The sequence below is a fragment of the Sorex araneus genome, chromosome 2, assembly GCF_027595985.1.
Source record: "Sorex araneus isolate mSorAra2 chromosome 2, mSorAra2.pri, whole genome shotgun sequence".
Taxonomy (NCBI): Eukaryota; Metazoa; Chordata; class Mammalia; order Eulipotyphla; family Soricidae; genus Sorex; species Sorex araneus.
In genome coordinates, this window is record NC_073303.1 from 10,018,827 (window position 1) to 10,090,915 (window position 72,089).

Below are 72,089 nucleotides of genomic sequence, written 5' to 3' on the forward strand. Positions count from 1 at the left end.
TTCAGAAGCTCTGAAGTAGACCCTACTAATTTCTCAGATCAAGTTTTCTTCCCTCAACTCAGGAAGGATGAAAGAATGGACATATCAGTTGCTTGTTAGTTTACATTGTCACTCTAGAGTAATCTCCCAGACTTTATTGAACTGATATTATCATTCTTTGCAGGGAGGGTAGATACAATACAAAGAGGGCTTCTCATTAGTCGAATATAACTCCACTGAAACTTCTTCGTTGATAGCCCTACTCCCTAAGTGTTACTACTAGTACAAACAATCAATCAGAAACAACGTATTCATTATGTTTACTATCATTGTATCACCTTCATTGCATAGATTAATTCCAGCAGGCATTAATCTGCTGGAATAATGCCAGCATTATTCCAGCAGTATCATCTGCTGGAATAACATCTATGTGTTAGATGTTATAACATCAAACATCTCTATTACAGTCAGTCCTGAGACTTAAGCAGCCTCTCCTTACTCATCTTTCCGAACGACTGGAGGCTCATTTAGGGTCAGGGGAATGAGACCTACTGTTACTGTTTTTGGCATATCGAATACGCCATGGGTAGCATACCAGGCTCTGCTATGCATGCGGGATACCCTCAGTAGCTTGCCCGGCTCTCTGAGAGGTATGTATATATCTGTTACTGTATTTGGGATATGAATATGCCAAGGGAACTTTGCCAGGCTGTCCCTTAACAATGACTTCACAGTAACAGTCACTTAACAGTTACTGGTATTAGTTTCTTTTTCCCTACAGGGTGAGAAAGAGGGGTCCTAGAGTATCACAACTATCACTAGCGTTTTACTATTGACATGGAAACTTTACAAAGACATATTTGGAAAAGAAGTCTCTCATGTAAACATGACCATACTACCACCTTAAAGTATATAAAGCTGCTTACAAAAATAATTTTTACTCCCTTTTGCCATTATAAAGAGATTACGACTTTAAGACATATACTTCAGAACTACCTTCTGTCTTCAAAGAATACTAAATAAAAATGCATTAAGCAAGAGTATCCAAGCTAAAACCAAGCTAAAACTATGAAACATGTTAGCTTTTTACCATACTGGAGATGTAATTAGGGCCCCGACGACCTCTGCCTCTTCCACTATATAAGACCTAGAACCTTGTACAGAAGAGATGGTACTTTCTTCAGTGGCATATCCTTTCTCTTTTTCAGGCCCTCTGGTGGAAGAAGGTCTGAAACACATACCTATCTGTTGTAGCTGTTCATTAACCTGTAGGCGTTCCATTCATAGTTGCTCTACTTCCTTTAAATAGGAAATTGCCTATTATGTTTAGTACAGTGGTAAAGTATTTTGAATGCTTCTTAATATTGTCTCTGTTCTGCTATAATTTGTGTGAGCAGTAACATCTAACTTCTGTCTCTCAGATTTCATCGTGAAAAAAATTCTATGGTAATGGTACATCAGCAATTATGAGATGCATAAAATTGATTTCAATGAGGCACGAGATTTAAATATTTAAAATTTAGGGGCTGGAGCAATAGCACAGCGGGTAGGGCGTGTGCCTTGCACGCGGCCAACACGGGTTCAATTCCCAGCATCCCATATGGTCCCCTGAGCACCTCCAGGGGTAATTCCTGAGTGCAGAGCCAGGAGTAAACCCTGTGCATTGCTGGGTGTGACCCAAAAAGCAAAAAAAAATATTTAAAATTTAATCTATTCTAAAAATCTTGTGATAGTAACACTGTATTCAACACTCAAAAATCATGCCCTGAAATTGTCACTCCCATCAGATTCAGATAACATGTATTTCCATCACTTAGAGAAAAATCCCATCTGCTTGATCTCTTCCTCTATTTTCAGTATTAAAGATTTCCAGGAAAAACCATGGCCTCAGGCACAGCTAACACCATGAGGGAGGAAGTCACCTGCCCGATCTGCCTGGAGCTGATGGCTAAGCCAGTGTTCATAGACTGTGGGCACTTCTACTGCCAGTCTTGCATATTAGAAAATCTTGAGAACCAGCAACAGAAGTCACCTTCGCAGGAAAACTACCATTGTCCTGTATGTAGGGCACAGTTTCAAAGGGAGAGCATCCGGCCCATTAAGCAGCTAGAAAGCATCATTGACACCATTAAGAAGATGGAGCAGGAACTTCTGTGTGAAAAACATCAAGAGAAACTCTGCCTTTTCTGTGAAGATGATGTTCAGCTCATCTGCTGGTACTGTGAGCGGACACCACAGCACAAAGGGCACACCACGGTCCTTGTTGCAGATGCCTGTCAGAGCTACAAGGCGAGTACTGTCCAGAGTGCTTCATCAAATACCCGTTCCTCTTTGGCATCGATGGACCTAAAATTGTTTAGTCTAAAACACAAATGATGTTATAGCATTCACCACTTTAGTCTTCAGATAACCTTAGTAATGGCTGTCCATATAATATATGCATATGTAGGCATATTAATGCATATGCACAGAGTGTTTTCATAATCATGGACACTGATATCTGTAAAGTATTTGCCCACTGCAAAATATCAGTGTCTTACGAAAAAAAATCTCATAAATCCCTTGATAGCTCTGAACAACTGATAGGTATAACTATATACTCACACAGAGTCAGAATATACACTAATTTATAGAGCTAGAACATTGATTACTACTTTTAAGATAGACAATTTTAGCCTTACAGTGTGACCATAAGATGGGAGCAGGTATTTTTAAGAAATAAAGTTTGATGTTTGCAAAGCTTTATGTGAATAAGTTAAAATTGCCTGCATAATGACTTTTTCCTTAGATATAACAGCTTTTCCTCTCCTTTTCTATTTTTGTCTAGAGTGTTTTCCTAGCTGTGTTCTGTGGTCCAGTGGTCACTTTATGTGATACAAGACCCAGTGGCCTGACTATTCAGTGACAGGGCCCTGCAGTGCTGTGTGACACCAGGTCCATACCTGGCCATGTTCAGGAATCTCAGTATCATAACTGTTGGCTCTCAAAGAAAATAGAGTTCTGGAGATCAAATTCAGATTCCTGATCACAGCATGTTCTCTTTCTCATTGACCTTCATTTGTCCCTTTGACTTTTCCATTTGGGTTTGGATTTAGGGACCACACCAGCAGGTGCTCGGGGTTTACTTCTGACTCTCTGCTCAGAGTCCATTTCTGGATCTTCTTGGGAAATGATATGCAGGATCGTACCAGATCTGCTCTTACAAGGCAAGCACCTTAACCCTTGAACTATCTCTCCATCTGTCCCTGGTCTCTTTCAAAAAACTTTAGTGATAGTTGGCCAACCCTGACTTATACATAATGATACTAACAGTACGAATAAATATATCAAGGTGTTAATAATCTTTAGTTTTATGGAATGAAGACATAGTTGTATAAAATATTATTGTAAATTACCATATTCTTGTTCTTTGTATAATGTTCACTGGGAATAATTTAGTATTGCATGCCTTAGGCCATGGTTCAATACAAGAACATGTTTATAAATTAGAAAATTGATAATAACCTTGACAGTTCCTCAGGTTGTTCAGGAGATTAAAACTTGGTAAAATTTTGTTTATAGAATCACCATGAGATAGTTACAAACTATTCTTGACTGGGTCTCAGCCATGCAGTGTTCCAACACCCATCCCTTTCACTGGTGTACATTTCCCATCACCAATGTTGCCAGCTTCCCTCCCACTGCCTTCCCACCTCTCCCATACAAGCCTACCTCTATGGCAGACACTCCCCTCTTGGGAGATCAAATTTTTCATTTCATAGTCAGTATCCTTGAAAGCAAAAGGACTATGCAAGTTTTCAATATTATTTCTGTGATTGAAAGTCTGTCATCTCTCTGAGATATATAATGAAAAATTAGCCAAATTAATAAGCCATCATCAAACAATTATTTCCTTCAGGAAACCTACCAGAATACTTTGGCATACCTTAGGGAACAAGAAGAACAATATAAGAAATGGCAAATGGACATAAGAGAGGAAATAGAAGATTTTCATGTAAGAATTTGAGTTCACTAATCTCAAATATATTCCCCCTAGGGCTGAGACATACAGAGGAATTAGGCAAACCAATTGGATGCTGTCATCTCATTCATCTAGACTAGGTAGATAAATCTCAAATTATTTGTTTTAATGCTCCTCATTGGGTACAAATCTGAGAATTGAGCTCCTGTTCCTTTTACATTTCAGAAGTAATGGTTGAGGAGTCCTAATATCAGTTAGGAAAAGCAGAAGTGGTGTCCTTACTGAGATTCATCTTGACTGGTTTATAAGTTTGAAACATCTCAAAGTACCTTCCTGTTTGAAGTTTAGACATGCCACTGTGAGAAATTTACCACAATGCTAGGCCTGCAATAATTGGCATTCCCTGAAAGTAATCTTTGTGAGGAAAAGAATCTCTCCCAGTGGGACTCATTCAAAAAATTCATGAAGCATAGCAGAAAATGGTGCAAGAACATCTTCAATGGCAGACTAAGGTCTAATTCTATGATTGACCAGACTGCACAGGAGAGTCAACTTTTCTGGCCACATTGATGTAATCCAAAAATCTATACTCAAATTTCACAGGTCATTAGTTTTTGAGGCTTCTTCATTCTTTTTTGTATTGAATCATTGTGAGATGCAGTTACAGACTTACAAACATTCATAATTACATTTCATCATACAATGATCGAGCACCCATCCCGCCACCAGTGCCCATTCTCCACCCCTAATGTTCCTATTATCCCTCCTGCCACCCCCACCCATTTTTAAGTTATATATGTTCCCAGAAGATATATTTCTGGGTCATATGGGAGCTCTATGTCCAGTTTGTGGATGGATGTCCATATTGTTTTCTATAAAGGATGTACCAGTGGCATTTCCATCAATAATGAAGTAGACTTCCTTCCTCCCTGCGTCTCCTCCAGCACTGGTTGTTCTTGTTCTTTTTGTTGTGTGCCAGTTTCTGTGGTGTAAAATGATATTTCACTGTTGTTATGATTTGCATCTTCCTCATGATTAGCGATGTAGAGCATTTTTCGTGTGCCTTCAAGCCATTTGAATTTCTTTTATGAAGAAGTTTCTATTCATTTCTTCCCTCCATTTTTGGATGGGGTTGGAGGACTTTTTTCTTGTAAAGTTCTACCGTGTCTTGAATATCCTGGATATTAAACTCCTTTCTGATGGTTATTGGATAAATCATTTCTGCCATTCCGTGGGCTCTTCTGTATTTTTGGTTACTTTTTGTTTTCAAGTCCAGAAGCTTCCCAGTTTAATATAATCCCATTTTTTTATATTTGTTTCCACTTTCTTGATCACTGGTGTTTCATCCTTGAAGATGCCATTAACTTCAATATTATGGAGGTTACTGCTACTGTTCCCTCCATGTACCTTATGAATTCAGGTCTGATATTTAATACATTTGGATCTGAATTTTTGTTTGGCATTACACAGAGGCCTGAGTTCATTTATTTGCATGTAGTTGTCCAGTTTTCCCAGCACCACTTGTTAAAGAGGCTTTCCTTGCTTCACTTCACATTTCTTGCTCCTTTGTCAAAAATTAAGTGATCATATACTCAAGAGGTTGTGTCAGAATATTCAACTCTGTTCCATTGGTCTGCAGATCTGTTTGAAATCCAATACCATGCTGTTTTAATTAGTACTTCTTTGTAGTATAGTTTGAAATTAGGAAAGGTAGGGCCACCCATCCTCTTTTTCCCAAGATTTTCTTTAGCTACTCGTCAGAGTTTCTTGCTGCATATGAACTTCAGGAGTGTTTTGTCTATTTTTTGAAAAATGTCATGGGTATCCTTTTAAGAATTGCATTTAATCTGTATGATGCTTTGGGTAGTATTTCCATTTTGACAATGTTAATTCACAAATCCATGAGTAGGGTATATGTCTTTAGTTCCTAATGTCCTCTTCTGTTCCTAGAAGTAGTGTTTTGTAGTTTTCTTTGTACAGGCCTTGCATCTGTTTCATTAAGCTAATGCCAAGGCACTTGATTTTCTGAGATACTGTTTTTAATGTGATTTTTTTAAATATCCCTTTCATTGTTTGTAGATAGGAAAGGCATGGGCTTTTGGTTATTAGTTTTGCAAACTGCCACTTTACTATACAAACCTATTGTTTCTAGGAGTTAACTTGGTATAGACTTTAGGTTTCTCCAAGTAGAGTATCATATCATCTGTAAATAGTGATAGCTTGAACTCTTCCTTTCCTATCTGGATGCCCTTGATATATGTGTCTTTCCTAACTGCTATGGCAAGTACTTCCAGTACTATATTGAATAGAAGTGGTGAGAGTGGGCAACCTTGTTTTGTTCACGATGTTAGAAGGAATACTTTAATTTTTCCCCATTGAGGATAATGTTGGACTGGAGCTATAGCACAGTGACTAGGGCATTTGCCATGCACGTGGCCGGTCAAGGTTCAATTCCTCAGTCCCTCTTGGAGAGTCCAGCAATTTACCAAGAGTATCCCTCCCACATGGCAGAGCCTGGCAAGCTACCCATGGCATATTCGATATGCAAAAACAGTAACAACAATTCTCACAATGGAGACATTACTGGTGCCCACTCGAGCAAATTGATGAACAACGGGACTATAGTGCTATCATGAATAATGTTTGCCATTGACTTGTGGTAGATAGATGACTTCGTCTCTATTGAGGAAAGTTCTGTTGACTCCCATTTTCCTGAGAGTTTTTAATCAGAAATGGGTGCTGGATCTTGTCAAATGCCTTCACTGAATCTATTTACATGATCATATGGGTTTATCTTTCCTTTTATTGAGATGATGGATTATGTTCATTGAATTAAGAATGTTAAACCATGCTTGCATGCATGGAATGAATTCCACTTGGTCATGTATACGATCTTTTTCATAAGACGTTGGATTCTACTTGCTATTATTTTGTTGAGGATCTTTGCATCTGTATTCATCCGGGATATAGGCCTGTAATTCTCTTTACTTGCGGTGTCTCTGTCTGCTTTTCATATGCAGGTGATATTTGGTATTTGCCTCATTGAAACTGTTTGGAAGTGTTTCTGTTTCTTCAATTTACTGGAAGAGTTCAAACAGGATTGGGAGTAGTTCCTCTTTGAAGGTTTGGAAGAATTCACTAGTGAATTCATCTAGACAAGGGCTTTTGTTTTTTGGGAGAATTTTGATTCCTATTCCTATTTCCTTGATAGAAATAGTTCTGTTTAGATATTCCAGGACTTCTTGGGTCATATTTAGGAGATTATAAGAGTCCAGGCATTTATCCATTTCTTCTAGGTTGTCTTGTTTTGTGGCATGAAGCTTCTCAAAGGAATCTCTGATTATCCTTTGTTTTTCTTTGGTTTCTATTGTGATGTACTTTTCGTTTCTGATTCTTTTTATTAAGGTTCTTGCTCTCTTTTTCCTTGTGAATCTTGTTAGTGCTTTATTGATCTTGTTTATTTTTTGAAAGAACCATCTCTTACTTTTGTTGATCTTTTTTATTTTTGGGGGTGATTCCAGGTTATTAATTTCTGTCTTAAGTTTGATTATTTCTTTCTTGCTGACTGGTTGTGTTCCTTTTGTTGGTAATTCTACAGTAACTTTTTTTTTTTTAATAATGTAAGAGCTTTCCACTGCGCGCTTCTGGGAGCTGGCCTTTAAGTCTCTGGATGCTGGCCATTGACAGGATTACACGGTGCCAGGGGACAGTGTCTGGGTGTGACTGCGTAGCTACTGGGAGGTGGGAAATCTGGACAGAGCAGGCCCAGTCCGGATCCGAGCAGCCTTAGAAGTCTCAGCCCTGGGTCCCACACACCTGGGCTCCTCTGCCAGTACCTTCATGCGTGACGTTCGTCTGAATGTGTGGAGAGGGGCCTTCAGCATGTCTGTGGCTAGGCTCTGGTGGTCTTTGGTCACCAGGAGCTCTGCTCAGGTTGGGGAGGGAAGCTGGAGCCATCCCCACTGAGGAGGCCCTGGCGAAGACAGCCAGGCATGCGAGCAAGAGGCTCTGCTAAAAAGAATATAGTGGTATATAGATTAGGCCACGGTCAGTAGATGAATCTCAGTTTCTAAAGAAAAGAAATGAAGTTCATAATCTTACCAACTATTCAGGATTTTTTAGGAGATCAAGCTTTTTTTTTTTATTTCAGCTTGAATACTATCAAGGTAGAGGAAATCCATTCGTGTTAAATAATTGCCCATTTTTTTTACTGGACCTCGATTCTCAATAATAATAATAATTATTTTCAAATTGATAGACTCTAATCAAAACGTGCGCGGGTAAGAGACTCTTTGGTCACTCTCTCCTGGGAGCTGGCTTTTAAGACTCTAGATGTTGGCCATTGACAAGATTACATGTCACTAGCGCCAGTTTCTGGGTATGACCGCCTAGGGTATCTTATAGCCTACTTCTCCCTCAGGGAGAATCTGGCAAACAACTGGGAGTTTCCTGCCCACATGGGAGAGCCTGAAAAGGTCCCCATGGTGTATTAATACGCCAAAACAAGTAACAAGTTGGGTCTCAATACTCTGACTATGAAAGAACCTCTAGTACAGCATCATTGAAAGGATGAGTAAAGAGAGGCTTCTAAAATTTCAGTGCTTGGACGAACGGAGATGTTATTAAGACTGCTCAAGAAATTCGATGAAAAATGGGAGGATGATGGTGATGATGATGATGATGATGATGATGATGATGATGATGATGATAACGATGAATGTAGTAGTACTGCTATTTGTTCAGCCATTGATTAAGCTGATTGAATTGGGCATGAACTCCATATTACTTTTTTTTAAAATGATATCACCATGAGATAGAGTTATAAAGCTTTCACGTTTGAGGTTTAGTCATAAAATAATGAAACCCCATCCCTCCAACAGTGCACATTTTTCAACACACACTTCCCAGTCCTCACCCTGCCTCTATGGGAGACAATTTCCCAAATACTCTCTCTCTCTCATTTTGGACATTATGTTTTGCTCAAAATTTCCCACCACCATTCAAGCTTACCTGTGGGGGAAGACACTAGATAATTTATTTTCCATTGCTCATTTTGAATATCATGAGAGCTTGCACAGCTGCAATTGTAAATGAAAATTTCTAGATTGTAAATGGTTGAGTTCCAGAGACATCTCAGTATGACACGAATCCATTTGGGGATTCAATTGAGAGTCTTTGGACCATGACTTTTGGTGTGCTAAGATGGCAACCAGAGGGAAACTATGGATGTGACAGTCAGTTTGCTGGGCGGGCAGAGACCCAGAGAGGTACAGCCCAGTTCCTCTGCCACCATGTGACCTGAGGATTTAGTACTGGAACCCGCATACCAGGGGTGGGGTTGGAGCTTGCTTGTGGAAGCTCTTGGTCACAGGGATTCCATCTGGAGTAGGTGGGGAGAGCACACCTGCTCAAACTGGTTTGCCCTGGTGAAATTGACTCAGTTTGCGGCACGGAGAGATCTCTGGCACTGTGATGTCTTCTGGGAATCACTGCTGTGTCTCTGGACCAGGGCTGTTGGTGCACTATGATTGTGCCCAAAGGCAAATTGTGGGTGTGACAGTCAGCCAGCTGGGCAGGCAGTTAGATGAGGAAGGACAGCCTTGGTCCTCTGCCACCATCGGACCTAGAGACTTAGTCCTGGAACCCGCATACATGGGCCTTGCTTATGGAAGGTTTCGGTCACCAGAATTCCATCTAGAGTAGGCGGGGAGACTGCACCTGTTCCATCAAGGTTGCCCTGGTGACATTGGCATAGTATGGGGCCAGAGAGATCTCTGGCACTCTTGTGTCTTCTGGGACTCACTGCTCTGTCCCTGGATCAGGGTTGTTAGTGTTTTAAGATGACACCCAGAGGCAAATTGTGGGCTTGACAGCAACTCTGCTTGGTGGACAGCACCCAGGGAGGAACAGCCCGGGTTGTCTGCCACCTTGTGGCCTGGAGATTTAGTCCAGGAACCCGCACACTTGGGCCTTGCTCGTGTAAGCTCTTGATCATTGGGATTCCATCTGGAGTAGGTGGGGAGAGCACACCTGCTCCACCTAAGGTGACCCAGTGAAATTTGCTCAGTATGGTGCCTGGAGAGATCTCTGGTGCTGTGGTGTCTTCCGGGACTCATTGCTGTGTCTCTGGGCCAGGGCTCCTGTTGCACTAAGATCCACATTACAAAATTTTCAGCAGACTATATCTTGGTGAGGTCTTTGCTGAGATGGTGGAGTCAGGCTGGGGGTGTGGCGGCAATTTTGGATTGTGGAAGCAAGTGGCTGCCGGGGACTCGGCTTGGATGGGCAGAGGGCAACCTGTCCCCCTACCTGTACCCCTCCTACTTACCCCAGTCGATTCCGCCTTGAACAGCACTGAGTTTTTCTGTGGTTTTTGATCTCTTTCGAGATTTATTTAGGGGTCTCTAAGGCAAGGCTGACAGCAGAGCTTACAGGGTGGTGTTGGAGTTGTTTCAAGGGGGTGACTGGTAGTGCTTCCATGTGTATTGGGAATTGTGGGGGTAGCCGATGCTAACTCTGAGTAAACCTGGAGATTTCAGTCACAAAAACCTATGGCAGTATTTTCAGCAGATTGTATCTTGGTGAAGTATGCCCTGATATGGTAGAGTCAGGCTGGGGATATGGCAGCAATTTTGGATTGTGGAAGCAAGCAGCTGCTGGGGGCTCTGCTTGGAGGAGCCTCTAGGCCAATACCCCCTTCTGACTTACCCCCATATGTTCAGCCATGTGTCGGGCCAAGATTAACTGTGGCTTTTTGATCTCTTTCGAGATTTATCTATGGATCTCTGAAATAAGGCAAATAAATGAGCCTGTATAGCTAAGCTGGAGATGATTTTGTGTGTAACTCTGATATACCTAACTTTTGGCTGTTCAGATTCTTGGTAAACTTGGTCCCAAATTGTTCGGGTCTGACCAATGGCACAGCAGCAATTTTAGGGAAGCCTGAAGGCACCATCAGGCTGCTAATGCAGTCACACCGCAGGTACAGGTTGACCTGCTAGTGGCATCATACCCCCAATTCTACAAGATTTTAAGCTATGAGGTTTATTTATGTGGGCTTGCTCTTTCTTTCTAAGGAATGATTGTAGAGATATAAACTTTCTTCTTGACACTGCTTTTGCTATGTCCCGTATGTTCTGGTAACTCGTGTATTCATTCTCATTTCTTTACAGGAATCTTTTGATTTTCTCTTTGGTTTCCTTTCTAAGCCACTCATTTTTTATTATTGAGTTGTTTAAGTTCTAAGTGTTAGATTTAAATTTCTGTTTCTGTGTGTAATTCACTTCTGTTTCCCGTGTATCATTGTCTGAAAAGACTGTTGATACAATTTCTATTATTTTAATTTTATGGAGGTATGTTTTGTGGCCCAGCGTGTGATCTCTCCTAGAGATGATCCATGTGCACTAAAGAAGAATGTTTTTGAGGTATGAAATGTCATACATATACATATTTATACATATATATGTACTAAGCCCATGTCTTCCATTTCTTTCCTCAAATAAAATATGTCCTAGCTCAGCTTGAGTCTGGTTAATCTATCAAGAAGTGATAAAGCGGTGGTGAAATCTCCACTAGTATTGTTTTGCTATCAATATCTTTATTCAACTCTGTGAGCATTTGTTTTAAGTATTTTGCCGGTTTCTCATTAGGTGCATATACATTTAGGAGTGTGTGTCATTCTGATGTACATTCTGATGTCATTCTTCATGTATGATCATTAAGAAATGGCCTTGTGTGTCATCCTCATGTTATGTTATTCTGTACTCCACAAATGAGTGCAGTCCTTCTATGTCTGTCACTCTCTTTCTGAGTCCTTTCACTTAGCATGATACTTTCCATGTCTTTTCATTTATAAGCAAATTTTATGATTTCATCTCTCCTAACAGCTGAATAGTATTCTATTGTTTAGATGTATCAAGCATTAGGCTGACAGCAAAGGATAGTAGATTTCCCCAGAGCTTGAAGACTGCTTCATGAGTGGAGGGGAGATGGCAAATGGAATAAAGAAGGGATCACTAAGAAAATGATGCCTGGAGGAATGAGTCGGGATGGGAGATGCGTGCTGAAATAATATAATGGACCAAACGTGATGACTTCTCAGTGTCTGTGTTACAAGTCATAATGCCCAAAAGTAGAGAGAGAGTATGGGGAATATTGTCTGCCTTGGAGGCAGGGGAAGGGTGTGTGGGGAAAGGGGATATATGGGAGATATTGGTTGTGGGGAATGTGCACTGGTGGAGTGATGGGTGTTTGATCATTGTGTAATTGTAATCCAAACATGAAAGCTTGTAACTATATCAGGGTGATTATCACTGTCACTGCCACTGTCATCACCTTGCTCATCCTCGAGCAGGCACCAGTAATGTTTCCAGTTTGAGACTTGTTGTTACTGTTTTTGGCATATCGAATACACATGGGTAGCTTGCCAAGCTCTCCCCTGAGGGCAAGATACTCTCAGTAGCTTGTCGGGCTCTCTGAGAGTGGAGAAGGAAATAAACCTGGGTCGGCCACATGCAAGGCAAATGCCCTACCCACTGTGCTATCACTCTAGCTGCACGGTGATTGAATAAAATTTTTTAAAAAAAGATAGACTTTAAAAAGTAATAAGAAAAATAGGAAGTGGCCTTAACTATCTATTGTAACCTTAGTAATCACTAAATGGGCAGTGGCGCTCTATATACTAACAGTAATCTTCTTCATTCTGAAGTCTATGTGATCTGGTATTAGTATGACCACTCTAGCTTCTTTGAGGGAGTTGTTTGCTTGTACAATAGTTTTCCATCCTTTCACTGGTGTCTGTGTTTACCCTGACTGTTCAAATGTGTTTCTTGCAGGCCACAGTATGTTTGGTTCCATTTTCCAATCCATCCTATCATTATGTCTTTTAATTGGTGCATTTAGCCCATTGAAATTGAGACATATTATTGTTATGGGGTGTTATCCCATCTCTCTGCCAAAGTTTGGTGCATTTGTGGGGCTTGTTTTGTCTTAAAGTAGTCCATTTAGTTGCTCTTGTAACCATAGTTTTGAGGCTGTGAAGTTCCTGAGTTGTTGTTTGTCTGTGAACCGGTGTGATGTTCCTTCTGATATGAAAGAGAGTAAAGCTCAGTAATGTATTCTAGGTGAGGGATTTAGTTCATTGACTTTTGTCTCTTTATCACACCACTATCATCGGGCCCTTAGTGTTTCATCACATGGGTCTGCTGTGAAACTTGAAAATGCTCCTTTATAAGAAATTTCTTTATTTGATCTTGCTGGTTTCAGAATTTTATCTCTCTGTTTGGTTTTCATCATTTTGATAAGGGTGTGTTTTGGAGTGTTCTTATTTGGATTTCTTTTGGCTGGTATGCTTCAAGCCTCCTGACTCTGTTTGCATGTGGTCTTCAGCTCTGGAAATATCTCAGAAATTACGTGTTTGACAGTTTCTTCATCAGGGTTTTCTTCCCATCCTTCTGGGACTCCAATGATTCTTATGTTATTCCTCTTGGTTTCATCCCGATTTTCTCTTGACATCTGTCAGTTAATTTTCAGACTCCCTCCCATTCTCTGCTGTTGCTGGAGAACCTTTGCACATCATCTTGGAGCTCACTGATTCTGTCCTCAGCAGCTCTAAATCTGTTGCTGAGGCCTTCCACTGAGTATTTTATTTCATCTACCAATTTATTTTAGGTCTGCCATTTCTTCTTGTGATTTCATTTGTATTTTCCCCACTTCTACTCTCATATCCTTTTGATATTAACAGCAGTGCATTCCAGTGCTTCTTTGAGATCCCCATACATTCTTAAAAGCTGTATTTTTAATTACTTATCTAAAAGTTTATATGGTTAATTATTACTGTTTGATTCATCTGGTATAGCCACTTTAATCATTGAGCCGAGTGTGTTTTTGCATTGTTTTACCATTGTTACCTTTTCGTTTTAGAATTTCGTCCCATGTTGTTGTACATTTTTGAGCCTGTAAGTAGCCTATCTTTGTGTGTTATCATGGCATATTGATAGGTTAAGTATGTCAGGCCTGGGTTAATAAGTGCCTTATATGCGGGGTGTAGACACAGCAACATTTCTGTCTACAAAGTTCTGTGGTTAGAGATTTTTAAGTCATGCCATGAAAGGTATATGTAGGGAGGCAATGCTACAGGTCAACACATGTGTTGGAGTATTGGGTTCCATGCACTGGGGGGGTGGCAGGTGGCCTGTTAGTGCAGTTCTATGTGAGAGACTGGGGACTGGGCTCAGGCCTTTTGAGACTTTTTTCCCAAACCTCTGCCCTGAAATATTTGTCTCAATTCTGAATTTGGACTCACAGAGGGTATTCTTTGTTCCTTCAGTATTACAGTCATGAGTAGTGGACGGAAAAATTTCCAAGTCACATGTAGAGAAACCGAAATCCCTGAGAATTAACCTTCTTATTTCCTTTAAAATTTCTATTTAATTCTAATTCAATGGAACTACTATATTTTGATTGTTTATTTTTCTAAAGATAAAATTCCCCCATTTTTGGAATATGTTTTCTTCATTCTAGGATGATATTCGGGAGGAAGAAGAGTGCATCAAGTATAGTTTTAAGGTTTTTCACATGATTCTACACATGGAGGAGAAATCTTATCTCTGGAGACTAGAGAATGAAAAAGAGCAAGTTCTGAAGAGACTGCAGGACAGTGAAGCCCAGTTGGAGAAGCAAAGCCAGGAACTCAACAAACTCATTCTTGAACTGGAGAGGAAATGTCAGGGCTCAGCCCAGGAGTTACTGCAGGTAAGACTGTGCACGTGGAGGAGTGGATGAAGGCGTCAGTTCCTGGGGTTTTAGAGAGACTGTTGAGAAATTTAGAGAAATGGCTTGAATTCTTATTTCTCAAAACTTTACACAAGTAAGGAGAATGCAAATCAGTACTTCTTTTAGCTATATGTGCCTATATACAGATGTCCTGGGCTAGTCTGTAGCGTTGTTAGGGTCGAGCAGAACTCTATCCGGGGGAGACGCTGAAGAAGGAGACCGAGACAACTCTTTCTGCAAATACATGGGGTTTATTCAAGCCAACATGCTGGGATCCTGCAGTATGCCTGAGAGCCACAGGGCTGAGGGCTCCGAACTCAAAAAGCAAGCAGTTTTTGTATCATTTTGGAAAAAAGGGGATCACACATACTGGAACAAAGGGGATCACACATATTGAATCAAAGGGGGCCACACATATTGGAACAAAGGGGATCACACATATTGGATCAAAGGGGGCCATACATATTGGAACAAAGGGGATCACACATAGGTCACTTAACTTGCTAATCTCAACATTTGTTAACTGTTTACTGTTTCCAAGCAAATGTTTGCTTACAGTTCCTAGGGCAGTTTGTTGGTCCATTTGGTGACCATTTCCTGTCCAGCAGTAGGTCGCAAAAACATCTTTCAAAGCAGCCAAGCAGTTACAAAGGCAAATTCAGTGGTTAGCAGAAGCAAGTTTTTAACCCTTAACCTGCCCTCCTCTTGAGAGTGTCTCTGTGTAAATATAGGAAATCAAATGAGGCTCCTTAGATATATATGGAAATTCTGGGAACCATGAGAGAACTTTGGTAGGCACCTGTTAGCCTCAGTCTCAATTGCAGAGATTCTTGGTGTCAAATGACCTCCTCAAAGATATTCTTGTTGACAGTCGGGGCTAAAACGGGTCATCAAAAAGACTGATAGACTTACTTCAAGATTTGCTCCTATATCTTGCTCAAACAGAGCAAGATAGGTTTTATTGTAGCTTTAGGAAGGATATTGCATACCGTGATAAATGCCTGAAATCCTTATTCTATTTTCATTAGGATTGAGGTGGCACAGCAAGACCTTCCACCTCAGTGCAAACTTGCTGCCACCCCCTTACTGAGTGAGTTTCCAGGGTTCTGTGGGAATTATCTTGTACGGACCTTAATGAGAAACAATGTCCACTGTGACCTCTTCAGAAAAAATGAGATCACTGAATGCAAAAAGTGCTTAGTGAGCAAGTTTGAGACAATTCTGATCTTCCCTCAAACACATCGCATCTGGTTATTTGAAATGATAAATCTGCGTGTTCCAAAAATAATGAAACATACTCTGAGGTTGATCAAGTACTGTTGTGGTAATATAATGGGTCAGTGTTTCTCTCAAAAGCTGTGTATGTACGAGATAAGGTAAGCAAGGGTTGAGTTGAATATCAATGGTCTATCACAGTGCTTATAACTGATAGTCTGTGGAAAGATATGCAGATGAGTATGAGACCACAGGTGTAATATGTAGAAGAATTCGTTGCTAGGGAATAGAATGGAACCATTCCCTAGAAATTCACTAATAATGGAGTAAAACCATTCCATTTACTCATTGGCATAACTATAAACATCCCCCCTTCAAAGTTTTATGAAATGCTACTTCTCTATACAAACATCTTATCTTTCTTACTTTATAGGATGTGAGAGACACTTTGGACAGGTGAGTGCTCTTGAATTCAGGAGGGAGGGATAGCAGCTATATGGAGCATAATGGAATGTTGCACTGAAGAAATTTCTGGACTCTTATCAGGATTTCGGCTATGAAGTTAAATGCACCAGAGGACGTGTCTTTGGAAATTCACGCTATACCTGATGTTGATAGCATTTTCTGTGAATTGATAAAATTGTTTGAGACCAATTATGGTATGTGACATGAATATTTACCTAAATAATACATATGTGAGGAACATACTGAAAAACACATTTTACTTATCTTTCCTATACAGGTTCTAGGTAGAGTATTGGTTTTCTTGATGACTCTTCAAACTCTTTCTCTCCAGCTCACTCGTGATGTCCCCCAGGGAAATAAACTCTATATCTCTCCCATATGAAAAACATAAGCATAAACACTTTCCAGTACACTATGAATAATTTAAAACAAATCATCAACTACACAAAGTTTAGGGAGGAGGGTTGGAAACAAAATGATTATACTTATGTCATTCAATTCCCAGTGTAAGTCCAGGAAGTTTGGTGAAAACTGACTGTTCTGCCAGTGGTTTTAGGAAAAGACTAGGTAGCATAAAAAGCATTTCAACCATATGAAAACCACATGCTACTTAGTAAAAATCTTTCTATTTGTTTCTTTATTCTTTTCATAATTACTTTCATTCCAAATAACCTACAATTACATTTAAAAAAACTCTAAAACAGATTTTTTATGATGTGTTAGGCTATGAAATAAGAACAGTTATGAAAAATTCTCCATTAATGTAATGAAAATCTAGTGGTTTTAAAATAATGCAGCGTCAGGTCTGAGCCCAGCATAGTAGGTTGAGTGTTTGTCTTGTATACAGCCAACCCAGGTTTGATTTCTGCACACCATATGGTTCCTTGAGTTCGGGCAGGAGTGGTCCTAAGTGCAGAGTTAGGAGTAAGTCTTGAGCACAGTCAGGTGAGGCGTCAACACAACCCCCCTTTCCAATAAGAACAGTCGAGCTCACAATATTTTGCTAATATTACAATAGCTCAGAGGAATCCTTGCCTGAACTCTAAAAAATACTGTGATAAATATGATCACTGGGCTGTTTTAAAATGGGAGCCAGCACAATCCACTTCCAAGCGCAATGTGATTGTTGGCAGAATTTACGTTTTTATCCCTGTAGGATCTCAGGTACTAGCTCTTTGTTGGTTGCAGGTTGCATGCCTCCATGTGTTTCCTGAAGAAAACTCAAATGCTTACACATGAGTCTCCCAACATGGTCAACTGTCTCTTCAAAGTGATGTCATAAAGCAAGAGTCTCTAGGATGAATCTGATGGTATTTTTAACACTGCCATAATAAAATACAATAACAGACATGCAACCCCTTCACTTTTACTTTTTAAGTCCAATGTAACTAGAACATGATAGATTTCTGGTCCTAAAAGTAGTAATACAAAGTTTCCACCAGCAGAGGGGGGATTATTAAAGTCACTGTCAGTCTGATAGCCTCAGAGATCAAAAGGAAATTGCTCTGTTGACAGCACTGTGTGTGTCAATGTGCTTAAAGTACAGAGACATTGCTCTGCAATAACGAGGAAAAAATGCTCTGAATACTAAGACATGCTTTGCAGCATGTGCTTAATGCGAGAAAATTTAATACCTCTATACTGTGAGAGTATTACGCCGTAACTGGGGTGATGATGGAGGCAGTTCCCAGAGAGATAAGAGCAAAGCTTCTTGTAATTCAGACCTCCTCACCTACAGAGTGAGTTGTTTAGTGTGTTTCTGCAGACATTGTTTCTCTCCATTCCTATAACCAGTGTCCAATCAGATCTATTGATGACAATATTGCTGCACCCTTTCTCTGGCTAAGATGAAACCATTATAGTACTTTAATTATGTATGATATTTTGTTACAATTTTTTCTAACAAAAAATATTAAGGTTTTATACTCCTGGTTTTGAGTTCAGTAGCATTGTCTTGCACACACACATGTACATATATATGTATACACACACACTCATATATATATATATATATATATATATATATATATATATATATATGGCCATGCTCATGGCCACTTTCCACACATTCGAACGAGTCTCACACATGAAGGAGAAGCAGAGGAACCCAGGTGTCTGGGACCCGGGGCTGAGGTCTCCAAGGCTGCTCAATCAGGACTGGCCCTCTTACACTCATATTCCCCATTTTCCAGTAGCTACGCACTCACACCCAGAAAATGCCCCCAGTGTCATGTAATCCCATCAACGGCCAACATCCAGAGACTATAAAGCAAAGCTCCTGGAAGCGCGTGGCCACAATGCAGCCATGAGACATCTTATAGCCTAGTTATCCCTCTTGGAAAAGCTGCCAAGCCACCGAGAGTTTACTGCTCACACAGAAGAGCCTGGCAAGCTCCCCGTGGCATATTAATATGCCAAATATAGTAACAATGATGGGTCTCATTACCCTGACCCTGAAGAGTCTCTAATATGGCACTGTTGGGAAGGACAAGTAAAGGGAGGCTGCCAAAATCTCAGGGCTAGGGTGAATGGAGACATTACTCAGCCTGCTCCAGCCAATTGTTGATCAATGAGATGACCGTATATGCAAACAATTCGGAGAGCCCAGCAAGATCCTGAGAGTATCTGCCCACATGGGCAGAGCCTGGCAAGCTACCCATGGTGTATACGATGTGCAAGAAACAGTAACGATAGGTCTCATTCCCCTGATCCTGAAAGAGCCTCCAATCATTGAAAAAGACGAGTAGGAGAGACTGCTAAAATCTCAGAGCTGAGAGGAATAGAGACATTACTGGTGCCTGATTGAATAAATCGATGACAACGGGATGACAGTGATCAATTGATACAGTGATATACGTATATTACACACTTTCTTTATCCAGTTTTCTTTTCTTGGAAATGAGTAGTTTCCAGATGTTCAGTATTGCTACTAGTGCTGAAATGACCATGGAAGTACAAATGTATTTTCCGGATAGAGTTTTTGGGCCGTTGTGGGTAGATGACCAGAAGTGTAATGACTGTGTCATATAGAAGTTTAATTCTTATTTTCTGATATTTGTCCATTTCCCGGCTGGAGTGATAGCACAGCGGTAGGGCAGTTGCCTTTCATGAGGCTGGCCTCCGTTTGAGACCTCCGCCCCTCTCAGAGAGCTCAGCCATCTACCTACAGTATCGCTCCCACACAGCAGAGCCTGGCAAGCTACCCATGGTGTATTCGATATGCCAAAAACAGTAACAATAAGTCTCACAATTTGAGACATTAGTGGTGCCTGCTCGAACAAATCGAAGAGCAATGGGATGACAGTGACAGTGTTCATTTCCAAGAAGGTTGAACCAAAAAACCTTCCCAGACACAATGGAAGAATATTCCATTTCCCCACATCCATTCCATTACTGGTTATTTTGTTTCTTTAACTCTTTTTCAGGCTCACTGATGTGAGATGAAATCTCATTGCTCATAATTATATCTTAATTATATCATATATTTATGATATGAATTTCCCTGATAGTAAATGATGAAGAATATTTTCATGTCTCTGTTTGTCATCTGCATGACTTCTTTGAGGAAGTGTCTGTTCATCTTTTATCGATTTTACACCCCCCCCTTTTTATTTTATTTTTTCTTTAATCTCCTCATTTTGGTTGGGTTTTCTCACGAGGTTTATTTTTTAACCATTCAAAGTATTCAAATCTGTTCAATCATCTCTTGTTAAGAACTCATTGAGGAGAGTTTAATAAATGTGTTAAACCAAGAATAAATTTAGAACAATGAATAAGGAACACTGAAGCAATTAGAGCTGAGATAGTCAGGGAGTCCTCACCATGCCGAGCCTCAAATACAGGTGAATGGGTCTGAAGAGGAGAGAGTGTGACCTGAGAGAGAGAGGTACAGACTCTCAGAGCAATGGGGAGAGACTTCCATAGTAATGACTGCCACTCCACCTCTTAGTTTCTCATGTTCTCTCCAGACTCTCATTGGCTAAGAAAAATGAAGTGAAGTAGAAGGAAGAAAGCTGGATTTGTAGAGGTCTTAAGGTCAGGAAGATAAGGCATTAGAAGGTGGGTAGTGATCTGGAGGGAAAAAAGGAGAGAAAGTATAGCTAAGAAGTGTTTCTGCATTCTTTATTTCCATTGTTCTTTGATTATCTGCTTGGTGTTTAATCAAGGACACATTTGGTGACTAAGTGACTAACTCTCTAGCTAGAATTACCTTTTATCATGTTTTTTTTTAAAATTGTGTTGTTGGCTAGTACCATTATGACCATTCTATTTTGTTCCTTTCCCAACAATACTAAGATAATTTCTTGGTATAATTGTAGTTGGTATATCATCTTGTACTAATACTTGTTTTGTGAGGAATAAAAAAAGAGTGCTGAGTGCCCATGTGTCCTAAGGCCCCAATAATATCCTGTGTGTCAAGAACCAAGTACTTAATTGTCACATCCCATTTTGATAATGTGTCAGTGACATTTGGAAAAATTGGGAGGGCTTAGGAGAGAGAGTAAGGAAAAATGTTAAATATGTTCATCTGGTCTTTGACTGATATTACTGTAAGAAAGATAGAATTAATGTTGAATAAGAACAGGAGAGTAGTTAGAGTATTAGTAGTAAATTGCTGCTATTGCCAGATATTTTACAATGCCATATAAGACATTCCTGCCCAGTATTAATCATACACTAACTCTTCAATTCTTCCCACCATTCTTTGTGAGTGCTATGATTTCTTTTTAATTTATTATAATGAATTTTGATAAAATGAGTATAAAGACTGTCAGAAACAAATTTTTCTTTTGAGCATGGGCTGAACATATTTAGAATATACTGAGCACTAAGTATGAAATAACCATGTCATTTTGTTCTCCAATGTTTTTTTTAATTAATTTATTTTTTGCAGTTAAAGTCACTCTAGATCCAGATACAGCTCATAATAACCTACTTGTTAACAAGGACGAAAACGAGGTGACTTGTGGATTCCCCCGAGTGAAGTATGAGAGTCCTGCTAGGTTTAAAGACTTACCCTGCATCTTGGGATGTGAGGCCTTCACCTCAGGAAAATATGCCTTTGAAATATGTTTTTGTAAAGGATCTGAGTGGGATGTTGGAGTTTGTCTGGAAAACGTGCCAAGAGATAATAATACGAGACGGGATCCTGAGTCTGGATTCTGGGCCATCAGAAAACGCAAAGATGAATATGAAGCCCTTACATCTCCCCTAACTCCTCTTTCTCTGCAGGATATTAACTATATAGTGGTTTCTGTGGACTATGAGTCCGGATTTATCTCCTTTTACGACTCGGTATCTTGCTCTCACATTTTCACTTTCCCAAAGGCCTCCTTCTGTCAGCCTATCAGGCCTTATTTCTTGATTGGTGCAAATTCTTTTCTGTCCACATGTTCCCCAGATTTTTAAAACAAATTGTAAAAAAAAAAAAAAGATTTGTGAGATTTGTAGAAGTAGAGCACATATACTTATTCTTCTATAGAGTCCAAAAGAATAAATTCAAATTCTGTGACTTTAGATATTTTGGTTGCTTTCTTCAATGTTTCCCATTCCCTAGAAAGATGCCAAGCTTAGTAGATACCTAACAGATTTTCATTAAATGAATGATTATAAAGACTATAAGCAAGTAGCACAAATGATACTTGATTCAAACACACATTTTAGATGGAAGTTACTTAGTTACAAAGATCATACACTGTCCTGTTTTCCTCTTTTCAGTGGATTCAATTTTATGAAATAAATACTTGGTTTAGGAAAATACCCACCAGTGATTTCTTTTTAGTTAATAAATCCTTTCCTTTGGGCATGAAAGGATGGAACATTTCATGAAAAATTCCCCATTCAATGTCCCTTGTAGTGTCTTCGGCAAATGTTTGGGAAAATACTGTCAGGATTAAAACAGTCAATCCCAGACCTTAGGATAGGTTTATATGTCCCACAAGAGTAAATACAAGATCAGGTCAAAAATATAAAGAATGTTGATGGGTAAACGATCACTGTATGAGTAAAATGCAAACACAAAAGTTAAAAATATATATGTACATATATAATGAATGTAGACTTTGATTAGATAACAATATCACTTTAGAAACAAGGTATACAGAGTGCACTTACTTGTGGGACATAACAAAAACAGTATGAGACTAATACCTAAAGACAGAAGAAATGAGGGTCAAATGGACTGATCTATGGTTGGAAGCTTGCCATAAGTGTTTTTAGAGTGGTGGGTTTGGGGCCGATCCTAGGACAGAGAAGAGACCACTGTGACACTGATAGCTGGAGATGATCACTCTGGATGCCAACAAGTACTGATGACCTTTTAGTATCTGTATTTCAAATCATAATACCCAAAGGTAGAAGGAGAGAGAAGAATAGCAAAAGTGCCTGCTCTAGAGGCAGATTATACTATTCTATGTACAATTTCAATATCTTGTATTTGTCATCCACTTCCCTCAATTTCGTCACAATTTCCTGGAAGTTTTCTGAAAGAAAAATTTTTTGATTAGTGTTTGTCAATTTGACAATTGTTATTATCATTTAACAGAGAATCCAAGTCCTGCTGGATTTAATTATTTAGTACGTATGGAGTCCCCACACCTTCAGAGCACTCAACCTGAAATCAAAAACTTAATCTCCTAAAAAAAAACCTGAATAGTTGGTAAGGTTATTAACTTCATTTGTGTCCTTTAGAAACTGAGATTCACTTACTGACCATAGCCTAACCTATTTATACAACCTATTTATACTCTTCTTTCCAGGGTAATACTTTTTATGGAACAAGATAATCACCTAAAAGGAGATTTCATTTAAGAATGTGTTAAACCCAGGGCTGGATCTATAGTAAAGTAGGTAGGGTGTTTGCCTTGCACACAGCTGACTGAGGTTCAATTCCTGGCATACCATATGGTCCCCTGAGCACTGTTGGGACTAAATCCTGAGTGCAAAGCAAGAAGTAACCCCTGAGGATCGCTGGGTGTGACCCAAAAAGCAAAAAAGAAAAGGTGTTAAATCCAATAATGACCACTCCCATACTTTTTACAAACTTGTTACTTTAAATGTATTACCAATCAGAAAGTATAGTTTAGTACCACTAACTGAAAGTTAATGCATTTCACAGGGCTAGCTGAGGATAAAGTTGGACAATCCAAGCAGAAACCCCATTAACTTCTACAGCATTAGGAATACTCAGAATAAATTGAAAGGTTCCTTCCACTTAAGCATGTTAATGCAATACATATATTCAATAATATGTCAAAGTGGAAGGAAAAACAGCACCTGGGGATGGACCCAGGGAGGCCATGTGTAAGGCAAGTGCCGTACATGCTCTACTATCTCTCCTACCACCCTCATTCTTCATTTTAAATCAATAATACACTCATTGGAGACTTCTTAGAGCTCAGTTTTCTTTAAGTGACTCTCCTGATTATTTCCTCTCACGGCATTAAGGATAGATTGATTTACTAGTAGTCAGTGGTAAGTCCCACTCCTTGGCTTTTTCTGGCTTAGGAGTTTAGGAGGTACAACAGGAGTTGTAGTAGGAGCACTCCAGCTCCTATAGCTGCAGCCTCTGTGGCATTAATAGATGCAGTTTACTGGCATTAGAAAATAGGATGACACCCATATATGGCTACAATGTGTGCAGCAGCCCTCCCTTTGCTGCATCTTCGTAACATGCCATCACGGCTCTCTCCCGGTGCCTTACTAAGCACCGGAAACAGGACTGAATATTTGGGAGTGAACGCTTTGGTGTCCTTAGGACAGAAGTGACCTACAAAGAGAGAAACACTGTAGGGAAGTCTGATGTTTTCTTTCTAATGTGGCTTTGATTTCTTTATCCAAGTGGACTTTGATCCCACCTGAGTTGTGTTCCCCATGATGCTGCTAAATTTTAGAGGGAACTCTTACCTTTCATCTGGAAGGAACTTTAGCTCCTAATGTACTTGTGAGAGTCATTGGATTGTGCTGCCCATCTGTGACCCCTGCACTAGGGCCCCAGGCAGACCTGGCTCTCACTTTCTACCTGACCTGACAATGGCTGTGCGTCAAGCCACTCCTAACACCATGGATTTCAAAGTCCTGATTGACACAAGTTTGAATTCAGCTTCTTCTGACTGGGTGGGTACCCCATAGGAACAATGTCTTTACTCCCCAGCAATCAATAAAACCAACGATGGGGCTGGAGCCATAGTACAGCTTTTAGAGCATTTGCCTTGCAACAACAGACCCGGATTTGGCCCCTGGCATCTGTTACCGTTCCAGCACTCCCACGAGTGAGTCCTTAATGCAAAGCCAGAAATTACCTCTGAGTACCACCAAGTGTGCCCCAAAAACCAACCAACCGAACCAACCAACAAGACCCCCAAACCAAGTGACACAGTAAAAACCTAGGAAGCTGATCCAGGAGCCCAGGAAACCACCAAAATCCAGTGTTCTGACATTCACTTCAGATCTCTCTGCATTTGCTCCTGAGTCTCCAAGAAGTTTGGAGCCTCCCTGGTTCATGTGAATTTTTCCTCATTGTTATGCTGTGATTTATTTTAAGCACATCTGAAATAAGGTGAAATATAAGGTATAAGATAAGCAGGACTCACAATCACCAGAAACCCAGCTCCTATGTTTGTTCTGTGTCTCAGGATCCTTCTCAGTCTTACTCTGAACATTCCAATGCTTCCCCAGCCTTGGAAGCTCTCTTATTTACCCTCCAAATTCTTTCCTGCCTTACTTTATTTCCAGAAGAAAGACCTGCATGTTTACATCAACCAGCTCCTTTCCCTCTGCCTTTCTCCTCTTTATTTCAGTCAATGAGAGCCTTAGACAAGGTCAGGGGACACAAAGAAACAGATCTGGTTACCTCACTTTCCTTGTTCAGCTCCCTAAGTCACACCTTGATCAACCTACTTATTAAATTCCTTTCAATTAGTGCTTAAAATGATCTGATAAAAATATTTGTAGTTTCATATTTCTTGAATTGTCTGTTTGGAATCTGTTTGGAAAAGTTATTATGTTTTAGGACCAGAAGAAATGTACTTGGAAAAAAATATGTCAGTTAGGAGTTTTTCAATTTCGTCCATATATACAACTTTTTTAAGCAAAACAGAAATGTTGAGTGTTATCAAATGGATAATATGGTTTTGCAATTGTGGGTAAGTGATTGTAGAGACATGGCAATGGCTGATAGAAATATGAGACAGAAGAACTGAGTTCTAAAGATGGTAGTGCTGTTATTTGAAGACGGTTTAGGGATTTAGTGTACGCTCTAATCAATACTGCAAAAAATTGGAAGCACTGCCAATGTTTCTCGTCTCTATTTTCAGCATTGTTTTAAAAGTTTAATGCTATAAAAACACCATGAGTATGGCCTGGGTTCTGTTCTATACACTTTAAACAGTTGATGATTCCATTTCATGATGATTACATTGCAATAAGTGACATTGCAATTAATATATATATATTAAAATGGGACAAAGAGGTTATTTACCTTTGAGATTATGGTAATAAGCTGGATAACAAGTGTTTAAAGTGCTCGCACATAAAAATTATGTACACGTTCCTATTTAGACACTAGAATTTCTAACAGGCATAGTATGAAAATGATATTATAATAAATAAACCTTCTTTCTATGAGTCTGTCAAGGAAACATAAGTAAATTTGTTTGCTTAATACTCCTCCACATACACACTCCTGTACCATCTGGGAAATACTTTATTTTATTTTTAATTTCTATAAATTTATTCATGGTGATTTATTACATTCAATATTGTAACACCAATTCCACCACCATAATTTTCAATTTTCCCAATAAGCACTCTTCAGGGAAATTCTTAATGTCCCATAACATAATATAAATCTAAATTTTACTTCCTATCAAAGTAGAGCCAGAAATATTGCACACAGTACCGTACCAATATTCTTCTAGAAAGACTTTGTTGTATTGAATGCCATAGCCGACTTCCTAGAATAAATAGTCTAGAAACTTCATCACTGGAACATTCCATTACATCTTATGTCCCCACTCCACTTTCCTCCTAAATTCATAGAGCACTAAAAGTTCAAGGAGTCTATCACATCCTACACAGAAAAATAATATATAGATAGATATTGGTATGGAACATGGCATTTCATGGGAATTTTCCCTAAAAACTAGCCTTTCAAATTGCAAATACAACAGCTCCAAACTCAGATAATGATGGTTTCAGTGCCCTAGGATACTAACCATATGACTTGGTGCCATTAACCTCACAGTGTTTTATACCTTAATGAAGGTCAGCAGTTGTAGAAACAACAATCACATTAGTCTGTGGGCTACCTGGGGAAAAAGTCTGGGAATTTGCCCTTTTGCAAATTTGCAAGTTTTGAATCCAACAACCTCCTTCATCAGAGGATCCCATACTAGACATTGTTCACTGCAAAGATTCTCTTTGATGAATCCATGCCATGGCCTTGACACTGATTCATTGAAGTGGTGGCAGAGGTATAGCATGGATGCAGGAAAACCTATTTTACATTTCCAATCATCAGTGAAACTACCAGCACACTTATAGAACTTAGATTAAAGAGTGCAAAAGAGTGGCCGGAGCCATAGCACAATGGATAGAGCATTTTCTTTGCACGTGTCACACCTGCATTCAATCCCTTGCATCCCATATGGTTCCCACACCACTGCCGGAGTCATTCTAGAGCGCAGAGCCAGGAGTATCCCTTGAGCATCACCAGGTATACACAAAAAGCAAAAACTAAAAATAAAAATGTGCAAAGTATTCCTATAAGGGACTAAATATTTAATCTAGCTAAAAGAAGGCCTCTGATCATACATTAGAAAAAGACACAGTGAACAAGTAGGGGGGAAGGGTATCAATCATTACAGGTGCCCTTTATCCTCAACTAGCCCGTGAAATGCGTGTCAGGATAAATTCTGACAGTGAGGGTTATGGGCAGGTGAGACCAGAGTTTTGAAACTCTAGTCAACTTTTTCTCAAGGAAAAATTGTTTGATTAGAATCTGTCAGTGTGAAAATATTTATTATTATCAGAGAATCAAGGTCCTCAAAATCATAGACTATTACTTAATATATGTGAACTCCCTATACTTTCAAAGTACTCTACCTGGGAGCTGTTGGTGAAACAAAGAACTTGATCTCCTAAACGACCCTGACTAGCTGGTAAGATTATTAACTTCTTTTCTAACCTTTAGAAACTGAGATTCATCTGCTGACTGTAGCCTATGGTACGTCATGTAAAGAAGATATTTACATCACTATCTTCTTTGCAGAGAAAAACTGTACATGGGGCAAGATAATCATCTAAAAGGAGATTTCATATAATAATGTGTTAAATCCAATGACCACTAACATAGTTTGACACATGTGGGATACTGTATGTATTACCAATCAGGAGGTGTAGGTTAATACCTTTAAGTCTATGAGAAAGCATCATCAGAAAGACAGTTTGTGGTATATGAAAGAAAAGGGCTGAACTTATGGTTATTGTGCAGAGACCCTGATTTTGAACCATAAAACCATATTGCCCACTAAGCACCATGTGAAGTAGTACAGGGACCCTTATCATTTCCAGGTAAAGCTCCAGTGGGTGGTCCTTTCTGTTGGGATTTTCTGGACCTATTATTGCAGAGAATGATATCTGAACCACAGAAGAATTCTGGAAAGACAACTCTAAGAAAAATGAGAAGTGCTGAAATACAAATGGTATATATAATAATGTTATCATGATTAACTTTTAAATGTTTCAATGTCAAATGCCTTTTTATTCTGGTTTTGAGCCACACCTGGTTGCAATTAAGTACCACCTCCGGTGATAGGAAGAGAACTGGATGGGGTGTCAGGTCCATGCTCTACTCTCTCTCCAGCCACACAGTACAAGCTGTTAATAAATTTTTCAAATGAAGTTTCTCGCATCTTCATGGAGAGTATTTTAAGGTGAACCATTTTTTTTCTCAATAATAGTTAATTGTTATCATGCTCTGCACTGTAGCACTGTCCTCCCGTCGTTCATCAAATTGCTTGAGCAGGCACCAGTAATGTCTCCATTGTGAGAATTGTTGTTACTGTTTTTGGCATATCAAATATGCCACGGGGAGCTTGCCAGGCTCTGCTGTCCGGATATGATACTCTTGGTAGCTTGCCAGCCTCTCCGAGAGGGACGGAGGAATTGAACCCTGGTCATGTGCATGCAAGGAAAACTCCCTACCTACTGTGCTGTCATGGTCTATAAAAACAATATAACATAAATATACTGCTATATGAGTAGATAAATATGCTCTTATAGCCTCCAGTACTGCCAGGAAGGCTCCGTGACCTTTTTTCCAAAACAGTGTGTTGTTCTGCAACAGGCCAAATGCTTTACATAAATGAATGTCAAAGATTATGACAACAACCTGGTTGCTGACATGTGGAAGCCATGAACTGCATCTGGTGTTCTTCATTTCAAATGGTTGTGTGATGTGCCCCAATTCTTGAGCTTATCTTGAATTCTACAGCCAGGTACAAGAATGCATCATCTGTATCTTAGCATTCAGGAGTCCCCTCTCCACCCCAGGATCCAGTAGGAGCATCAGCTTTGCAAACACAAGTGAGACACTAGCCATTCTGGGGCTTATCTGTACCTCAACTCGAAATGTCCAGTTCCTTATTTTTATTTTAAAGGGTAACCTCAGCTCTCTCTGGAGAAACACAAATCCTCTCTTGAATACCTATTTATTATCCTATTGTTATGAGGAAGCTGGAGGGAGAAGAAAAGGGGCACCCAGATGTCTAGATCATTTAGCTAATCATTTTACAACTTGCCAACAGGAGGAACAGACACTCAGAAAATCAAAAGAGATAAAGAGGAAAGATAGAAAACATAAAAGGGATACAGGAGAGGAGATTTCTCTTTGTTTCTTCACATAGGCCTGTCAGAGAGCAGGAAAAGCACTCTGCCTTCTTCCTTTAGGGGACCCTGAAAATTCTGAAATCAGTCCAGCTAATTCCTTTATGTCAAGTGCAGAAGAATTTTCTTTAAGTTGACAGAGTAGGCTAAGAAGAGACAAACAGGTCCCCATTCTTGGTGGATCCCCTGAAATTTCCAGCATCTTGGCTGAGCAAAGGCTCAGTTTACACTGCCACGTGAGACTGGAAATTTTCTGGGTCAGTCAATGGGACCCTTGAGAAAAAAGCAACATTCATGGCTGAAGAGAGAGCACATAAGTTTTAGTTCTCTGTCTTTACACAGCCCAGCAGAGTTTGATCCCCAGCTCCACATACGTGTCCCCAATCCATGAGAGATTTTGGTTCCTGATGCAGAACCAGGAGCACAGCTGTGTGGGGGAACACCCTACCATTGCACATGCTCCCCCTTCAAAAGAATAAATATTCTGCAGCTGTGTCTTCTCTCCTTATTAATTCACCCTATTTCTATCACTGTTGGATATTAACCCGAAGTGTTTTAGGCTTCATCAATCAATTGCCCCTTTTCCTGGCCCAGAGAAGCAGCAGTGCTCTCCTGAGAACCTCTAATCCCCAAGTTTATCTTCAACCTTTCCTTTGTATTAGTGACTAAGTGAACACTTCTGGTCATTTTGGACTTAGTATTGTCAGCTAACTACTTGCTTTTCTATTTTCTCTATAATTTTTCATTTTACTATAGAGTAATACTCTTCACATAAACACAGAAAGATAGTTAATGCTGTATTCCTTACATCTGGTCGTTGATTGACTCAGATATATCTACTCTTGGGTAGCCATACTTGACTCGGGCTTTGGTTGCCATAGTTCCTAACATCCCACTAATGGAAGCTCCACTGTGGGATTTGGATGGACCCAGGACAAGCAGATTCGCTACCCTGACATTGAGATGCGACAGTCAAGAAAGCATAAGAGCACAGTCTTAATGCAAACAATCATGATTTAATAGTCAGGACCTCCAATTGGATGGATAAGCTCTCCTGTAGTGGGGATCTAGTCTGGGATTTCCAGTAAAAAGTCCAGAGGGCTTTCCCTAGGAACCTAGAGAAGTAAGTCTTGGAATCTATATTTCTTTACTGTGTTTATCTAAATAATTTCAAGTATTATTAAGAAGTATTTTGCAACAATGTTGCAGTTTTACTTAACAGTTGGAGGCATTTCACTCGAAGAAGAAGTGTATATTTTGGGGGAGGATCACATAACTGTCTCTGGAGGTTCTTGTGTTTGGCCCAATTTTAGTAAGTAGGTTGATGTTCTAACCAATGATATTCAGCCACATAGGCAGAATATGCAAATTAACTTAGTCAACGGAAACAGGATCAAAGTCAGTTACACACCCTAAGTATAGTCCTTTAATGTAAAAGTAAGGACATTTAAATCCAAGTCTAGCTAGGTCTGAGACTATGGGATGTTGTATACCAACAGAAGTAAACTTAACTTTTTAATATGTGCAACGGAAGGGAAATAGAAAAGCAATATGGATGTTACTGGGAGACAGGGTCTCCTTGAGTTAATCCTCCCCAAAAAATCGCCTCCACTGAAACAGTTTACCTCTGTAAATTATCAATCACACCTACATGTAGTCATATTCCTCAACCGCTACAGATGGTCTGTAAGTATTCTAACAGCTCTGCATTAGACATGCCATAAGGATGATTAAATTGTGGTACCCTGTCTATTTGTTCATCTGCTGGGAGAGACCTGGGAGGCGGCTCTCAGCCACCGAACACATCGAACATCCACATTCTGCATTCACAGGCGTATAAATTAGAAATTGGAAACAAATAGTTCTTCTTTCTCTGTTTATGCTACATTTTGACTGACTGTGTACAGTTGCTTTGAGCTGTCTTACTTAGGAACAATGCTACTCATTCTTACCATATATGTACACTCAGTTGAATTTTTCCTTTATTTTACTTACCATAAGACATAAAGTTACAAAGTTGCTCAATATTCACTTTGTCATAAAATTTCTCAACACACTGTCCCTTCAACAATGTACATTTCTTACCTCCAATGTCCCCAGTTTCCATCCTGCCATACCCCCACCCTAACCAGCCCATTTCTACAGGAGAAACTTTTACTTTTCTTCTCTGTCTGTCTGTCGTTTATGTATGTCTATTCACTTCTGGGCATTATGGTTTGCAAAACAAATACTGGAGATTACCATTTATATCTGTGTCCCTCCTTTCAGCACTTGTTTACATCCAAAGTGAACATCTCCAGCTATCATTGTCACAAAGATCTCTTCTCTGTCCTCACATCCCCTCACACACCCTGCTTCAACAAACACTTCTGACAAGCTTCTAAAGATGGAACAGTCCTCATTTCTCCTGTCTCGGGCTTTAGTCTCATGCTATTTTGTGTGTGTCTGTGTGTGTGTGTTTTATCACAGAAGTGAGAGCAATATGTACACTTTGTTTTCTTTTTTTAAAAAAAATTTTATTGAATCACCCTGCGATAGTTACAAGCTTTCATGTTTGGGTTACAATCACACAATGATCAAACACCCATCCCTCCACCAGTGCACATTCTCCACAACCAATATCCCTGATATACCCCCACTTTCCCACCCTCCCCAAATAGAGAAGGGATCACTAAGAAAATAATGGCTGGAGGAATCAGTCAGGATGGGAGATGCCTGATGAAAGTAGATAATGCGCTTTGTTTCTTAAGTGAATACTGTTCTTTACTAAAACTATCTATATTCTTTATTTCTCGAAACTGAGCCTGTATTTACTCTTGTGAGTCACATAAACCTGTCCTAGGATCTGGGAGGAACTGCTTTTGTTCTGACTGTATTCTCCAAACATTTTCACAAGTCACTGTAAGGGAGCTTGAATGGGGATTATTTCCACATTTTCATGCTCATAAGGATTTTAATTTCTAAGAAAACACTGTTGTGAATTTACCTAGGCCAAATATTTATTTCATAAAACTGAATCCACTATATGGAGTTAACTGGACAGTGTATGGTCTTTGATATTAAGTAATTTCCCTCTAAAGCAGGTTCCTCATTCATGGTAATTTCTTGGAGTCTTTATATTCATTCATTTAATGCAAAACTATTAGGTATCTACTAAAGCTTAGCAACATTCTAGGTTATTGGAAATAATGAGGAAAACAATCAAAATTTCATCCCTTACAGAATTTAAAACATATTCCTTTGAACAGGATACAAGAATAAAAACACCGTGTATTTTTCCCTAAAAATCTCAAAATCTTTCTCTTTTATTTTTATACAAATATAGATCGGTAACCAAGGAACAAATGAGAACCTCCACTGATACAGAAATAAGGCCTGATAGGCTCAGGGAAAGAGGCCTTTGGGAAGGTGAAGATGTGGGAGTAAGTTTGCAAATCATAAAAAGAGACAAGTCCAGCCTCATAGTCCAGGAAAACCCCTATAAAACCAAAGGGCTCCTGTATAGTGAGAGGTGTTAGGGGTGACGTAAGAGCTACATAGTTACCATCTTTGCGGTGTCTGATAGCCCAGAATCCAGTCTTAGGAACCCGTATCATGTCATTGTCTCTTGGCACATTTTCCAGACAAACCCCGACATCCCACTCAGGTCCTCTTATACCAAAAATCCCAAGGTAATGTTTGCCTGAGGTGAAGGTTTCGCATCCCAGGACACAGGGTAACTCTTTAAACCTAGCAGGAGTGTCAGGCTTCACTTGGGGCCTTCCAGCAGTCACCTTGAGTTTATTCTTCTCCACAAGTAGGTCATTGTGAGCTGTATCTGGATCTAGAGTAACCTTAACTGCAAAAAATATTAATAAAATAAAAAACAACAAACAACAAAATCATATGGTTACTTCATGCTTAATACTCAGTAATATTCAAATTTTATCAGCCCATGATCGAAAGAAATATTTATGTCTGACAGCCTTGATGAAAATTAAATCAAATTAACATCAAAGAAATTGAAATGGTAATCAAAAGTCTTCCCAAAAACAAAAACCCAGGTCCAGACGGATTCACTAGCTAGTTCTTTCAAACATTTAAAGAGGACCTTTTGCCAGTCCTTCCCAAGCTTTTCCAGGAAATTGAAGAAACAGAAACCCTCCCAATCAGTTTCATGAGGCTGATATCTCCCTAATACCAAAAGCAAACAAAGACACCACAAAAAAAGAAAACTACAGGCCAATATCCCTGATGAACACAGATGCGAAGATCCTCAACAAAATATTAGCAAATAGAATTCAACAACTCACCAAAAAATCATACACCACGACCAAGTGGGATTCATCCCAGGGATGCAAGGATGGTTTAACATCCGGAAATCAATCAACATAATCCATCATATCAACAAAAGAAAAGATAAAAGTCATATAATCATATCAATACATGCAGAGAAAGCATTTGACAAGATTCAGCATCCATTTATGATGAAAACACTCGCCAAAATGGGTATAGAAGGGACCTTCCTCAATATAGTAAAAGCCATTTGTCACAAGCCTATGGCAAGCATTGTCCTCAATGGGGAAAAACTAAGAGCCTTCCCTCTGAGAACAGGGACGAGACAAGGATGCGCACTCTCTCCACTTCTGTTCAATATAGTACTGGAAGTACTTGCAATAGCGATTAGGCAAGAAAAAGATATTAAGGGCATTCAGGTAGGAAAGGAAGAAATCAAGCTCTCACTATTCGCAGATGATATGATACTATACCTAGAGAACCCTAAAACCTCTACCAAGAAACTCCTAGAAACAATAGAGTCGTATAGTAAAGTTACAGGCTATAGAATCAATACCTAAAAGTCCATGGCTTTTCTATATGCAAATAATGAGAGAGAAGAAAATGACCTGAGAAAAACAATCCCGTTCACACTTGCGCCTCAAAAAATCAAGTACCTTGGAATCAGCTTAACAAAGGAGGTAAAGGACTTGTATAATGAAAACTATAAAACAAACTACTTCAGGAAATAAAAGTGGACACTAGGAAATGGAAAGACATCCCCTGCTCATGGATTGGAAGAATTCATATTGTCAAAATGGCAATTCTCCCCAAAGCATTGTACAAATTCAATACGATCCCTATAGGAATACCTTTGACATTCTTCAAAGAAATGGAGTAGGCACTCCTGAAATTCATATGGAACAATAAGCCCCCACGAATAGCTAAAGCAATCCTTGGGAAAAAGAAAATGGGAGGAATCAACCTCCCCAACTTCCAACTCTACTACAAAGCGGTAGTCATTAAAACAGCATGGTATTGCAACAAAGGCAGAGCTGCAGACCAATGGAATAGGGTTGAAAACTCTGAAATATACCCCCAAATATATGATTATCTAATCTTTGATAAGGGAGCAAAAAAGGCGAAGGGGAGCAAGGAAAGCATGTTTAACAAATTGTGCTGGCAAAACTGGACGACTACATGCAAAAAAATGGGCTTAGACCTCCATTTATCACAATGTGCAAAAATCAGATCAAAATGGATTAAAGACCTCAACATCAGACCAGAATCCCTAAGGTACATTGAAGATAAGGTCGGCAAATCCCTCCACGACATTGAAGCCAAAGGTATCTTCAAAGCTGACACGCCACTGGCCAAGCAAGTGAAAACAGAGATAAATAAATGGGACTATCTCAAACTAAGAAGCTTCTGCAACTCAAAAGAAACAGTGACCAAAATACAAAGACAATCTACAGAATGGGAAAGGATATTTATGCAGTACCCATCCGATAAAGGGTTGATAACAAGGATATACAATGCACTGGTTGAACTCCACAAGAAGAAAACTGCCAACCCAATCAAAAAATGGGGTGATGAAATGAACAGAAACTTTTCCAAAGAAGAAATCCAAATGGCTGAGAGGCACATGAGAAAATGTTCAACATCACTAATTATCAGGGAGATGCAGATCAAAACAACAATTAGATATCATCTCACACCACAGAGACTGGCCCACATCCCAAAAAACAAAAGCAACCGGTGTTGGCGTGGATGTGGGGAGAAAGGGACTCTCCTTAACTGCTGGTGAGAATGCCGACTGGTTCAGCCCTTTTGGAAAACAATATAGACGATTCTCAAAAAGTTAGAAATTGAGCTCCCATTTGACCCAGCAATACCACTCCTGGGAATATATCCCGGAGAGGCAAAAAGGTATAGTATAGATGACATCTGCATTTCCATGTTCATTGCCGCTCTGTTTACAATAGCCACAATATGGAAAAAACCAGAGTGCCCGAAAACAGATGATTGGCTAAAGAAACTCTGGTATATTTACACAATGGAATACTATGTAGCTGTCAGGAAACATGAAGTCATGAAATTTGCATATAAGTGGATCAACATGGAAAGTATCATGCTGAGTGAAATGAGTCAGAAAGAAAGAGACAGACATAGAAAGATCGCACTCATATGTGGAATATAAAGTAGCTGAGAGGTACAGCTTACAATGTTGCGATTCCTGGCCGACATTTCTCTGGACTTAGTTACTAAAATACTAAAATACAGAAATCCAAAACTATGCTGCTGCTAGTGCGGCCTCCTGACCTCATATCTCTTCATTCTCAGCAATGGAAAACAAATCACCAAATGCTTTCTTTTCAGCAGATCGACTTTAGGGGGGAGAAACTCCAAATATCAAGTTTAAATATTGAATGTAATCAAAGTAAAGTGAAAATCAAATGAAATTTTTCCAGTTACACATGCGGGGCGGGTGGCTGGGGAGGTGGGGGGAAGGGGGGAGGTATATTGTGATTCTTCGTGGTGGAATATGTGCACTGGTGAAGCGATAGGTGTTTGAGCATTGTATAACTGAGACTTTAACCTGAAAGCTTTGTAACTTTCCACATGGTGAATCAATAAAAGAATTAAAAAAAAAGAAAATTAAATCAATATTATTGGTAAAAATTGAAGTAGAAATCTTATCTGACACAAAGAATGGTATGTAGGATTGAAAAGTGAATATGTGCTTAGAACGGGGCAGGACTGTAATTATGTAGGATTGTAAAATATTTGGTAGTAGCAACAATAGACTAAAAAGGCTCTGATTACTATCTTGTGCTTATTTATCATGTTTTCCATCTTTCTCACACTAATAAACAACAAACACAAGATGAGTATATTTGACATATTTACTTACTCTCTTCTCCAAAGTCCTCCCTATTTTCCCAAATGACACAAACACAAAATCAGAATGGGAAAATACAGTTAATTTCATACTTGGCTATTGAAGAAAAAGAATGCTATTGGGGCCTTAGAGCACATGGATAAGGACAGACTTTAAGGATTCACTCTCTTGGATTTCCAATACACCATAGAATTGATTCAGGGTGATGTACCAAGGACAACAAAACCAAAAAATTGATCTGAGTAGACTTAAAAGAAAGAAAAAAATAGAATAGTCATAATGGCACCAGCCAACAGCACAATGTGAAAATTAAAACATGATAAGAAGTTGTTCTAATAGAAAGCTAGTCACTTAGTCACCTAAAGTGTCCTTGGTTAAAGGTCAAACACCAAGCAGAATAATAAAGAATGTACACATACTTCTTAGCTGTATTTTTTTTCTCCAGATCACTCCCCACATTTTAATGACTTGTTTTATTAACCTCAGGACTGCTACAAACCAGCTTCGTTCCTTCTACCTCACTTCAATTTCTTAGCCAATGAGAGTGCTGGGGAGAACTTGTGAAACTAAGAGGTGGAGTGGCAGTCACTACAGTCTCCCCAGTGCTCTGAGAGTCTGCACTTCTCTCTCTTAGGTCACACTCTCTCCTGTTCTTCAGATCCATTCACCTGTATTTGAGGCTCAAAATGGTGAGGACTCCCTGACTATCTCAGCTCTGATTGCTTCAGTGTTCCTTATTCATTGTTCTAAATTTATTCTTTGTTTAACACACTTATTAAACTCTCGTCAATGAGTTCTTCACAGGAGATAATTGACCACATTTGAATACTTTGAATGGTTAAAAAATAAACCTTGTGAGAAAACCCAACCAAAATGAGGAGATTAAAGAAAAACCAAAATAAAAAGAGGGGGGTGGTGTACAATCAATAAAAGATGAATCACACTTCCTCAAAAAAGTCATGCAAATTACAAACAGAGACATGAAAATATTCTTTATCACTTGCTATCAGGGAATTTCATATCATAATTATATGATATAATTATGATATATTTACGAGCAATGAGATTTCATCTCACATCAGTGAGCTTGAAAAAGTGTTAAAAAACCAAAAACAACCAGTATTGGAATGGATGTGGGGAAAAGGAATATTCTTCCATTGTGTCTGGGAAGGTTCTTTGGATCAAACTTCTTGGAAATGGACACTGTCACTGTCACTGTCATCCCATTGCTCATCAATTTGTTCGAGTGGGTAACAGTGATGTCTCTCATTGTGAGACTTATTGTTACTGTTTTTTGCATATCAAATACACCACAGGTAGCTTGCCAGGCGCTGCTGTGCAGGCTTGATACGCTAGGTCGCTTCCTGGCCTCTCCGAGAGGGGCGGAGGTATTGAACACGGGTCAGTCTCATGAAAGGCGACCGCCCAACCGCTGTGCTATCGCTCCAGTCGGGAAATGGACAAATGTCAAAAAATAAGAATTGAACTTCTATATGACACAGTCATTACACTTCTGGCCATCTACCCCAAAGGCCCAAAAACTCTATCCGGAAAATACATTTGTATTTCCATGGTCATATCAGCTCTAGTAGCAATAGTGAACATCTGGAAACTACTGAAGTTTTTAAGAACAGAAAACTGGATATAGAAGGTGTGTCATATATGTATATCACTGTATCAAATGCCCGACCCACTGTCCTATCACTCCAGCCCCCTATGCTTATGTTTTTAATTGGGACATATATAGAGTTTATTTCCCTGGGGGACATCACTAGTGATCTGGCGAGAAAGAATTTGAAGGTTCAACAAGAAAACCAATACTCTACGTAGAACCTGTACAGGAAAAAGTAGTAAGATGTGTTGCCCATCTGTATTATTTAGGGAAATATTCATGTCACATACCATAATCAGTCTCAAACAATTTTATCAATTCACAGAAAATTATATCAAAATCAATCATAGCGGGAATTTCCAAAGAGACGTCTTCTGGTGCATTTAACTTCATAGCAGAAATCCTGATAAGAAGAGTCCAGAAATTTCATCAGAGCACCGTTCCATTAGCTCCATATAGCTACTATCCCTCCCTCCTGAATTCAAACAGCACTCACCTGTCCAAAGTGTCTTTCGCATCCTATAAAGTAAGAAAATAAGATGTTGGTATAGAAAAGTAGCATTTTATAAAACTTTGATGGATGGATATTCATTGTTATGCCAATGATTAAATGGAATGGTTTTACTCAATTATTAGTGAATTTCTAGGGAATGATTCCCATCCTATTCCCTAGCAAAGAATTCTACTACATTTTACACCTATAGTCCAACACCTATCTGCATATCTTCCCACAAACTATGAGTTATAAGCACTGTGATAGACCATTGATATTCAACTCAACCCTTGCTTACCTTCTCCAGTACATGCACAGATTTTGAGAGAAACACTGACCCATTATATTACAAGGACAGTACCTGATCAATCTCAGAGTATGTTTCATTATTTTTGGAATACGCAGATTTATCATTTCAACAACCAGATGCGATGTGTTTGAGGGAAGATCAGAATTGTCTCAAACTTACTCACTAAGCACTTTTTGCATTCAGTGATCTCATTTCTTCTGAAGAGGTCACAGTGGACATTGTTTCTCATAAAGGTCCCTACAAGCGAATTTCACAGAACCCTGGAAACTGACTCAGTAAGGGGGTGGCAGTAAGTTTGCACTGAGGTGGAAGGTCTTGCTGTGCCACCTCAATCCTTAAAAAAATAGAATAAGGATTCCAGGCATTTATCATAGTATGAAATATCCTTACTATAGCTAGACTGAAACCTATCTTGCTCTTTTGAGCAAGATAGAGGAGCAAATCTTGATGTAAGTCTATCATTGATTTTGATGACGCATTTTAGCACCCTACAGTAAAGAAGAATATCTTTGAGGGGGATATTTGACATCCGCATTCTCTGCATATGAGGCTGAGGCTAACAGATGCCTACCAAAGTTCTCCCATGGTTCCCGAAACTTCCATGTCTATCTAAGAAGCCTCATTTGCATTCCTTTATTTACACAGAGACACTCTAGACTAGCACAAGACATGTGTATATAGGCATGTGTATCTAAAAGAAGTACTCATTTAAATTCTCCTTACTTGTGTAAATTTTTGAGAAATAAGAATTCAAGTCATTTCTCTAAATTCTTCATCAGTCTCTCTAAAACACCAGAAACTGACACCTTCATCCATTCTTCCACGTGCACACTCTCACCTGCAGTAACTCGTGGGCTGAGCTCTCACATTTCCTCTCCAGTTCAAGGATGAGTTTGTTGAGTTTGTGGCTTTGCTTCTCCAACTGAGCTTCTCTGTCCTGCAGACTCTTCAGAACTTGCTCTTTCTCATTCTCCAGTCTCCATAGATAAGATTTCTCCTCCATATGTAGAATCATGTGAAAAACCTTAAAACTATACTTGATGCTTCCTTCTTTATTATAAATACAATACTAGAATGAAGAAAACATAGTCCAAAAATGGGAGAATTTTATCTTTAGATAAATAAATCAAAGTATAGTAGTTCCATTGAATCAGAATTCAATAGAAATTTTATAGGAAACAAAAAGTTTAATTTTTAGGGATTTCAATTTCTCTACATGTAACTTCAAAATTTTTCCACCCACTACTCATAACTGTTATACTGAAGGAAGAAAGAATACCTTCTGTGAGTCCAAATTCAGTATTCAGACAAAAATTTCAGGGCAGAGGTTTGGACATAAAAACTCAAAAGGCGAGAGCCCAGTCCCCAGCCTCTGGCCTGGAACCACACTCCCAGGCCAGCCGCCGCCTCCCAGAGCACGGAACCCTATTCTCCAACACATGTGTTGACCCATAGCGTTGGCATCCTACATCTACCTTTCATGGCATGACTTCAAAATCTCTAACCACAGAGCTGTGTAGACAAAGAAGTTGCTGTGTCTACACCCCACATATTAGGTACTAGTTAACCCAGGCCTCACACACTTTACCTATCAATTCGCCATGATAACACACAAAGATAGCCTCATTACAGGCAAAAAACATACATGGGACAAAATTCCAAAATGAAAAGGTCACAGTGGTAAAACAATGCAAAAACTCACAAGGGATAATGATTGAAGTTGCTAACCCATATGAATGAAACAGTAATAATTAACTATACAAACTTTTAGATACTGTATAAAAAACAGAGCTTTTAAGGATATACAAAGATCTCAAAGAAACTATGGAATGCACTGCTGTTAATATACAAATGTATGTGAGAGTAGAAGTGAGGAAAATGCAATTGAAAACACCAGCAGAGATGGCAGACCTAAAATAAATTGGTAGGTGGAATGAAATACTCAGTGGAAAGCCTCAGCAACAGATTAAGAGCTGCTGAGAACAGAATCAGTGAACTCCTAGATGACGTGCAAAGAATCTCCAGACAACAGCAGAGAATGGAAGGGAGCCTGAAAGTGAACCAATGATGTCAAGAGAAAATTGGGATGAAGCCAAGACAAATAACATAAGAATCATTGGATTCCCAGAGGGATTGGAAGAAAACCCTATTGAAGAAACTGTCAAACACATAATTGCTGAGACAGTCCCAGAGCTGAATTCCACATGCAAACAGAGTCAGGAGGCTTGAAGCATACCAGCAAAAAGAAATCCAAATTAAATTACTCCTAGAAGCATCCTTATCAAAATGATGAAAACCATAGAGAGAGATAAAATTCTGAAACCAGTAAGATCAAAGAAAGAAATTTCTTATAAAGTAGAATTTTCAAGATTCACAGCAGACCCATGTGATGAAACACTAAGGGCCCAATGATAGTGGTGAGACATAGTAACAAAAGTCAATGAAACAAATGCCTCACCAAGAATACTTTACCGAGCTATACTCTCTTTCATATCAGAAGGAACAAACATACAGGTTCACAGACAAACAACAACTCAGGAACTTCACAGCCTCAAAACCATGGTTACAAGAGCAACTAAATTTGCTATGTTAAGACAAGACAAGCCCTACAAATACACCAAACTTTTGCAGAAAGATGGGACAACACCCCATAACAATAACCTGTCTCAATGTCAATGGGCTAAATGCACCAATAAAAGGCACAGAATGACAGGATGGATCAGAACTCTGAACCCAACATTCTGTGGCCTGCAAGAAACACATCCGAGCAGTCAGATCAACCACAGACTCCAAGTGAAAGGGTGGAAAACTATTCTACAATCAAACAACTCCCTCAAAGAAGCTGGAGTGGTCATACTAATATCAAATCACATAGACTTCAGAATGAAGGATGTTACTGTCGGTATATAGAGTGCCACTTCCCCTTACTGATTACACAGCTTACAAGAGATAAGGCCAATTCTTTTTTTCCTTTTTTTCATGTCTATCTTTTAAAAAAAATTTTTTTTATTGAATCACTGTGAGATACTTATAAGCTTTCATGTTTGGGTTACAATTACACAATGATCAAACACCATCCCTCCATCAGTGCACAATATCCCCTTTCCCACCCCGCCTTTCCCACCCTCTCGCTGCCTCCATGGCAGACATTATTCCCCATACTCTCTCTCTACTTTGGGGCATTATGGCTTGCAATAAAGACACTGAGAGGTCATCCTGTTTGGTCCATTATCTTCTTTCGACACACATCTCCCATCCCAACTGATTCCTCCAGCCATCATTTTAGTGATCCCTTCTCTATTCCATCTGCCTTCTCCCCTCCATTTATGAAGCAACCTTCCAACTATGTGACAATCCTCCTGGTCCTTGTATCTACTGTCCTTGGGTGTTAGCCTCATGTTTGATACATCTACACAATGGAATACTATGCAGCTGTTAGGACTGATGAAGTCATGAAATTTGCTTATAAATGGATAGTCATGGAGAGTATCATGCTAAGTGAAATGAGTTATAAAGAGAGGGACAGACATAGAAGGACTGCACTCATTTGTGGAGTATAGAATAACATGAGTTTGAACACCCAAGGCCTTTTCTTAATAATCAAAGGACCTGTAATTCAGGAATGACACACACTCCTAAATGTATATGCACCTAATGAAGAACCAGTAAAATACTTAAAACAAATGCTCACAAAGTTGAGGAAAGATATTGATAGCAACACAATAATTGTAGATGTTGCAGTAAGGTTTGGTTAGACAGTCTGAGGCATTGAGATATGCACGCGAAAGAAATAATTTTTGGAGGATCACAAACTGTCTCTGGTGTTGTGTGTGCCCCAGAGCAACCTGTTCAGCCCCTTTTATTAACTAGCTTAATGTCTATCCAATGATATTCAGCCACATAGGCAGAATATGCAAATTAATTTAGTCAACAGAAACAGTATCAAAGTCAGTTACATAACTGGATGTATAGTCAGTTACAGTAACAGTAACAGAAAAACAATGTTTACATCCAGACCTAGCTAGGCCTGAGATTGTGAGATGTTGTACACCAACATTTCCCCCTTTTTTTGTTTAAAATGACCAGTAACAAACAACACAAACATTTTCACAAATCTTTCCAGTAATATCTCAACACTGTTTTAAGAAACTCTAACCTATTCTACAGAAATTCTTTTTCATTTTACAATACAAAGTTTGCATACACAGAGTTTACACATATTAAGTAATATTTCAGTTCCACTCCTGGTTCAGAGACATTTGTCAATGAAGACCAATTAGTCTCTAAACAAAAACAACACTCTCATGCCATTTCTGGATTAAATTCACGGTCCAGGTTTTTCCACAATTAGTAACTGCCAAACACTCCTGTTATCAGATTCTTCTCTCATGGACAAAGAAGAAATCACCTGCATCCATAAGTAAAAATAGAAACTTCCTCCTCAAACTTCATAGATGTTCCAATAAAATATGCATGGAATATTATCCAGTCTTATATAATAAACCTGTTATCCCTTGAAACTTATGTTTTGAACTAAACCAGTACCTTTTGAACCTGTTTTTATATACAATTATTTCAATTATTTTTAATAACTCTTTATAATGCAGATACAAACAAAATTTATAATATAAGTATTTAGAGAGAAAAATGTACATAACAAAAACTTGTACCATTTTTACAAAGCATGAGGAAAACATCCTTTTAATTTAAAAGTTCTTATACTTTAGATTTATACCTTATACCTTAAAATTTTTTGGAGTACATATTAGTAACCTTTGTGATGGGGCTGTTTGCCCAGTTACAAGGATTTCCATTTCTGATTTCAATCTGACTTCAATATTTAAACACTTAACACACAGACATACAGAAAGACATCAAATATTATATGCATGTGCATTCATAAATACCTCATCTATTGATGTGACCCTCCAAGAACCAGGAAAATAAAAACCTGATGGACAGAGAAAGGAAGGGCAGTCCCCAGGGTAAAAATTCCCTGTCGGCTGATTGGGATTATCCCCCGTTTCTCAGTCTAACCAGCTTGTCTTCTTCTGTTAAAATTGGGTCAAAAAGAAGCATTTCTTTTTTTACAAAGCTGGCAAAATTTTATACAAAAGGAATCTATACTGCAGTTTATTCATTTGCCATCTCTTATTCACTAGGAAGCTTCAGTGAATAAGAACCTTATACCTTGCAGAGATATAAGCAAGCGCATTATCAGTTTTCATTGTCTTGGAAAACCCATAACATTAAATGCTTCTAAATAATGAGTCATCACAGCTCCTGCCTTTTCTGAAATTAACCCAGAAGCCCATCAAAAATGTGAATAGGTATCAATTGATTGATGGACACACTTTGTTTACCAAAAGCTGGGATAATAGTTACATCCATTTGCCAAATTTCCTTTGTCTTTATTCCTCGAGGATTAGCTCCCAAAGGCATATGAGGCATATTGATTGCCTGACAAGTAGGACATTGCCTAATAATGTCTTTAGCTTGCCTCCAAGTAAGGGCATATTTGGTTTTCAATGCACGAGCATTTTGATGATGTAAAGCATGATATTTTTCTGCATTTACTACTAAAGCAACCAACTTATCAGCTCTATCAATGCCTTGAACTAACAGACCAGGAAGACCCGTATGAGCTCACATATGAACAATGTATAAGGGATGTTTACGGTTTCTCAAAAGTTGCTGCAAAGTTTTAAATAAAGAAATAAGCTCAGAGTCACTCAAAGGCAAAGCAACAGTAAATATATGATTGACAGTCCAAGCTTCATACTGAGAGTCTTTTACAATATTTATTGGTTCAGAATGATTTTGTAAAAGAGAAATAATTGCAAGCAATTCTTTCTTCTGAACTGATTTATATGGAGTTTGTAAAACCTTATCATTTTGCATGTCAGTATAAGCAGCCTTTCCTTCTTTGCTAGCATCTGTAAAGAATGTAAGAGCAGACTCAATAGGTTCAGCTTTTATAATGTTAGGCCAAATCCAATTAGTAAATTTAAGAAATTGAAATATCTTTTGCTTTGGTAAGTTATTATGAATTTTGCCCAGATAATTAGTGCAAGCAATTTGCCAATCTTCATCAATTTCCCACAGTGCTTGGATTTTTCACTAGTCAATGGTACAATTATTTCAGTAGGATCGCTTTCTATTGATTGTCTAGTTCTTCTTCTTCCGTTGAAAATTATTTGAGATATTTTATTTACCTATCGCTGCAGCCCGTGGTGTGTTGAATAAGCCAAAAACAGTAACAAATAAGTCTCACAATGAGAGACGTTACTGGTGCCTGCTCAAACAAATTGATGAGCAATGGGATAACTGGCCATTTTATTCACATAAGTAACCAATGTTTTACTAGACTTGTTACATAAAAAACTCCATTCCACAATATTAGTTCCTTGTACCAAAATCCCAGTACGAGAATGTGAAGTATGCGATACTATCAGATTTAAATTTTCTGAAGAATAAATTCTATCCAACTGAGCCTATTAACAATTTCTTCAATTATTTCTAATTTTTTTCAGCTGCTGGGCTAAATTGCCTTGGACTATTAAAAGAAGGATCACCTTCCAATCTTTGAAACAAATTTTGTAGGGCATAGGTTGAAATACCCAAAGAAGGTCGTAGCCAATTTATATTTCCTAATAGTTTTTGAAAGTCATTTAAAGTTTTTAATTTATCTCTATGAAGTTAAACCTTTTGAGGTGTAATTTTACTCTTCCATATTATTTGTCCCCAAAATTCCCAAGGAACCTGACATGATTTGTCCTGTGCAGTTTTTAAACCCCATGACTCTAGTTCATAAGTTATAGCTTCATAAATTTATGGATTTGGTGTACAATGTTGTACACCAAATTTCTTTCTATGTAAATGTTGGTGTACAACATCTCACAATCTCAAGCCTAGCTAGGCCTGGATGTAAACATTGTTTTTCTGTTCCTTCAATGGCAGACCAACTGCTTTTGTTAAAGAGTTCTGGATGTCCACATAGGCATCCTGCTGAGATGTTACAGAGTTACCCATTACTCTTTTTTCTTGTTTTCCTTTATTTATTCTTTATTTCTTTCTCCTTTTCTTCTTTTCCCTTTCTCTCTTTCTTTCTTTCTTTCTTTCTTTCTTTCTTTCTTTCTTTCTTTCTTCCTATTTTTCTTTATTTCCTCTCTTTTTCTTCTTTCATCCTTTCTATCTATATTTCTTTATTTCTTACTCCCTTTCTTTTTTCTTTCTTCTCTTTCTATCTTTATTTCTTTCTCCCTTCTTACTATCTTTCTTTATTCCCTTTCTTTTTCTTTTTCTTTTTCTTCTTCCTTTCTATCTATATTTCTTTATTTCTTTCTCCCTTTCTTTCTCTTTTTCTTCTTCTTTCTTTGTTTCTTTGTTTCTGTCTTTCTTCCTATCTGTATTTCTTTATTTCTTTCACCCTTTCTTTTTTTCTTCTTCCTTTCTATCTATACTTCTTTCTATCTATACTTCTTTCTTTCTTTCTTTCTTTCTTTCTTTCTTTCTTTCTTTCTTTCTTTCTTTCTTTCTTTCTTTCTTTCTTTCTTTCTTTCTTTCTTTCTTTCTCTTTCTTACTATTCTCTCTCTTTCTCTTCCTTCTCTTTCTCTCTATTTTCTTTATTTCTTTAATTTTATCTCTCCCTTTCTTTATTTCTTTCATACCGGGCCTTATTTTTCGAGCCTCGCGTTGAGCCCATATGCTGCAATAAGGTTTGTTTAGACAGTCTGAGGCATTAAGTTATGCATGCGAATGAAATAATTTTTGGAGGATCACAAACTGTCTCTGGTGTTGTGTGTGCCCCAGAGCATCCTGTTCAGCCCCTTTTATTAACTAGTTTTATCCAATGATATTCAGTCACATAGGCGCAATATGAAAATTAACTTAGTCAATAGAAACATTATCAAAGTCAGTTACATAACAGGAAGTACAGTCAGTTACAGTAACAGTAACAGAAAAACAATGTTTACATCCAGACCTAGCTAGGCCTGAGATTGTGAGATGTTGTACACCAGCAAGGGGAGATTTCAACACCACTTTATCACTTCTTGATAGATCAACCAGACTCAAGCTAAGCAAGGACATACTTTATCTGAAATGGGCTTAGTACATATATATATGACATTTTATACCTCAAAATCTGAATACACATTCTTCTCAAGTGCACATGGGTCATCACCAAGATAGACCACACGCTGGGCCACAAAACATACCTCCATAAAATTAAGAGAAAAGAAATTGTATCAACAATCTTTTCAGACAATGATACACAGAAAACAGAAATGAATCACACACATAAACAGTAATTTAAATCGAACACCTAGAACTTAAACAACTCAAAAACAAGTGGCTTACATGTATCTGGACTGTGAACTAAGCCATTGCCTAACACCAGCTGAGGAGGAGAGACATCTCTCTTCCTCAGTTTTTTTTTCCCCTTACGAGGGGAAGCGACGTGGGGTCCGCCAAATTATGAGCATTATAAGCGGGGATGAACTTGGTGTGGGAAGGAGAAAAAAAAAGAGAGACAGTTATGTACTTGGAAAAGCGGTACCCTGGGGCAGTCTCGGGCCAGGGCCGATGCAGGCTTGTGCTCCGCCGAGACTCAACCGGGTGATCACAACTTTGATGCGGCCACTTTGCTGTTCATGGACCACGATCCGGAGGCCAGCTAGACTACTTTTGGTCCCCAAAACCCCAAATGATTTGCAGCCATGTGTCTGGACTCTGAACTAAACCATTGCCCCATACTGCCCCAGGAGGGGGAATTATTCAATTTCTAACATAAATCTCCCCGGAATTAATTACTAAAATACTAAAATACAGAAATCCTAAACCGCTCGGCAGCTACTGAGGCCGTGCAACTTCATATCTCTTCACTTTCAGCAATGGAAAACTAATTATCAAATGTTTCCTTGTCAGTAGGGATGGTTTTTGTTGAGGGGGGGAACTCCAACAACAGTTATGAGTTTTGTGTTGAAATATGGAACATAATCAAGGTAAAGATAAAATGAAGTTAAATCTATCAGTTATGCAGGTGGTGGGAGGGGTGGGGGTGGGAGGTATACTGGGGTTTTTGCTTGTGGAATATGGGCACTTTGAAGGGATGGGAGTTTGAGCATTGTATAACTGAGACATAAACCTGAGAACTTTGTAACTTTCCAATGGTGATTCAATAAAATAAATTAAAAAAAACAACAAGTGGCTTAGAAAGGAAACCAAAGAGAAAATCAAAAGATTCCTGTAAAGGAATGAGAATGAAGACATTAGTTACTAGAACCTATAGGACATGGCAAAAGCAGTGTTAAGAAGAAAGTTTATATCTCTATAAGCATTCCTCAGAAAGGAAGAGCAAGCCCACATAAATAATTTAATCTCACTGCTAAGATCTTGTAGAATTGGGGGTATGTGCCACCAGCAGGTCAACCTGTACCTGGAGTGTGAGTGCATTAGCAGCCTGATGGTGCCTTCAGGCTTCCCCCAAAATTGAAGCTGTGCCATTAGTCAGACCCCAATAACTTGGGACCAAGTTTACCAAGAATCTAAACAGTCAAAAGTTACGTATGTGGGTGTTAAACACAAACCACCTCCGACTCAGCTATACAAGCTCATTTATTGGCCTTATTTCACAGATCCATAGATAAATCTCGAAAGAGATCAAAAGCCATAGTTGATCTTGGTCCCACACATGGCTGAAGAGACTGGGGTAAATTTGAGGAGGGTGTTGGCCTGGAGGCTCCCCCAAGCAGAACCCCCCAGAAGCCACTTGCTTTCACAATCCAAAATTGCTGCCATATCCCCAGCCTAACTCCACTGTCTCAGGGCATACTTCACCAAGATACACACTGTTGAAAATGCTGGGATGTGGCTTTTGTGACTGAAATCTCCAGACTTTCTCAGAATTGGTGTGGGCTACTTCCCCCAATTTCCCAATACACGTGGAAGAAGTAGCAGTCACCCCCTTGAACCAACTCCAGCATCAGTCTGTAATCTCTGAGGTCAGCCTTGCTTCTGAGACCCCTAAATAAATCTCGAAAGAGATCCAAAACCACAGAAAAGCTCAGACCCATGCATGGCTGAACCAACTGGGGTAAGTTGGAGGGGGACAGGTTGGAGTGTGCCCGCCCAAGCAGAGCCCCCAGCATCCACTTGCTTCCACAATACAAAATCTCCACCACACCTCCAGCCTGACTCCACCATCTCAGGATGGACCTCACTAAGATACAATCTGCTGAAAATTTTGTAATGTGGATCTTAGCGCACCAATAGCCCTGGCTCAGAGACACAGCAGCGAGTCCCAGAAGATACCACAGCACCAGCGATCTCTCTAGGCACCATACTGAGCCAATTTCACTGGGGCACCTTAGGTGGAGCAGGTGTGCTCTCCCCACCTACTCCAGATGGAATCCCAGTGATCAAGAGGTACCACAAGCAAGGCCCAAGTGTGTGGGTTCCTGGACTAAATCTCCAGGCCACATAGTGGCCTGAGTACTACACACCTGCATACTCCAGATGGAATTCTGGTGACCAAGAGCTTCTCTAAGCAAAGGCCCAGGTATGGGGTTTCCAGCAATAAATCTGCAGGTCCCATGGTGGCAGAGGACCAGGGCAGTCCCTCCTCAGGTCCCTGCCTGTCCAGGTGACTGGCTGTCACACTCACAATTTGCCTTTCGGCACAATCATAGTGTACCAACAGCCTGGTCCGGAGACACAGCAGTGAGTCCCGGAAGACATCACAGTGCCAGAGATCTCTCTGGGCTGCAAACCGAGCCAATTTCAACAGCACAAACCAGTTTGAGAAGGTGTACTCTCCCCACCTACTCCAGATGCAATCCCAGTGACCAAGAGCTTCCACAAGCAAGCCCCAACCCCACCGCTGGTATACAGGTTCCAGTACCAAATCCTTAGGTACATGGCGGCAGAGGAACTGGGCTGTACCTCTCTGGGTCTCTGCCCGCCCAGCAGAATGACTGTCATACCCATAGTTTGCCTCCGGGTGCCATCTTCACACCAACACTCCTGGCCCAGAGACTCTCAATTGAATCCCCAAATGGGCTAGTGTCATACAGAGATGTTTCTGGAACCCAACCATTTACAATCTAGATATTTACATTTATAATTGCAGCCGTGCAATCTCTCATGATATTCAAAATGAGCAATGGGAAATACATTATCTAGTGTCTTCCCACACAGGTAGGCTTGAATGGTGGTGGGAAATTTTGAGCAAAACATAATGCCCAAAAATGAGAGAGAGAGTATTTGGGAAATTGCCATAGAGGCAGGGTGAGGACTGGGATGTGTGTAGTGAAAAATATGCACTGGTGGAGGGATGGGTGTTTCATTATTGTATGGTGGAATCTCAAATGTGAAAGCTTTATAACTCTATCTCACGGTGATACAATTTAAAAAAAAGTAATATGGAGTTAATCCCCGATTCCATCAGCTTAATCAATGGCTGAACAAATAGCAGTACTCCTACTTTCATTACCATCATCATCATCATCATCATCATCATCATCATCATCATCATCATCCCGTTGATCTTCGAATTTCTCGAGCGGTCTCAGTAACATCTCCATTCATCCAAGCCCTGATATTTTAGTAGCCTCTCTCTACTTATTCTTCCAATGATGCTATACTAGAGGCTATTTCAGGGTTAGAGGAAAGAGACAAAGCTTGTTACTGGTTTTGCATATTAATACACCATGGGGACCTTGCCAGGCTCTCTCCTGTGGGCAGGAAACTCCCAGTAGTTTGCCAGTTTCTCACCAAAGGAGATGTAGGCTATAAGATACCCTAGGCAGTCATACCCAGAAACTGCCTCCAGCGCCATGTAATCTTGTCAACAGCCAGCATCCAGAGTCTTAAAAGCAAGCTCCCAGAAGAGAACAATGCAGAGAGTCTCTTGCTCACGCAAGTTTTTACTCGAGTCTATAAATTTGACAATAATTATTATTGTTGAGAATCAAGATCCAGTAAAAAAAAAGCGCAATTATTTAACACGTGTGGATTTCCTCTATCTTGATGGTATTCAAGCTGAAATAAAAAACAGCTTGATCTAAAAAGTCCTGAATAGTTGGTAAGATTATTAACTTCATTTCTGCCTGTTAGAAACTGAGATTCATCTACTGACATTGGCCTAATCTATTTATACCACTATATTCTTTTCAGCAGAGAGTCTCTTGCCCATGCACCTGGCTGTCTTCCTCGGGGCCTTCTCAGAGGGGATGAGCTCCAGCTTCCCTCCCCATCCTGAGCAGAGCTCCCAGCACCTGAAGACCTCCAGAGCCTAGCCACAGCCATGCTCAAGGCCCCTCTCCACATGTTCGGACGAGCCTCACACATGAAGAAACTGGCAGAGAAACCCAGGTGTGGGACCCTGGGCTAAGACCTCCAAGGCTGCTCAGATCGGACTGGGCCTCCTCTGTCCAGATTTCCCATTTCCCAGTAGCTAGGCGGTCACACTCAGGGACTGCCCCTGGAGCCATGTAATTCTGTCAATGGCCAGCATCCACAGATTTAAAAGCCAGCTCCCAGAAGTGCGAGGCCACAAAATTCCTACATTATTAAAAAAAAAATTATTGTAGAATGACCAACAATAGGAACACAACCATCCAGCAATAAGGAAACAATAAAACTTAGGACAGAAATTAATAACCTGGACTACCCCCCAAAACTCCAAAAGATCAACAAAACCAAGAGATGGTTCTTTCAGAAAATAAACAAGATCAATAAAGCACTAGCAAGATTCACAAGGAAAAAGAGTGAGAACCCTAATAAACAAAATCAGAAACAAAAAGGACATCACAATAGAAACCACAGAAAATCAAAGGATAATCAGAGGTTCCTTTGAGAAGCTTCATGTCACAAAACAAAACAACCTTGTGTAAATGGATAAATTCCTAGACTCTTATAATCTCCTAAATCTAACCTAAGAAGACGCGGAATATCTGAACAGAACTATCTCTATCAAGGAAATAGAAATAGGAATCAAAATTCTCCCAAAAAACAAAAGCCCTTGCCCAGATGAATTCACTTGTCAATTCTTCCAAACCTTCAAAGAGAAACTACTCCCAATCCTGTCCAAACTCTTCCAGTAAATTGAAGAAACAGAAACACTTTCAAGCAGTTTCAATGAGGCAAATATCAAATATCACCTACATACTAAAAGCAGACAGAGACACCACAAGAAAAGAGAATTACAGGCCAATATCCCAGATGAATACAAATGCAAAGATCCTCAACAAAATAACTGCAAATAGAATCCAACGACTTATCAAAAATATCGTATACCATGGCCAAGTGGAATTCATTCCATGCATGAAAGGATGGCTTAACATTATTAAGTCAATGAACATAATCCATCATATCAATAAAAGGAAAGATAAAACCATATGATCATATAAATAGATCAGTGAAAGCATTTGACAAGATCCAGCACCCATTTCTGATAAAAATTCTCAGGAAAATGGGACTCAACAGAACTTTCCTCAATAAAGACTAAGTCATCTATCTACCACAGGCCCATGGCAAACATTATTCACCACAGCACTGTAGTCCCGTTGTTCATCAATTTACTCGAGTGGGCACCAGTAATGTCTCCATTGTGAGACTTGTTGTTACTGTTTTAGCATATCGAATATGCCATGGGTAGCTTGCCAAGCTCTGCCATGCATGCAGGATACTCTTGGTAAATTGCTGGACTCTCCTAGAGGGACGGAGGAATTGAACCCGGACCGGCCGCATGCACGGCAAATGCCCTACCCACTGTGCTATCGCTCCAGTCCAACATTATTCTCACTGGGGAAAAATTAAAGTATTCCTTCTAAGATCATAAACAAAACAAGGTTGCCCACTCTCACCACTTCTATTCAATATAGTAGTGGAACTACCTAACGGCAAGACACCGATATCCAGGGCACCTAGATAGGAAAGGAAGAGTTCGCGGTATCACTATTTTCAGGTGATATGATACTCTACTTGGAGAAACCGTAAGCCTCTACCAAGTAACTCCTAGAAACAATAGGTTTGTATAGTAAAGTGGCAGGTTACAAAATCAATACCCAAAAGTCCATGCCATTTCTATCAACAAACAATGAAAGAGAGATTTTAAAATATCCCATTCACAACAGTGCCTCAGAAAATCAAGTACCTTGGCATCAGCTTAGCGAAATAGATGCAAGGCCTATACAAAGAATACTATAAAACATTACTTCCAGGAATAGAAGAGGACATTAGGAACTAAAGATATATACCCTACTAGTGGATCTGGAGAAATAACATTATCAAAATGGGCAATACTGCCCAAAGCATTGTGCAGATTAAATGAAGTTCCTAAAAGGATACCCATGATATTTTTCAAAGAAATAGACAAAACACTCCTGAAGTTCATATGCAGCAAGAAACTTGCAAGAGTAGCTAAAGCAAACCTTGGGAAAAAGACGATGGGTGGCATTACCTTTCCCAATTTCAAACTGTAGTACAAAGCAGTAGTATTTAAAACAGCATGACATTGGCTGTGAAACAGATCTGCAGACAATAGAACAGAGTTGAATATTCTGACACAACCTCTTGAGTATATGATCACTTAATTTTTGACAAAGGAGCAAGAAACGTGAAATGGAGCAAGGAAAGCCTCTTCAACACGTGGTGCTGGGAAAGTTGGACTACATGCAAAAAAAAGAACTCAGGCCTCTGTCTAATGCCAACAAAAAATTCAGATCCAAATGGATTAAGTATCAGACATGAATTCATAAGGTACACGGAGGGAAATGTAGCAGAATCCTCCATAATATTGAAGCTAATGGCATCTTCAAGGATGAAACACCAGTGACCACGCAAGTGGAAACAAATAAAAACAAATAGGATTACATTAAACTTGGAAGCTTCTGGACTTCAAAACAGTGACCAATAATATAGAAGAGCCCACGGAATGGGAGAAATGATTTATCCAATAAACATCAGATAGGAATTTAATATCTAGGATATTCAAGACACAGTAGAATTTTACAAGAAAAAAGTCTTCAACCCCATCAAAAAATGGAGGGTAAAAATGAATAGAAACTTCCTCACAAAAGAAACTCAAATGGCTAAAAGGTGCAAGAAAAAATGCTCTACATCACTAATCATCAGGGAGATGCAAATCATTACAACAATGAAATATCATTTTATACCACTAAATATGGCACACATCAAAAGAAGAAAAACAACCAGTGCTGGCGCAGATGCAGGAAGAAAGGGATTCTCCTTCATTATTGGTGGAAATGCCACTGGTACATCCTTTATGGAAAACAATATGGACATCCATCCACAAACTGGACATAGCTCTCCCACATGGCCCAGAAATATAACTTCTGGGAACATATATAATTTAATATGTATAACTTCTGGTAATCTTTATCTCAGAGATGTAAAAAAAATACAGTAGAAATGACATCTGCGAATATCTACTTATTGCAGCACTGTTTACAATAGCCAGAATCTGGAAAAAAAAAAACAAGTGCTGGAGAACAAATGACTGATTAAAGAAACTTTGTACATCTACACAATGCAATACAATGCAGCTGCTAGAAAAAAATGAAACCATAAAATTTGGATATATGTGGATGGACATGAAGAATATCATGCTAAGTGAAATGAGTGAGAAAGAGACGGACAGACAGAATGACTGCACACATTGGTAAGATATATAGCAACGTAATTGGAGACTTTCACCTGAGGACTGTAGAGATAGGTGCCGGGAGGACTGTACCACAACTTGGAAGCTGGATTCAAATGCTAGGGGTAAAGGCAACTGGGATAGAGAAGGAACCATTAAGTAAATGATGGTCGGAGGGGTCACTCAGGATGGGAGATGTGTGCTGAACATAGACTATGGACCCAACATGATGACCTCTTAGTACCTGTATTGCAAGCCATAGCACCCAAAAGGACAGAGAGAGAGAGAGTAAGAGGGAATGTGCCTGCCGCAAAGGCAGGGGCAGTGGGTGGAAAGGGGTGGGAGTGGCAGGAGGGATACTGGAAACATTAGAGGTGGAGAATGGGCACTGGTGGAGGGATGGCTGCCCAATCATTGTATGACAAAATGTAATCATGACAGTTTGTAAGTCTGTAACTGCATCTCACTATGATTCAATGCAAAAAAGAATGAAAGAAAACCTCAAAAACCAATGACCTGTGAAATTTGAGTTTAAGTTTTTGGATTCCATCAATATAACCAGAAAAGTTGACTCTCCTGTGCAGTCTGGTCAATCATAGAATTAGACCTTACTCTGCCATTGAGGATGTTCTTGCACCATTTTCTGCTACTCTTCATGAATTTTTTGAATGAGTCCCACCTGGAGAGATCCTGTTTCTCACAAAGATTACTTTTGGGGAATGAAAATTACCAGACCTAGCATTGTGGTAAATTTCTCACAGTGGCAGTTCTAAGCTTCAAACAGTTTTGAGATGTTTAAAACTTATAAACCAGTCAAGATGAATCTCAGTAAGGACACCACTTCTGCTTTTCCTGACTGATATTAGGACTCCTCAACAATAACTGCTGAAATGTAAAAGGAACAGGAGCTCAATTCTCAGATTTGTACCCAACGAGGAGCATTAAAACAAATAATTTGAGATTCATCTTTTTAGTTTAGATGAATTAGATTAAAACAACTTATTGGTTTGCCTAATTCTCATGTATGTCTCAGATCTAGTGGGAATATATTTGAGATCAATGAACTCAAATTCTTACCTGAAAATCTTCTATTTGCTCTCTAATGTTCCTCTGCCATTTCTTATTTTGTTCTTCTTGTTCCCTGAGGTATGTCAAAGTTTTCTGGTAGGTTTCCTAAGGAAAAATTGTTTGATGATGGCTGATTAATTGGGTAATTTTTCATTATATATATCAGGAGAGATGATAGACTTTCAATCATAAAAATAATATCAGAAACATGTATAGTCTTTAAGCTTTCAAGGATACTGACTATGAAGTGAAAATTTTGATCTCCTGAGAGAGGAGAGTCTGCCAGAGGTGGGCTTGTAAGGGAGAGGTGGGAAGGCAGTGGGAGGGAACCTGGCAACATTGGTTGCGGGTAATATATACCAGTGAAAGGGATGGGTGTTGGAACACTGCATGGCTGAAACCCAGTCAAGAATAGTTTGTAACTGTGTATCTCATAGTGATTCAATAAACAAAATTTTACAAAAGTTTTAATCTTCTGAACAACCTTGAGGAACTGGCAAGGTTATTAATATCATTTTTCTAGTTTAAAAACATGTTATTCTATTGAACCATGGTCTAAGGTATGAAATACTAAGTTTTTCCCAGTGAACATTATACAAAGAACAAGAATATAATAATGTATAATAACATTTTATATAACTATGTCTAAATTCCAAAACACTAAAGATTATTGACACCTTGATATATTTATTAGTACTATTGGTATCACTGTTTTTGTGGCTCTCTCACTCTTGGCATTCTTCGCACAGTCATGGAGGTGCTGAACCTGTCGATCGTATTCCTTGTCAATGTTGTCAAGGACGGCATCTTCCCATGTTGCTGCAATAGTGCCAGAGAGCTCCCAGTTGGTGGTCATTCTGGGAGTTGTCTTCTTAGATTTAAATTTTGCAGACGAAGTAGAATTTCACACGAAGGAGACGGTGGTCTGATCCCATTTGGAATTTTGTGACAACAGTGATATCGGTCAGGCAAAACCTTCAATTGAATATGATGTGGTTAATTTCATTGTGGAACTGTCCAACAGGAGACTTCCATGTCCAGCGTTTAGAGTCGGCCTTCTGGAACTGTGAGTTACCATGTCTATATGGTCTATCGTGCTGAATCCCCTTTGGAACCCGGCTTGCTCGCATGGCTGTCCTTTGTCTAGTGTTCTGCCTATTCTATTCAGGATGACACGAGTGAACAACAGCAGGCAGATTGGGTGATAGTTGCTGATAGTTTCTATGTCTTGATCGACATGATGAATTCAGACAGTCTCTCACCCTGTTCATTCCATTCTAGGCCATGTGTCCCAATGTGGAATTTATTCGTCAACACGGTTTGGCAGGAGCCTCAGGAAACTACAAGCTAACGTCCGAGCTCACAAAGCTGTGCAGAGATGAGATAAAGGAAGAACTCAAAGAGAGAAGAGCAGCAGTGGTGGCCAGTGCAGCAGAAGCCAGGAAAAGTATCCACAACATTCACCTGTCCTTCGCCAACTACAAAACCAAGATGACTGCCCTCCTGATGGATCTATCACATCCTCCAGAAAGGCAATGGAGAAAATTATTCACCACTTCTACTTGGATCTCTTTGACAGCAACGTCCACCTGCCCACATACAAAATTCTGCAGGATGAATATGTCATTCCCAACGTTCTCCCTTCTGAAATCCGACACGCCATTTCACTGGTAAAGACGCATACAGCACCTGACCTGGTCTGGACAAGGTCAGACCTCAAGAATCTGCTGCCAGTACTCATCAATACACTGGCCCAACTCTTCACATGCTACCTGTGTGAATGCAAGGTTCTGTCCCAGTGGAAAACCAGTAGGACCGTTCTGTTGTACAAGAAGGGAGAATCCACAACATAGGCAACTATCGCCCAATCTGCCTGCTATCTGTCGTCTACAAGTTTTTCACTCGTGTCATCCTGAGTAGAATAGGCAGAACACTAGACAAAGGACAACCATGAGAGCAAGCCGGGTTCCGAAGGGGATTCAGCATGATAGACCATATCCACACAGTGACCAAATTCATTGAAGTTTTGTGAGAGTTCAAGATGTCGATCTGTCTAATGTTCATCGAATTAAAGAAGGCCTTCGATTCTGTTGAGACTGAGGTGGTCATCAAAGCCCTGGCCAAACTGGGCATTCAAACTCAGTATATCAAAATCCTCCAAGGGCTGTATTGTGGATTCACCACCAGGATCTCACCATTCTACAAAGAAGTGATCATTGATGTAAAGAGAGGGGTGCGCAGGATGATACCATTTCACCGAAACTCTTCAGTGCTGCCCTTGAGAACATCATGTGAACAACTGGAATGGGAAGGAATGGGAGTGAAGATAGACGGTCGGCAATTACACCACCTCTGCTTCACTGATGACCTCGTTCTCATAACACCAAACATTAGCCAACTGGCACAAATGCAAATTGACTTCGACCTCAAGTGTGAAAATGTCGGATTGCAGCTGAATCTCAACAAGACAATATTCATGAAAAACGAACTGGTCCCTGAAGCTCCATTTGCTCTCGATGGAATGAACATCTCCGAATGCAGCAGCTATGTGTACCTGGGTCGAGAAATCAACATGAGGAATGACTTGGTGCCAGAACTGCACAGGAGGAAGAGAACAGCGTGGAATGCATTCAAGAGCTTCAAAGAGGTGGTTAAGAGAACGAAGAAGCTCCGACTCCAGGCACAGCTTTTCAATTCCACCGTTCTTCCTGCAGTAAAATATGCCTCAGAGACATGGGCCCTACGCAAACAGGATGAGAATGCTATTTGGATATCCCAAAGAGGAATCGAAAGAGCTATGCTGGGAATATCATGGCTCACTCAAGTGAGAGAAGGAATCCGGAGTTCTGACCTCCATTGACGGTCAAAATCAGGGATGCTGTCTCGTTGGCGAAGGCATCAAAAATCAGATGGGCTGGTCATGTAATGAGATTCAGAGATGACCGATGGACTAGAGCTATTACAGACTGGATTCCACAGGACGTCAGAAGACCTCATGGCCGCCCACCAACTAGATGGTCAGATTTCTTCATCAAATCTCTGAATGAATTATTTGAGGCTTTTCCTGTTCCTGGAGTGAGCAGGTATCATTGGGCTACACTAGCTCTCGACAGGGACAAATGGAGGCATTACTGGTACCCTCTCGAGCAAATCAAAGATCAATGGGACTACAAGTGATACAAGCCACAAGTGATTAGTATCACTATGTATAAATAAGGGTTGGCCTTGATATAATTATTAGTACTATTAGTATCACTATTTATAAATAAGGGTTGGCCAACTATCACTAAAATGTTTTGAAAGAGACCAGGGACAGATGGAGAGATAGTTCAGGGGCTAAGGTGCTTGCCTTGTAAGAGCAGACCTGGTACAATCCTGCATATCATTCCTCAAGCAGATCCAGAAATGGACTCTGAGCAGAGAGTCAGGAGTAAACCCTGAGCATCTGTGGGTGTGGTCCCTAAATCCAAACCCAAATGGAAAAGTCAAAGGGACAAATGAAGGACAATGAGAAAGAGAACGTGCTGTGATCAGGAATCAGAATTTGATCTCCAGAACTCTATTTTCTTTGAGTGCCAGCTGTTATGATACTGAGATTCCTGAACATGGCCAGGTATGGACCTGGTGTCACACAGCACTGCAGGGCCCTACCACTGAACAGTCAGGCCACTGGTCTTGTATCACATGAAGTGACCTCTAAACCACAGTACAGCTAGAAAAACACTCTGGACAAAAATAGAAAGGGAGAGGGAAAAGCTGTAATATCTAATGAAAAAGTCATTATGCAAGCAATTTTAAATTTTTTACATAAAGCTTTGCAAACTTCAAACTTTATTTCTTAAAAATACCTGCTCCTATATTAGGAGCACACTTTAATGTGAAAATTGTCTATCTTAAAAGTAGTAATCAATCTTCTAGCCCTATAAAGTTAGTGTATATTCTGACCCTGTCTGAGTATATAGGTATACCTATGAGTTGTTCAGAGCTATCAAGGGATTTATGAGATTTTTTTCATAAAACACAGTTGTTTTGCAGTGGGCAAATATTTTGCAGATATCAGTGTCCATGGAGATTATGACAAAACTCTGTGTACATGCATTAATATGCCTATATATGCATATATTATATGGACAGCCATTACTAAGCTTATCTGAAGACTAAAGTGGTGAAAGCTAAAACATCATCTTGGGTTTCAGATTAAACAAGTTTATGTCCATAGATGCCAAAGAGGAACGAGTACCTGGTGAAGCACTCTGGACAGTACTCACTCACCTTGTAGCCCTGACAGGCATCTGCAGTAAGGACCGTGCTGTGCCCTTTGTGCTTTGTTGTCCGTTCACATAACAAGCAGATGAGCTGACCATCATCTTCACAGAACAGGCTGAGCTTCTCTCCATGTTCTTCACACAGATGTTCCTGCCCCATCTTCGTAATGGTGTCAATGATGTTTTCTAGCTGCTTAATGGGCCGGATGCTCTCCCTTTGAAACTGTGCCCTACATACAGGACAATGGAAGTTTTCCTGGGAAGGTGACTTCCGTTGCTGGTTCTCAAGATTTTCTAATATGCAAGAATGGCAGTAGATATGTCCACAGTCTATGAACACTGGCTTAGTCATCAGCTCCAGGCAGATGGGGCAGGTGACTTCCTCCCTCATGGTGTTAGCTGTGCTTGAGGCCATGGTTTTTCCTGGAAATCTTTAATACTGAAAATAGAGGAAGAGATCAAGCAGATGGGATTTTTCTCTAAGTGATGGAAATACATGTTACCTGAGTCTGATGGGAGTGACAATTTCAGAGCATGATTTGAGTGTGGGATATCGTATTATTATCACGAGATTTTTAGAATAGATTAAATTTTAAATATTTAAATAGTGCCTCATTGTAACTAGTATTATGCCTCTTATAATTGTTGGTGATAATATCCCAAGTGCAATCCCAGCTCGAAATTCAGAAAGAGAACACACTATTACCATACAATTTTTTTCTGGATGAAATCTGACAGCATGAAGTTAGATGTTACTGCTCACACAAATTATATCAGAACAGAAAGAATATTAAGAAGCATGTAAAATACTTTTGCACTGTACTAAACTTAATAGGCAATTGACTATTTAAAGGAAATAGAGCAACTAAGAATGGAACGCCTACAGATTGATGAATAGCTACAACAGTTTGAGTTTCAGACCTTCTTCCACCAGAGGTCCTGAAAAAGAGAAAGGATATGCCACTGATGAAAGTACTGTCTCTTCTGTACAGGTTCTAGGTCTTATAGTGGAAGAGGCAGAGATTGTTGGGGCCCTAATTACATCTTCAGTTATGGTAAAAAGCAAACATTTTTTCATACCTGGTGAATTGTGGCAGATGGATGTCACCCATATGCCGTCCTTCGGCAAATTGAAATTTCTCCATGTTACTATAGACAGCTTTAGTGGAGTCATGCATGCCACACCCCAAGCTGGTGAAGCCATCAAACATGTTATTGCCCATCTGCTTTCTTCCTTTTCCGTCATGGGATAACCTAAGTCTATCAAAACCGACAACGGCCCAGGCTACACTAGTGTGAGCTTTAAAAGGTTCTGTGGCCAACTAGGCATTAAACATCTTACTGGCATTTCGTACAACGCCCAAGGTCAGGGGATTGTGGAAAGGGCACATCAAACATTAAAAAATACTCTCCTTAAATTACGCACCCAAGAAACTTTGTATCCACATAAAGGGAACTCTAAACTCCTGTTGTCTCACACCCTGTTTGTCCTGAATTATTTGACGCTTGACATTAAAGCAGATCTGCTGCCGATCGTCTGGCATCCGTCCACGCAAGACAATTACACTCAAGTCTTTTGGAAGGACCCCCTGACTGGTGCCTGGAAAGGCCCTGATGCAGCACTGATTTGGGGAAAAGGACACGCCTGCATATATGATTCTGAGAACCAGGGAGCCCGGTGGCTCCCTGAACGACTGATAAAACAATTCACTCAACCCAGGGACTCTAAGCCCTGAGATGCTTCTCTCTGCTTTCTTTCAGGATGACGACGCTTCGGCCTTGGAAACTGCTTATTTGGAGCTGGCACTGCCTTCTACTACACTGCGTTCTATTACAGCCTCACCTCCGGCCCCTCCCTACCAACTTTTTAACTCTACTTGGTTGGTTGTGAATGGAGCAGGCGATACTGTCTGCACCTCCTCCTCCGTTGGCACTCAACCCCACTGGCCCGAGCTTACGGTGGACCTGTGTCACCTGGCCCTAGGAGCCAACTCTGACTGGGGTACCCATGAGCTTTTCTGGCCCCAGGGCAGGGCTCCTTACATTTCTGATGGTGAATACCCCCACCCAGGCTGTAGCGGCAGTCCTTACTCGCACTGACTTTTATGTGTGTCCCGGCCCCCATCGAGACCGCTCACTCTCACATAAATGCAGCCATACCTCTGACTATTTTTGTGCCTCTTGGGGTTGCGAAACTACTGGCTCAACTTCTCCCCATTAGCTGAGAGATTAGGATCCCCTTGGTACCATAGGCTCTGGGCTCATTTCCCAGGAACATGGCACCCTGATATCCCCTCTCCCAGTCTGGGTCAGCTGTGAGGTTAGCCTATGACGGGATATAGTGTAACGCCAGACCTGAGCTGGAGCAGCAAGAGGTCTCCATGACGGGAGTACTGTGAGGCCTTACCTCTTGGGTCCCCATCACATTCTCAGGAAGCACTTACTCTGTGCAACCTCCCCTTAGCTTCACCTAGGAGGCGGCTGGCAGGAAAATAACCAAGCGCCACATATGGAAGCACAGTGATGCCAAGAGTAAGAATCCCCTCACATAGCCTAAGACAGACCCCTGCCCCCTCAGGTCTGGAGGCACATTACATAGCCTAAGACACGGCGCCTCACCAACCCATGTGGCTCTAATTAGCCCTCAATTTTTTATATATAAAAACACAGGGGGAGATGTTTGGGGCCGAAACCTTGGGAAAGAGAACTTGGCCGTTCCCTAAACAAAGATTAACAACCAGTATATTATGAAAATATATGCGCCACAAGATAATAGTTGAACTGTTACAGAGACAGACATCCTGTTCTGGGGACAAAAAAGCACAGACAAATCATGCTCCAGCCCGTCAAGCCCACTTACGCAAATACCCCTTGTGACCTCCTCCAGACCCCTGTTCCGGCCTGCCCTACAGCCTACATATTTTGTGCTTCTGCCTTCAATAAATGAGACCTTGACAACAGCTTCTTGCTTGGGGTCCTTCTTCTCTCTAGCCCATGACTTTTCCAGGTAGTGCCTCCTCGAAAACCTGAATTACTGGTCCCGCAGGACTGGACAGGAGGAAGTTCTGAGGTATATGTCTTAAAGCTTTTTATAATGGCAAAAGATAGTAAAAATTATTTTTGTAAGGATCTCTGTATATTTTAAAGTGTAGTAGTATGGTCATATTTATATGATAAACTTTTTCAAATACACCCTTGTACAGTTTCCATGTCATTAGTAAAACTCTCATGATAGTTGTGATACTCTAGGAACCCTCTTTCTTACACTGTAGGGAAAAAAATATTACAAGTTACTGTTAACTGACGGTTACTGTGAAGTGACTGTTAAGGGAGAGTCAGGCAAAGTTCCCTTGGCATATTCATATCCAAAATGCAGTAACAGATATATGCATAACTCTCAGAGAGCTCGGCTAGCTACCAAGAGTATCCCGCCCACATGGCAGAGCCTGGCAAGATACCCATTACGTATTCAGTATGCCAAAAACAGTAATGATAGGTCTCATTCCCCTAACCCTGAATGAGCCTCCAATCTTTGGGAAAGATGAGTAGGGAGAGGCTGCTAAAATCTCAGGGCTGAGTGTAATAGAGATATTACTGGTGCCCGCTGGAGTAAATCTATGGGATGATGGTGATACAATGACACTAAACATAATGAATACTCATTTCTGATTGATTGCTTGTACTAGTAGTAACACTTAGGGATTAGGGCTATCAATGAAGAGGTTTCAGTGGAGTTATATTTGACTAATGAGAAGCCCTCTTTGTATTGTATCTACCCCTCCCTACAAAGAATAATAATATCAGTGCAATAAAACCAGGGAGATTGCGCTAGAGTGACAATGTAAACTAACAAGCAACTGATAGGTCCATTCTTTCATCCGTCCTGATTTGAGGGAAGAAAAATTGATCTGAGGAGATAAGATTAGTAAGGTCTACTTCAGAGCTTCTGAAAACCAGAGAAAATGAACCTGTAATCGCAAGATTCTGTAAAAAGAGCTCAGAATCAAATGGCTTCACCAGTGCCACAAATAAAATGGATGAAAGAAATTTTCCCTGCCAGGAGTGATCCATGAAAGCAGAGCCAGAAATAAACCTTCAGCGGCAAAGACAAAAATCAAAATAAAAAATCCAAGGCAATGTAATGAAAGCACCAAAGTTCAAAACTATTCCCTTTTGACAATACCTAGAAATGCTTACATGGGCTGTAAACTTCCAGCCAAGGCACTCTGAAGAATATTCACATATAACCTCTTCCCTAAAGTCACTCAGAGCTCCTGCTCCTCTGGAGAAGCTCAGAGTCTCTTATGAGTGTGTTACTCTATCTTTTATTTTTAATACTATTACTTTATGTTAACACAAAAAAAAATCTTGGTAATAGCCTCTAGCCACATGTCAAGGACATCATTTATTATTACAAGTGAGTCCCACCTCAGAGACAGCAGATGTTTTACATTAGCAAATAATAAGTGTAATATACCACTTCAGTGAACAGGTTTAAATGAGCAAAATGACTCTGAAAATACTTCTCAAAAACAATATTCCCCATATATGTGAATAAAATCAACACCACTTATTATAGATAAGTGAAAATTCAAATAATAATAATAGTATATGACATGGCACTGAAAAAATAACCTCTGTGTTATAGATAATTTTAAGGGTTGACAATGATAATTATATACAGACAGTTTTTCTTAACATATTTATTTACAAAACAGCATCAAAATCAAAATCACCTTTTTAAAAAATGCTACATTACAACCTAGAGACAGATATATTATAGAAAAAAACTTATTTCAAAATATATGTTCATGAACTCTGACACACATCCCAGAATACTATCAAGATAATATTCTTTGGCTATGTCTTCTTGGTTCTGATGGAGGGATCCCAAGAAGGAGGATACAATACCTTTTAGTTATTCTATGTTTATCCTTTTTTATCTCTATCTCTATATCTATCTCAATCATCTCTGTCTGTCTTTCTATCTGCCTGTCTTTCCATCTCTCCCTCCTGCCCCGCCCACACAAACACACACACACACACACACACACACACACACACACACACACACACAAGCCAATCTTGGCCTTACATTTTCACTCTCTACCCCAAACACTCACATTTTTATCTTCAATCTCCTTAGCAGCTTCTTTTCACTGAGGACTCAACACAGATTTCAATCAAACTGGATTAAACTACAAGTGAAATTGTTGTGGGATAAAGATCAGAAGTGAAACTATAGTGAGGTTTAAAGTCTGTTTGCCACATGTGTAAGTTCACCTTCTTCTGACTGGGTGGGGTCTCTGTAGGAGCAACGCCTTTACAACCCAGCAATCAATAAAACCAAGTGATAGGGCTGGAGCCATAGTACAGCTTGAGGGAGTTTGACTTGCACCCGGATGACCCTGGGTTTGATCCTTGGCATCCCTTACGATCCCCAGGACTGCCAGGAGTGAGTCCTTAGTGCAAAGAAAAAAAATAACTCCTGGGTATTGCCAGGTGTTGCCAGAAACCAAACAAACAAGAAATCCAACAAAATCCCCCAAAGAGGTGGCACAGGAAAAACCTAGGAAGCTACTCCATGAGCCCAGGAAACCGCCAAGAGCCAGTGTTCTGACTGTCACTTCAGATCTCTCTACATTAGTTCCAGATATCCTAGGAATAAAGAAACTTACTGGTCCTTGGGAATTTTTCCCCATTGTTGTGATTTGTTTTAAGCACATCTGAAATAAGATAGAGAATAAGGTATGAGATAAGCTGGGCTCCCAATGACCAGAAACCCAGCTTCCCTGTTGTTCTGTGTCTCAGGATGCTTCTCAGCCTGACTCTGCAGATCCCAATGCTGTAGCAACAGCAGCAGCAGCTCCCGGGACTGCACGGGAACCACTACAGCTTCATCAGTGAATGTTCTCAGCTGGAGCCACAGCAGCCCTGGCTATCAGTGCTCACGGAGTCTCAGTGTAGGGAAGTTCCCTGTATGCGTTTATGTCTCCTGAGGAATAAACAGGTTAGACTTAAGGACAGCAGTTATTAATGAAAGTTTAGTAAACTAAGAATGCACCGGAATGGGGGTACGACTGGGGGAGGCTAAAGCAATTCACAGCTGCTGTGGAGGACTTTTAGAGGGACAGGGTCAGAATATTTGCCAAAACTCTTGGGTGATTTCTACCCCACTCCAAAAGATGATTTGTTTAGAATTTTGAAAAAATCCTCGCTATACACCTATCCTGTTACTGCTTTCCTATTCTTGTATCCTGTGACCCCATCTAGGGCCAGTTCATCTAATAACCTATTAAAAAAAACTGATCCTTCAGAGTAGCATGCAATTCAAGTTGGTGAGCATTTTCAGATAATCTCTCCCAACAATTGGCATGGTGAAAACTGAGGTTTTGCTGTCATCTGTCTGCCCTGTGCTTGTGGGTTCCAGTGTGCAATGTTGAGGGACTCATCAAAAACTTCACTAATAAAAAGTAGGAGCAAGTGTATTATTTCTCCTCATCTGAGAATTACTGTTCAGTGGAGAAGAGAAACAGATGACTGCCTGAAAATAAAGCTTTTCCACATTGCAAACCTCCATTCAAAGAGGCATAATAAAAATGTACATGCAAGTTTCCAACTTTCCATAATAAATGCAAACAGTGACCACTGGGGGCTGGTCGGGAAACTGAGGAATTCGCAGAAGTGAAATTTGGATCCGAGAGTTGTCTGACTCCTGTGGTTGCTCCCTGTGGGTAGTTGTTGCTATGAGGCTTGTGGGGGCCTGTCCTGGACATCAGACCTGCACCAGTAGTTGGGGCTGAGACACAAAAACTGCTGAGACTCAAAATAGTGAAAATATAAGTGATTGCAGAATCATTATATAACAAACTTTTCGAAGAATTTCTTGTTTTGAACAACTGCTTTCACTGTGGTTAGTTTGTCTCATTTTCTGAGACCACCTCTGCAGTTGAGGACTATGAGAGCAAATTGGCAGCAATCAGTGTTAATATGCAAATATACATATTAACAGAGCCCACCATCAACAGTCATAAGGAAAACCCAAAATTAGCCCCAAAAAGAGAGGTAATCTCACGTCTAATGGAAATTTTGTTTAAATGAATGAGATATAGAAATTTGAAATGCACATGTTACTTGTGACTATGTAAAATGTGCAGCAGTGTGTTTGTGTGTGTGTGTGTGTGTGTGTGTGTGTGTGTGTGTGTGTGGTAGATCCAATGATGGTCAAGTTTTTTCCGGGTTGAAGGTGGTACTTATAAAAATAGTTGGTGCTATGTTTTGAACCCTGGGCCTCAGCACATAGAGCATGTGCTTTGAAACATGTAGCCATTTGTGCTATGACCTCAGACATGCAATATTTTTAGAATACAGTTTTGTAGTTCTCTAAAATGTTGAAAAAAATATCACTATGTGATGCAATAATTTTACATGTATATATATTCTCAAGAACATTGAATGTATCATACAATGAAAACAATGTATATTGCCCCTACCTCTCCCTTCACTCTGCTTTCTCTGAGGGAAGTGGCTTGGTTTCTGGTGGTTTTCCCGGACTATGAAGCTGCACTTCTATGATTTTGCAACATGCACAATGGTTCCCACATCTTCACCTTCCCAAAGGCCTCCTTCTCTGAGCCCCTCAAGCCCTGTTTCCGTATTGCTAAAGGTTCTCATTTATATCTTCCTTCAGTTTAGTCAGAATATTCAAATGTGTCAGGGCAGAGCTTTGGTTTGTTTTCACTGTTACCTCTCCAGGAATTTTAGAAGATAGTAAATAAAACTGCTTTGAATATATATAAAATTCTAAAGAATTTATCATGAATGCAGGACTCAAATGAGTTGGAATATTCCAAGATGAGTTTAGGTTCTCTTCTTTTGCACATAATTACCATGTTGCTGAGAAGTAACAACTCCTCTTTCTCCTCGAAGTTTGCTGATTATTAGTAATGGGCAAAAAAGTCATTTTTGGGAAAAAAGACATGATCCTTTTCTTTTATAAGACAATGACCTAATTATTCTTAGAAAGAAATTTGAAATCATCAGTAGATTCACAAGTGTAGGTAAACTTGTTCTCTGTCAATCTGATCTTGGATGATGTAAATGGAGCTTGTTTTATAGTGGAATTCAAGAAAAATTCCATTAGTTTTACAAATTTTGAATACTCAGGATAACTTGAGAGTGCTTGTCTACTAAGACATGTGAAGATATTTAATAATATGTCAAAGAGGAAAGAAATCTAGTACCCGGGGAGCTCTTATCTATAACTGAAAGGGACTTTAGCTCAATAAGCATTTATGGGAGTCATTGGACTGTGCTAAACCATCAGTGACCTCTGCACTAGGGCCCCAAGCAGATCTGTCTCTGACCTTCTATCTGACCTGACAATGTTTGTGGGTCAAGCCCTTGTCTCCTAACATTATGAATTTGAAAGACCTCTCCACTGGGTTATACATAGAGAAAAGAATCAATTCTACCTCACTGCTGCCTCTTATCCCTAGATCTTGCTGCCTGTACTCATTTCCCCTCTGTCTTCTCATTAGTATTCCACTTCCTGCTAGATACTGCTCCTGAACTAAAGGAGGAAGTAGTGGAGTGAGCAATGAGAGAAGAGAAAGACCTCTCCAGTATTCTTGCCTAGAAACAAAATTTCCAATGACTTGAACTTTACATTTTGACCAAGCAAGACTACAAGAGTCTTTCCACTTTTATGCATACTTGAAAGGAAATTTTTCATGGTGTTCTCCTGGAGATTCTGGTGAAGTTTCTCTATTTCTCTCCTCAGTGACACTCCAAATCATATTGGTAGAAGTAGGGAGTGGAAGAAGAGAGAGAGAGAAACAGACAGACAGACAGAGACACAGATACATTGACAGAGACAGAGACAGAGAGAGACAGGGGCAGAGAGACAGAAACAGAGACAGAGAACATGCCTGCTTTTAGAGCCACCTGCATCTCCCTGGGGAAGTGTCTGGAGAATAAGTTTGCTAACATAGGACACGAGCACTTGTATAACATTGATATTCATGTCCCCCTAGTGTCACCCACAGGATAGCCCTCAAACTGCACACGAGGTCCACTTGGTCACTGGATAGTCCTCTCAGAGTGGTAGGCTTAGGCTTCTAATAGAAAGGTACTTGGAGACATTTGAAACTTGCAACCCAATCAAGTATGAATGTAGGTATATTCAGCACATAGAGCATGTGCTTTGAAACATGTAGCCATTTGTGCTATGACCTCAGACATGCAATATTTTTAGAATACAGTTTTGTAGTTCGCTAAAATGTTGAAAAAAATATCACTATGTGATGCAATAATTTTACATGTATATATATATTCTCAAGAACATTGAATGTATCATACAATGAAAACAATGTACTATATGCCAGCATTATTTGGGGTAGTCCAATTGAAAACAACATAAATATTCATCTATTGATGAATGAATATATATGATTTAAAGTCTATGCAATGTAATATTGTTCAGTCATAACAGATAACAAATAATTTCCTTCATTTGACATTGAAATTCAGATCAGACACTGATATTTGTGGAAAAGTGCATAATAATTCTTGGTGTTTAGTCAGTCATAAAAGAAATTGAAGCAAGAAAGAGGCATGGGAGCAAGGAGTATCTCTGGAGAAAAATAATACCAAGATGCAGATTAAAGTTTTACTGTCTCCAGCCTAAAGAATCCCCAAAGCATGTAGAAGGTTGGAAATGCTTAGAGATAAACAACACAGGCCCAGATACTGACCCCAGCCCCAGCCCAGAGAAGGCCTGGATGCTTTGGAGAGAATCTGCACAGAAACCAAGAGTAAATGGATGTGATGAGGATATGAAAGAGCAGCAGAAGTCCGAAGTTCTTCCCTTAACAAAATCCTAGGTACAGTCTCTTATCTCCATAGAAAGCACAAGCTGGTGAAGTTAGAGGGAAACCTATAAAACCTCCTGAACTAAACCAAGCACCTTCCTGGTTCTGCGTGTACCTGAATCTGGGAGATCTTGTTTGCAGGTTGTAGCAGGGTACTTCAGCTACTTATATATCCTCAACCAAAGAAAGGTCCTTCTCCTGAGCATGCAGTTTCAGGAGAGATGACATGGAGCAGTGAAGGAGGAAGGAAACACTTACCCAGCCAGTCAGATAAGACAATCAACCCTGGCCCTCATTAGGGCAAATGACTTGTCAGCCAGATTGCCTTCACATCCACATGCTCCTTAACTTGGGGTGTGTCCCTCTGCTCTCTCCACTCAGGAGAGCCCACACTGGCTCCTGAATGCATTTCTCTCACTTCATCCTCTATCTCCTTTTGAAATCCTTTTCTGTGAGAGCAGGCAGCAAACTCAGAAACCTAAATGAAGGACAGAAGTTTTCCCCCTTTTCTGCAAAGAGAAATCCCTCACTCAGACCTGTAGGCATGACATTGAAGAACACATGTGGTGGGGACTGAGTGGACTATCCACAAACCAACTGGGCCTCATGTGTAGTTTTATGGCTGCTTGTGTGTTGCACTAGTGGTAAATTAACAGCCATGTCATGCAGGTGTTTGTGGCAAATGTTAGCAAGCTTATACTCCAGGAAATTCCCCAGGGAGAGACAAGTGGTTCCAAGGCAGGTAACTTCTCTAGCTCTTTCTGTTTCCTTCTTTCCCTGTCTCACGAAAACATCAGACTTCCCCTCAATGTTTCTTCATCGGTCACTTCTGGTCCTAAGGACACAAAAGCTTTCACTTCCAAACCTTCCCTGCTGTTTAGGGTCATAATAAGTCACTGGGAGAGAGCTGTGATGGCATGTTACAAGATGCAGCAAAAGAGAGGGCTGCTGCACACGTTATAGCCATCCTTGGATGTCATCCTATTGTCGAACCTCAGTAAACTGCATCTATTGATGCCTCAGAGGCTGCAGCTCTGCCTGGAATGCTCCTCAGACACTTCTGTTGTACCTCCAAAAAGTCCTAAGCCAGAAGAGTCAAGGAGTGGGACTTACCACTGTCTACACGTGATTCAATCTGTCCCTGATGCAGTGAGAGGGAATAATCAGAACAGAGTCACTTAAAAAAACTGAGCTCTAGAAAGTCTCCAGCGAGTTTGTTTTTAATTGAAAAGAAGAATGAGGGCAGCAGGAGAGATAGTAGAGGTACCAGTAATAACTCTATGGTGAGACTTGTTTTTACTGTCTTTTGCATATTGAATATGCCCTGAGGAGCTTGCCAGGCTCTGCCATGTGGGCAGGATACTCTCAGTAGCTTCTGGAGCTCTTCGAGAGGGACGGAGTAACCGAACCTGGGTCAACCACGTTCAAGACAAATGCCCTATCTGCTGTGCAATTGCTATAGTCTGACTAATATTATTAAGAAGTAGAAATAACATGAATATTTTAATAGTTGTTGGACCAAGGAAAGGAGAAACATATCCCCAGATGGTATTTCCCCTTGAGCAGATCTCAGAGTATTTCTTTGTCTTATCAGAAGGAAGGTCTTTCATATGTTGATTGTGCTACCTCACTTCTGTGTAGTTGCTACCCCAAATGCTTGAAGGTTTGTCAGAAGACCAAGGCTGTGAGAAGCAGAGTGCATGAGGGACAGTGTGACACTGGAATGGAGCACTTAGTGCGGCTGGAACAGGTTCATGTGGAGAATCGAATAAACTGCCACTGATCACCAACCCAACCACCCTGGCCCTCTTTTCTTTCTTCGTCCACCTATTGCCATCGGCAGTCCAAGGTATAAGAAGTGGCTCCAAGACCATTGAATGCAGATGGTGATAGAACGCAGAAGTTTCGAGTTTATTTTTTGAATACACAGTTGAATCACGTGCAAACAAAATCATGATGCCTTGGAGTGTGTTCTATACACTTTAAAAAGGTTGATGATTTCATTTCATGATGATTCCAGTCATGTTTAATATGTGACATTTCAGCTAAACTTGATAGTAACATGGGACAACGCAAGAGGTTATTTACTTTTCAGATAATGGCAATAAACCAGGAAGTGGGGGGTATAAAGTATTTGCATACAAAATAAATATTCTAGTTCCTATTTAGATATTAGACTTTCAAACAAGAAAGTTATAAAAATCACACTAAGATAACTAAACCTTCTCCCTATGAATCTGGCTAGTGTACCTTCTCACCACCAATATTCCCAATTTTCTCAACCGTAACTCACCTGGGATATACTTGATGTTACATTTCTTGATATTGCTCTAAAATTTTCTTCCTATCAAAGTAGAGCTCAGAGACATT

At 39.8% G+C, this 72,089-nt stretch overlaps 2 protein-coding genes across 2 annotated transcripts; one reads left to right on the forward strand and one right to left on the reverse strand.

Moving 5' to 3' along the window:
• The first annotated feature begins 1,884 nt into the window (after positions 1 to 1,884).
• Positions 1,885 to 21,802, forward strand: LOC129401596 (E3 ubiquitin-protein ligase TRIM38-like). Its single transcript, XM_055124298.1, has 6 exons — positions 1,885 to 2,268; positions 3,878 to 3,973; positions 14,462 to 14,692; positions 16,362 to 16,384; positions 16,475 to 16,587; positions 21,288 to 21,802. The coding sequence occupies exons 1-6, from the start codon at positions 1,885 to 1,887 to the stop codon at positions 21,800 to 21,802; spliced, it is 1,362 nt and encodes a 453-aa protein (XP_054980273.1).
• Positions 21,803 to 32,589: 10,787 nt separating this feature from the next.
• On the reverse strand, positions 32,590 to 60,238 carry LOC129401597 (E3 ubiquitin-protein ligase TRIM38-like). The gene is made up of 6 exons (XM_055124299.1): positions 59,855 to 60,238; positions 55,592 to 55,687; positions 39,688 to 39,918; positions 38,543 to 38,565; positions 38,337 to 38,449; positions 32,590 to 33,116 (listed from the first exon to the last, which is right to left on the reverse strand). Exons 1-6 carry the CDS (start codon positions 60,236 to 60,238, stop codon positions 32,590 to 32,592), a joined length of 1,374 nt encoding a protein of 457 aa, XP_054980274.1.
• Between the last annotated feature and the right edge of the window lie 11,851 nt (positions 60,239 to 72,089).

Excerpts from the sequence above, each read along its gene's own strand:
- LOC129401596 (XM_055124298.1), top strand. The coding sequence starts at position 1,885 with ATGAGGGAGGAAGTCACCTGCCCGATCTGCCTGGAGCTGATGGCTAAG. Across the intron at positions 3,974-14,461 it reads AGGAAATAGAAGATTTTCAT|GATGATATTCGGGAGGAAGA; the intron begins GTAAGAATTTGA and ends TCTTCATTCTAG. Across the intron at positions 16,385-16,474 it reads GTGAGAGACACTTTGGACAG|GATTTCGGCTATGAAGTTAA; the intron begins GTGAGTGCTCTT and ends GACTCTTATCAG.
- LOC129401597 (XM_055124299.1), bottom strand. The coding sequence starts at position 60,238 with ATGAGGGAGGAAGTCACCTGCCCCATCTGCCTGGAGCTGATGACTAAG. Across the intron at positions 38,566-39,687 it reads CAGCCCACGAGTTACTGCAG|GATGCGAAAGACACTTTGGA; the intron begins GTGAGAGTGTGC and ends CTTACTTTATAG. Across the intron at positions 33,117-38,336 it reads ATTGTTTGAGACTGATTATG|TTAAGGTTACTCTAGATCCA; the intron begins GTATGTGACATG and ends TATTTTTTGCAG.